The 71,008-nt window shown below is 42.7% G+C and overlaps 2 protein-coding genes and 4 non-coding genes across 6 annotated transcripts; 1 reads left to right on the top strand and 5 right to left on the bottom strand.

Moving 5' to 3' along the window:
- Window positions 1–10,427: 10,427 nt before the first annotated feature.
- NOP58 (NOP58 ribonucleoprotein) lies at window positions 10,428–34,501 on the bottom strand. Its single transcript, XM_050340636.1, has 15 exons — window positions 34,379–34,501; window positions 31,569–31,645; window positions 29,810–29,862; window positions 28,011–28,135; window positions 26,851–26,987; window positions 25,652–25,716; window positions 24,257–24,391; window positions 23,154–23,299; window positions 22,090–22,216; window positions 21,278–21,441; window positions 20,462–20,596; window positions 19,213–19,274; window positions 16,615–16,748; window positions 11,476–11,597; window positions 10,428–10,762 (listed from the first exon to the last, which is right to left on the bottom strand). Exons 1-15 carry the CDS (start codon window positions 34,421–34,423, stop codon window positions 10,706–10,708), a joined length of 1,584 nt encoding a protein of 527 aa, XP_050196593.1. The 5' UTR covers window positions 34,424–34,501; the 3' UTR covers window positions 10,428–10,705.
- On the bottom strand, window positions 21,838–21,923 carry LOC126653095 (small nucleolar RNA SNORD11). Its single transcript, XR_007632129.1, has one exon. It is a non-coding gene; the product is annotated as a small nucleolar RNA SNORD11 (small nucleolar RNA).
- LOC126653096 (small nucleolar RNA SNORD11B) lies at window positions 22,974–23,057 on the bottom strand. Its single transcript, XR_007632130.1, has one exon. It is a non-coding gene; the product is annotated as a small nucleolar RNA SNORD11B (small nucleolar RNA).
- Window positions 25,012–25,101, bottom strand: LOC126653099 (small nucleolar RNA SNORD70). Its single transcript, XR_007632133.1, has one exon. It is a non-coding gene; the product is annotated as a small nucleolar RNA SNORD70 (small nucleolar RNA).
- Window positions 29,469–29,557, bottom strand: LOC126653098 (small nucleolar RNA SNORD70). Its single transcript, XR_007632132.1, has one exon. It is a non-coding gene; the product is annotated as a small nucleolar RNA SNORD70 (small nucleolar RNA).
- Window positions 34,502–38,036: 3,535 nt separating the features above from the next.
- Window positions 38,037–48,345, top strand: SUMO1 (small ubiquitin like modifier 1). The gene is made up of 5 exons (XM_050340645.1): window positions 38,037–38,182; window positions 43,267–43,341; window positions 44,541–44,618; window positions 46,481–46,552; window positions 47,478–48,345. Exons 1-5 carry the CDS (start codon window positions 38,171–38,173, stop codon window positions 47,544–47,546), a joined length of 306 nt encoding a protein of 101 aa, XP_050196602.1. The 5' UTR covers window positions 38,037–38,170; the 3' UTR covers window positions 47,547–48,345.
- Window positions 48,346–71,008: the final 22,663 nt, after the last annotated feature.

Below are 71,008 nucleotides of genomic sequence, written 5' to 3'. Positions count from 1 at the left end.
CCCAGGTGGGCACGGGCAGGCTGGCTGTGGGGAGGAAGCATTCCCCAAGGATTCCCTGCCACAGCACTGCCCATTGTTGCTTCAGCACGTTGCGATACACTGATTGAGCAACTGCAATTATATTGCATTTATCTGCAGTGTTATGGTGTTACATTCACAGCTGTCTAAACAGCAGCCTGTCTCCCATCCACAGTAGCTTCCATTTTGCATGGCCTTGCTGATCCCGTGGCAGGGCAGCAGTAAAGCCTGAGCTCAGCTCAGGTTTCAGTGCTGCCCTGCACCCAACCAGTGGCACACCAGTTTTTAACAGATCATTTTTAAACATGCTTCTACATCGCTACAAAAGCAAACCTCTTCTTGCCACCCTGCAAAGGGAAATGTTTTGTGTTTTGGCACGGCTGATTTTAACTCCTGTTCCAGAGGAGGGAATTTAGTGTGGCTGCCCTGAGACTGGCTGCAGTTTTATCAAGAGAGATTTCATTGTGGACTTAGACAACCTCGCTCGAAGCCATTGTGCTGTCAAACAGGTTTCCTTCCTCTTCTTCACAACACTTCTACATCACATCCTATTTAGAGCTCTTATAGTGCTTCATAAATAATGCAATAATGGGAGCCCTGTACACTTGTGGGATTTCGGAGGCATTATCTCCGTTTTTAAGAGGCAGAACATGAAGATCAGAGATCAAAGGTGGCAAATCCAACAGGCTGTGATCCAAACAACAGGAGCTTTTCCTAACTCGTTCCCTTTAAATTTTGAGCCCTTCCTGGCTTACCAACAGTCAGCCCAGCTTTCCCACTCCTTCATCTCAGCACTTCAGTCCTGCCCTGCACTTTCTCTCCAGGGTAGCTTAGAAATTTTGCACAAGCACTTCACCATTTGCCCCTCATTGCATTTCCTTGAGCTCTGTTGAGACAGCATTGCTGTCTCCATTAGCCAGTAACTGGGATGAGAAATGAAACATCTGAAAATCTTTCCACTGTAGATTAATACTACTGAAAACCTGGAGTCATTGAACATAGAGATGCTCACTGCTATAAGAGGAATAACCTTTTGCTTAAGAAATATGACACAGTGCAAGGGAGATGAAAAGAAAACGAAAGCTCAGAGATCGGACACACCATGGGGGACAGGCCCTCCCTGCAGAAGCTCCTGGATTTCCAGCAGGGGTAAATTAAGCATAGGCAAGTGCAAGTGTGGATGGAGCATTTGGCAGCACTCCCTGCCAGCCAGAGGAGGCAGCCTCTGGCTCAGGGCACCACCAGCTCTGTGGGGGCAAAGGCTGACTGATGCTGAGGGCTGCACATCACACCCTGTGGCTGGAGAGGCACAGGATCTGAACCTGGCGACTAACAAAACAAGATTTCTATCCAAAATTTTAAGCTACTTCAAAAGACAACATGCTGCTGTGCTTCTCCCTGAGGAAGACAGAAAGCTACTGCTGAGCTGTCTGTCGTTTATAATAGAATTATTATTTTTTCCAGAGAAAGTGAAGCCTCGCTGCAGGGCTGCACAAGCTCCAGGATGTGGCACAGACAGCAGGAAGTTGACTTGTGGGATTTTTCATGTGCAGAAACAGCTTGAGAGGGATGGGCAAGCTGAGGTTTTACTTGAAAAACAGCAGTGGTTCTGTCTCTTCAAAGCAGACAGGATTCATGACCCCTGAGCAGTTACCTCTGTGCCTCCAGCCTCAGTCTCAGCAGGGATGTCTCACTGCAGGGACACAAAATCCCTGGATAGTCTGGACAGCTCCTCCAATCCAGATCAGAAAGGCCAGTACCTGGAGTGGTGCAGGTTGCCTGCCCATCCCATTCCCCACAGCAGGAAGAAACCAAGGCCCCTGTGCTTGGCTTCTGATGCCCAACAAGAGCTGCTGCATAGGCACGGACACAGGGAAGACATGCAGAGGGTGTGTCTGTGGGTGTAACAATTGGAGGATGGCTGGAGCAAGCAGGGTGCCTGCAGGCAGCAGGAGATAGTGAAAGGAAGTGCATACCCATGGCCTGGAGGCACGGGGGGGAGGGACTGCTGTGGGGCAGGGCTGCAGCAATGGGTGTGTGTCGCCCCCTCCACACGTAGCAAACGACCCACTGGAATTCCTAAACTCGTGGAAGGGGGTATGGGTCTAATCTCGCAGTTCAGTGAAGTGAGCAAGGAAAACCCATCAAACTGATTTTCTCAAACCAGTTTTTGCAATGGCCTAAATTCACCTAAAATCACACCGATACCTCACAAGCCCTCACCATAATGTCAGCTCTTGAGTATTTATAGCTCCACTCTTCACATCACAGCAAACCTGTGCAGGGTCTTACACCCTGGAGAGCAGAGATCGGTGCCAGGGAGCTCCACAGTCGCTTTGCTACGATGCAGGAGCAGGGCATCTAACTTGATTCCACGCTTACTAAACGTGGAAGCCTCTAGGTGGCTTGCGCCTTAAACCAGGCGTCTAATCTTGGGGCCGGCCCCCTTTTGCGACTTTACCGCCGCTCTCAAAATGCTACCCCTGGAGTCCACCCCGGGCAGCCATCAGAAACTGCCTCCCCGTCCTCACAGGGACGTAAAAGTCTTCTAGATTGCTCCAGGAGTTACTTATGTGAGTTACAAGCAGAGCGACGAAAGAGCGGAGCCGAAGGGTATCTGGAATGCTGCCCTCAGCCCCCGAGCGCTGCCGAGCGGCGTTTGCCGGGATACGGCAGATTTGGCACCAGCCCGAGCCGAGCGGGCTGCGAGGGCGCTCCCGCACTTTGCCTGCCGGGCCGCGGCAGCGACGGAGCGGGGTCCGCTCGGAACGGGCGGCACTGCCGAGTCAGGGCATGTTCGGGGTGCGGTCTCAGCTGCTGCACGCACAGCCAGGGCTGTCCGGCGAAACCGGAGGGGCTCCAACTGGGCACGGAGCCGGGATGTCAGGAGAGGGAGCTGAGCAGTTTGCGTACAGCTTCACGCGGATTGCGTACGCACTTTCCCTAGGGCTGCGGCTGGGCTGTGTGTTCTGTTTCCCCCCCCCCCATTCCGTACTCCGGGAAAAATCCAGTCCTGGTTTTCCCCCATTCCGCACGCCGGGAAAAATCCAGTCCTGGTTTTCCTCCATTCCGTACTCCGGGAAAAATCCAGTCCTGGTTTTCCCCCATTCCGCACGCCGGGAAAAATCCAGTCTGGGTTTTCCCCCATTCCGTACTCCGGGAAAAATCCAGTCCTGGTTTTCCCCCATTCCGTACTCCGGGAAAAATCCAGTCCTGGTTTTCCCCCATTCCGTACTCCGGGAAAAATCCAGTCCGGGTTTTCCCCCATTCCGCACGCCGGGAAAAATGGGGGATCTCGTTAAGAAAATAGTTGTTTTGTTGTGACAAATCAAAACTCGATGCCGGTAACCACAGGAGCTCTGGATAAGGAGAGATAAGGGATAAGAGATAAGGGAGACCGAGGCTATCCACAAAAGTGTTGTGAATACCCTCATCAACAGATGCTAAAATTGTCAGGGAGGAGAGACCGACGTTCTAATACCAAAAGCAACGTCACTCAGCATAGCCCTCGGTTAGCCGGGCATTTTGCTGTCCTGCACAGAACGTTCAAGGTAAAGCTGCCTTTAGTCTTCCTCTGCCTCGGACTCTGGGAAAAAACCCCAGGTGATATTTTCTTTCCAGGCGTATGTTTTACCTCTTGGCAAAAACGAAGCAAAACAAAACAAACACAAACAAACAACACCACCCTCCTCAAAAAAAAAAGACAACAATGCAGAAAAGTTTCTAAATCTGAGCAAAAGGGAGGTGCTGGGGACAGATCGATTCAGGTCTGCTGGGATTGCTCACACTGTGTAAATACACTGAAATACATCCAAAGCTCCCTGCACTTCCAGGTGCGTTTCTGGGCAGCACAGACAGCTCTAAGTGAGGCAGCCCGTCCCAACTCGCAAACTTCAGCAATTCTAAACCAAAATTATTATCCTGTTGTGTTATTCTGCAGTGCAGAAACATAAAAAAAAAACAAACCAAAACCAAAAAAGAAACCAACAACAAACAACAACAAAAAAACGAAACCACAAAACCACCCCCAAAACCAAACGAAACAAAACCAAAACTGTTGCAAAACACAAGATACTTCTTCCCAGAAGGAAAACTGTACTGCTCTTCGAAAGAAAATAATTATGAATAACATGATGGGAACTTTCAGAGCATACTGCATCAATCAAGTTCTGCATGAGTAACTATACTAATGTTTTGTAATATCATCAACTTTATCTGCAGAAAACGTCTCGGATTTCTGAAATGCAAGATTTGCTCCCAAAAGAACTTTAGCCCTCAGCATAAGTTCTTGGCTAATTTCTATGGCTCTGCTGAGAACATCTGAGTGGTAACGAAACATTTGTCTTCTGGGCAGAATTTGGCTGCTGAGGTCACAGAAGGTACTGTCTGCAAGCTGGCTGTTGTCCTTCCACAGCAGCTGTTTCGAAAGATTTCACAGAAATGCAGACATTGTTAGGTGTAGGAAGGCTTATGTCAGTAAGCATTAAAATTATTTTTCCTTCCAGTGGGAAGACAGCTCTCTATTTTATTCATTTTTGAATGAGAAGCTATCTATTTCTTATGGCTACATCTTGAGATTTCAAGTGGGGATTTTACTATTTTTTTTAATGTTAGTATCATAAAAAAAGGAAATTATTTCTCTGCAGAAGTCAATAGGTTGAGAATAGTTTTATTGTTATATTAAAAAAACCCCAAAAACCAAAACCAAAACCAAACAGAGCAGGCAAGTGTGGTAACCACATCTCTGTTCTGCCCAGGACAGAGGTGCTGACAGGCACAAGAGGCATTCCAGCAGCAGGGATACCAAATTTGCTTGTACCCACTGGAGATAACATGCTAGCTACAAAACCTAATTGTGTGTGAGATCTAACAGTCATTATATACAACACTCTGAATTTACAGAAGTGTATTTTTTACCCTGTAAAACAAACAAACAAACAAAACTGAAATAATTTAATCATTTGCCTGTCTTGTAGAATTACCTAGCTTTGAGGAAAATGTGAGGAATATTCATAAGAGCCAGTGGAGAAGAATTCCATCATACATATTTCCTTACTAAGGGATGTTGGTACATTCTCATGCCACTTGCATTCCCTTCGTGGGCTGCTCTTTCAGTTAGTGCTCTAATGAAAAAAAAAACATTAAACTGAAGAGCTCCTAGCAATGAGCATATTACAGATTTCTATCTCTAGCATTATAATTCAAATGTGGTATTATGAAGAGAAGGCTTAGAATCATGGAATCGTAGAATATGCTGAGCTGGAACGAACAAAATATGTTTCAAACCATATTTTGCGATTGTGTCTAAAAATTAATTTTAAAAAAGATGAACACAGAGAATTGAAGAAAAAAAACAAAGACAGTTTAGAAATGACTTAATATTGACTATCAATAGAAAAATTTATCCCCATGGCCTCTCATCTGTTATATAATGCACAAACATTTTCTACAAATACACGATCACGTGGCCACCAAACTGGCAAAGGCAGGAGGGTGAGGACAGGTAGCAGCATTCAAGTGACCCAAACTGTCAGACAAGACAAGCAGAACAACCTCCTTACTACACAAGGACGACCAGCAAAGCCAAAACCAAGATGAGCAGCACTGTGACCCTCCTTTTGGGAGGGACTGTTAGAACCACAAAGGATTTAAGCAGTAGTCTTAATTATACAGCATCAGCTCTGTAGTGTTGTATGCTCAGGGCTAATGTAGATGTTACAAACCAACAACTTTGTATGATTAACCAAGTGTAAGAATTAATCATTGTCAACAGTTTTTTGTTTCTAGGAAAAATGGGCTAAAAGGCACTCTAGGACTCAGGGACTTTTATGGAACTTTTCCATCTGTCATCTTGACCATTTTTTTAATTCCTCATCTGTCTGTCTCTGTCATTTCATCATCTGATTCTATGATTCTATGGATAAGGTGCAACCTCACAGAGAAATACTTGACATTCTGCTTGAACTATTAAAAATGTTGTGTTTCTATAGAAGGTATTGGCCTAAAAAATTCTGCAGGTGTCAGCCAAGTGACAACCAAGCAGGCAGGCAGGGGACAAGCTGAGAGCCAAGATCTGGGAGCCCCGGGCAACTGAAGCTGAGCAGGACGAGCCAGGCTGGCTCAGATCACTCAGTTGTCGTAGTTGGCACTGGCAGGAAGGGATTTCACGTTTTATTAGGCAACAGTTTATATTACAGAGGATTTACTGACTGCTATCTGTAGGAAGAACTGAACTGCAGCCATGTGAAAATTTCCTAAGTTTTCATAAAAAGGAAAAAATAATGAAATTTCTTTAACACTATGAGTGCTAGGGAAAAAAAAAAAATCTAATAAAGTTTTTGGGTGACAGTAGTTTCTCAGTCATCCTGTAATTAGTGACTTGGTCAGGGGTCAACGTTTGGATGTGTAATTCTGATTGATTCTGTCATATAACATTTACAGTCCTGCTTCAGTTAAGGTGTTTTCCAGATGACAAGAAACACACAATTACTAATTTTTGAAGTTGTTTCTGTCTCAATCCAAAACACTGGTTATGGAAAAGCATTTTAAATACCTACATTAATTCCACATAATTCCAGTAACCAATGACCAGAAAAGAAGAGCATACACATTCTGGAAAAAAACTACATTAAAAATATCTTTGAATATCATACATTCTCAAAAATCTATGATAAAATAATATATTAGATCGTCATTGATATTTTAGGATACTTTTTGTGAAGTTCACATGCTTTGGATACTCTATAATTATCATCCACGTAGAGACAGACAAACAGTTCATTGCTTTCAAATTTAGTTAGGGCTCTAACCAGGCAAGGAAACTTCTGCCTGCCCTTTTGGAGATCACAGTCCTGTAACCAGGACTGAACTGTGAGGCAAACCAAAACCTGAGAGGCATCAACTCATGACAGAGCTGCACAACTCACTGTTAAATTCATTTTCTCCAACATCTCTAAAAATACCCCCCCAAAAGCTGAGAAGCATCAAGGTAGCTAGTCTTGTTTGGATTTTTTTTTTTTATTTTGACCTTTTAAAATGTTCAGATAAGGTCAAAGCAAAATTAACAGGCAGTAATCACTCTCTCCAGCACAGCAAGTCTGAGTAAATCCGTCCAGGCGCTCCATTGGGAATGCCACAGGTCACTGCGTACCAGCAACGTTCCCATGCAACCAAATCCTCACGCACAGGGAATGCTACCAGGCAAATTCCCAAGCAACAAACAAACAAACCCCCAAACATTTGTTTTCCGAAAGACTACAGTATTAGCCTGAAGAAAACACTCACTTCCCTGACAAGGGTTTTCTCGGCACCAAGCAGCAACTCAGAAGCTGGATGACATCTCTCTGGTGAGAGAGTGCCCCAGCACAGGGAGCAGCCCCTCTGCTCACTGATGCCTGTTCCACAGAGCAAGGCTCCATGCCAAAGGGGGAAAACCAGCAGGAAACTCCATCACTTGAACCTTGCCAGGCACTTTGCCACTTGGATTCTGCAGCTGAAAGCCAGCATGGCTTTCTTTCAGAGTCAATGTGAACAAGGAGGAGAGAAGCAGGCAGGAGACCCAAAGGACCTCAGCCCAGAATCAGTCAGGCCCAATACTTCACAGAACTGGTACCCTCAGAGGGAACACACAAGATTGTCACCAGCCCAGAGGAAAAGTCTGCACTGTGCCTAGATGAGCACCTGGCAGCTCCCAGAAGGCTGAGCTGGTGGCTGTGTCGCTGGCCAGAGTGAAGGCTGTGTGGAACCCCTTCCCCAGCAGGATCCATACCTGCATGGTCAAGTGGACTGTTGGCTACTAATTAAGACTTAGTGTGGGCTCTGAAGGAAGGCTGCCTGCACCTCAAGCTCTCAGTCAACATGAGAACAGATTTTCAAAAGCTGAGTGAGCACAGGCCTTGTTACATCCCTTTCAAACTGCCAACCACCCCTCTGAAACATCCTCATTCACTTTGTTCTAGGCTTAGCCCCAGTTCACCAGCCATTTTCCACCGCTAACTTTGGTTTAGAATAGCTCCTATTGGTAAAATGTTCCAAGGATCATATTACCATTTTAGCTTCTTCTGTTCCACAGATCTCACTGTTCTGCTTTAAGTGCCATTGTCAGTCTGGCTGGTTCTTCTTTCTGCATTCAAACAACTCAAAAGCCTCTATCCCTACTTTAATGTTAGTTTGGGGATTTTGGTTTTGCTGTATCAATAGATGAAATAAAGATCCGTTTTTGGATGAATCCCCTCCTTTACAAAAACTAGTGACCCATAATACAGGCTCTACATAAATGCCTTTGTTGCACAATTATTTCTTACAGGAAAGGCTGTACAACCCTTAAAACCACCATAAAAAGATTAAGAGGTCTGCATGCCAATTAAAGGCCTGTCATATTTCTTAAGTAAGAATCACCTTTCTGTGCAAAGAGGTTATAATATTTCCCAACTGCACCTGTAGGTTTTATTATTATTTTAAGGTGCAAGACTGTACACAAATGCCCAGACCTTCATTTGTGGAAAACCATGTGTGAGCAAACCAATCTTATCTGTTTGAACTGAAAACCAACTTGAAATGCAGCAACCCTGGCTTATGGTGACCACAGTCTATCACCACTGTTTATCTGCACTGATCATATGTAGCACTCGAGCTGAACACACTTATCAATGTTTCAGCAGCAGCCCTTTGAGATAAGTGGCTTATTGTTTTTGAAGATGAGGAGTTTAACAGTTCAAACTAGACCCCAGAGTACTTATTTCCTTACCTGCTTAAAAGAAGGGCAGGCAGATAAATGTACGGTCTATCCAGCACTGAAAAGTTTAACGCTTGCTTCCTCTTCTCCACCCAGTATTTCTGGGTCACACACATCTTGAAAGAGAATAAAGTAGAAGCTCTAGCTGAGTTGATATTAAAATCAACACTCCCAACACCAGAGCAGGAAAGGCAAAGACACACTGCTTCATGGCTGAGCTCCAGTGGGCTGCCTTGGGAGATGTAAGCTGGCCTGCACTGGACATTGGCTTGCTATGACAAACCACTAAAATGTGCTACATAAGGAAATAGGTGAATCTGATTCCCTTGTTATCAAAGGAATATAAAAAAGGAAGGAAAAAGTGGCCTTGCAAAAATAACTTCTCTCCATTTCGATCCTGATTATACTTACTAAGCAACTGATGTTCATACAAATTTTCTGATTAGGGTAAATTATATAGGACAGTTTCTGAACAGTACATACATAATTTATCTGATACTTTTGAGGAAGCAACTACATTAACAGTTCAGAGGAAACTGAACTCTCATATCTTTTAAGGATTTCTGCTTGAAGATGCATTTACAACAAAAACCTAAAGGCACTAATAGCAGAGTCTTCCATCTCATTATGAATACTTTTGCTGCCCATTTAAACATTTCAGCCTAAATTCATCTTACTTGTCTAGCAAAAAGCAGATGAACTGGAATGGTCTCACTATTCCCAGGCAGTCTCAATTAGAGCAGTTAAACTCACTGCAAACTTCCTAAGGGGGAAAAAGACAAAAAGGCAGTTCATATTCTTGATACAGGTACTGCATTAATAAAATGTTCCCAATCTTGCTAGGGATTTGGTATATCCACTTGCACTAAGAGGTCATAAGCCATGGGCAGTTCCACACCAAGAGCTGGTCAGTAATCTGTATTCCACAGAACAGCACCAGCTACACTGGCTGCAGAGTTATCAAAGGTTACCCAGATAAAGGAACTGATTTTTTGTTCAGGTGATAGCCTACCACTACAACTAGAAAAAAAATTCACGTTAATTAATAAACTGAGTGATAAGCACAGTTAAATAAAAATTGTTTCCTTTTCCACCAAAAAAAGCTTCAAGAGCTTTAGAGTCTTGATCATATGATGCTGCTTTAGTGCATCTGTATCCCCACAGAGAACGGCAAAACTGGCAAATGGCTGATTTCTGCTACTAATAAAACACTTGTCTTTTCTGCTTCTTTATCAGATAGCTCAAGAAGTAGTTTTGCTTTAGTTTTTTGGATTTGTTTTTTTTTAAATCAAGTGAGACAGTTGCCACCATCACCGCAAAGCAACTTGAAAGCTACCTGACGTTACTTCAAAATGTGCATCTGAATCTTGTCAGTCAGTGCAGCAAAACCAAAATGTCTGGAAAATGATTAAAAAAGGTTTTATCAGGGGAACTACAGTGCAGACTCAATAACACACCTCAGCTGTTCCACATGTCTTTGATATGCATAAATATTTGTAACCATTTTATGGAGAACTTAAAAATATTACGACCTTTGAATTCTTTAGAGAATAACCTGCCACAGAACATTTACACTTTTAGAGTTTTTGTTGATCACTCATTTAAAACAGTAACTCTTAGTCCTGATAATGGCCAGAAAACCAGCAAACAAGTTTAAAGACAGAGGCATAAGATCTCCATAAAAACAGTTTTATTCCTTATCAGTGGAGATGGCTTGTGAAAAGCCCACTGTAAGCTTTTAAACAAAAAGGAACTGCAAAAAACCAGCAATCCTCCTGATGAGCAGAGACACCAGGGTATCCTATTCCAGGGCAGAAGACAGCTATTAAATCCATCTCCTTGCCCTCTTGCAGCACAAGGAAGTTAGTTTTCAGCAAGAGGGTAAACAAATTATGCTGGGAAATGCTACTCCAAAGCACTTGTCCAAGGGTCAATGTTTTCCCCTGCTCCCGATCAGTCTTCATCCTCCTCTTTCACTTTCTTCTTTTTCTTCTTCTTTTTCTCTGCATTCTGCAAACAAACAAGTGTTGTCATGAACAGCATAACGGAAAAGCAAAGCAACACAAGTAGCCAAGGCAACAGAGCTCACACCCGAAGCATCCCCTCAGCTGCCAGCTCGGGAAAGCACAACCCGAGGGAGGTCCTTCTCCAGTCACTGAATGCACCGGCTGTTCACAGCCCGCCGGGGGCAGTGGGCAAGGGAAGCTGTGCTGGCAGCTCAGCACCGTGGTCAGGCAGTGCAGCTGCCACACACAAAGGGGAGAAAATGAAACCCCACGTTAAGAACAGGATTTCAGAACTGAGCAAAAAGTTAGGCCCGGTCCCATTTGCTCTACTGCTGCTGGAAGGCATCAAATGATGCTTCATCAAATCAGCAGGTACAGCCTCCGTTCCCTGCAAGTCCTAAACTCTAGACAGATGTCTGTGGATCGGCACCAAGGGACACTCCTCCCGCTAGGAAAGATGCAAAAAGAGAAATATGAGAGCTGGGGGTGGGCAGAGGAAAAGGAGGGGAAACACGGAGGAGTTACAGTCACAAACTTCCCAGACCTTATTCTGCAATGCAGATCTTCTTGGACATTGCAGTTACAGATATCACAGCACAGATCTACTAGAGCAAGACTGTCTTTGCATAGCATATAGGAGTTTTTCCCCACCTCACTCTATACTCTGGATGTTTTGGAGAAAACACATTCCCAAAAGGGAATGCAATTCAGCCTCACCTCAACTGTGGGGCTGGTCGGGAATTCCTCACTCAGTACCTCCTCTTCTTCAGCTTGCTTTTCCTTATTCTTTTTCTTTTTCTTCTTTTTGACAGGTTCATCATCTTCTACAGCTGTGCCTTCTGTACCACAGAAAGGACAAAGATGAAAAGCAGGTTGTCAGTTATTAAGAGTGCAGATGGAAAAGCTACGAAATGTGAGAAGATGCAATGATGACAGTAAGAATGCAAAATACTGAAAACCACATTGCCTCTTCTTTAAGTCTCTCTACACTTATTTACCATCTGCTTTGCCCTTACCTGCATGACTACTCCCCGCTATAATCAAAATATACAACTGCCTAATTCACAAGTGACAGTGTTCAGACAGCACTACACGCTGGTACAAACACCGCTCCTACGTGCTGCTCCCAAGGTTTAAAACAAGCTTTCATGTTTTCATTTCTTTGCCAAATTATGTTCAAGTACTCCATCTGAAAAGAGACAGTCCACAGTTTGGCAAATATTTTCAGCAGCAGCAAAGAAGCAGTGAAAGGACTCTAAACTCCACATCAGAAATGCGTTCAGTCAGCAGCAGCTTGTTCACAACTGATTTCCCAACCTTGATGTTGGAGATTTGCTAAGAAGCAGACCAGTCTTCTTTACTGTTTAGACTGGCAAACACAAAGATGTCTTAATGTTGAGCTAACATAAAGCATTTATTGCAGGAACTTTCCTGCTCTGGAAGACAGGAATTATTTATATAAGCTGAGAGGAATGTCAACCCAGGAAGAGATTTACTAATGACCTTACAGTTACTTTTTAGAACCATTCATCAACAGCTGCCCTTGTCTAATCACAATGGTAATGGAACCATGATTTACCACTCATTTTCTAGAATACATACCACAGTCTTAGCAATCTCTAGGCAAAAAACCCAAGCTGGCAGGCTGTGCAGCAGCCAGGCTGTTACTGGAGCATACCCAAGTCAAATTTATTTGCACAGCTGAGTCAGTGCTGGATACCAAGTTTCTCCATACATAGTACTCATGACTAAGTTCATGACGTAGCAACCACTGTCCTTCAGTAGCTACAAAAATGATGCTGAACTCAGTGATGTTTGTGGTATGTACAGTTGCTACTGGGGGTGTGACCCAAGACAATTTTGTCACCATATGCCCCCCAAAGGAAAGAATCGGTTTCATTCTGAAGAACACTCACCCCTCACAAAAAGAACTGTACAATTATCAAAAAATACCCAAACCACACAACCTCGTAACATCTTGAGTGTACTTCATCACAAGTTTAGTTCCTCAAGAAGTCAAAAATACACTTCAAACTTGGCCTCTAACGTTAGTTTCAGACAAAGAAAAACTGGCTTCAGGCTAAAAAAATTCTAGCCATGTCTACATGAGCATACAGCCAGTTAACACGTGCAGTTTGCTGACATTAAAAAACATACCAGAAGCAAAATGGCAAAGAATTCCAGAAAAAGGAACCCTTAAATATAATTTTAAGTGGATTCTGCCACACACATAATTCACAATGAACAGTGTGTGAGCCTAAGGCATTGAAAACGTGTAAAACTAAGTATCCTCACCTCCCTCTGTATGACACAGGGAAATACAAAGTAGCTGAAAAGTAAGCATAAATTACATAAAACCGTACAGTACAACAGGAGCATACACATGGTATTTTGGTATGCAACACCTTTTCACTCAGCTGGATTGGCAAGCTATGCATTTTCAAGCAAAATGTTGAGTGGTAACCTTGAAAAAATAACTTGTCGCTATTACCCTACGTGTCATCAAGTGTGACACATGAGGCAGTGAACCTGTCACAATTTGCAGCTGCAGATGATGCACGGGGCACTCACAGCCAGCAGCAGACCCCTCCCTGAAGATGTCAGTTGCTGCTTTCCAGGAAAGCTCATCACAAGACTTCACATATCTGCACCTAGGCAGAATGAGGACACAGGCTCCAGGGGTGCTGGCCTTTTCCCTCAAGGTGCAGTACTTCTAAGTCACTCAAGGCCAGCGGGGTTTCTTTGTGGTACACAGCAGTTGACAAGGAAACCAACAGCTCTTACTACCAGGCACTGAGGCACAGAAATCAGTCCCCAGAAGAGCAGTTTGATTGATGGCCCTGCGAGTGCTGGAAATCACCAGCTGAGCAGTTCCGCTCACCCATTTTTCACCATTTTTTTCTAGGCTTTTATACACCCGCCTGATGTGCCCTCTCTCCTCTACATGATGCTCCACTTTACACATTGCCTATCAATAAAGATATCCTGTCATGATGTTGCTGTCATTTAAGGCTTTGCATCTTGCAGGGTTCACTCCATTAATTTAAGCTATTTCTCTTTGCAGGAGAGGCCTTCCCAAGTGACTGGCTGCTACTGTATCCCGATGCTAAATGAGAGCTGAAGGCCTCACTGTGGGCACTGGCTAGCTCTGCTGGTGGTATGCATTCTGTCCAGCCACATCCAACTTCAGACTGCAGTCACAAAAATACCTGCCCTGGTTCCCTTCCCCCAGCACTAAGACAGCTTTTAACAGAGAAATCCTTCAGTGAATTGTAACTTGTTTCAGGCACTATCCTTCTGCTTGGTTTCTTTCTAGGTATAAAAGGTGAAAGTAGTTTGAAGTCATAGCTCACCCCCAGCCTCCCTGCCAGTTCCCACCCAAAGTACTGCCACACATGCACCCCACTGAGGCAGAGAGAAAATACCACACATCTCAAAGTAACACTTACATTTTGGGGTAGCATAATGCAAAACGTTGGCCCCCTTCCCAACAGATATTAAAAGCAATAGTTTGACAAATCAATCACTGGCAGCATCCCAGATTCTTCCTGTCCTTTACATTCCTCTTGTAACCCAAACTGGATAAAAATGTCTGAAACTTGTAACCCAAACTGGATAAAAATGGCTGAAAAGTGCCTTTCTTTCCAGGACTACTTTTTCCACCACCCCCATTTATCTTGCAGCTGCACAAACAGCAAGGGGAAGGAGGGGGCAGAGGCTTCTTTCATGATGCACTGTCTGGATGTGTAATCTCTGACCAGGCAAAAGCTCAATAATCAAAAAAAAAAGCTTAAAAATCAAATGAGAACGAAGCCAAGAACAGCAGACATTAAAGGCTCATGTGTACTCAAGAGGACATGCAGCGTAAATCTTAATGCTGAGACCTTCTCTGCACTCTTGTGTGTATTATGGGGCTTGCTGAACTACTCAAACTTCTGGGACCAAACCCAGCAATCCCTCTCTAGCACGCTGTGCAGCCACAGAAATGACACTGGAAAACAGCAAGGCCATGGTCTGTCTAGCAGGTGTCAGGGAAATCCATGTAGTCTGCTGGGTGCTCCAATACAAGAATCTGCAAACATAGGGCCAGTGCTATTTTATAGGGTGCAAGAGGACAGGCTGAAGGGATTAGTTCTGCATGCAGGTGATACAAGATAAATGAGCTCTCTGAAAATATTTATTCCATAGTCTGAACCAAGTGGCATAGTTAGCACTAATGCCCAGGTATCCAAATAAAACAGGAAGAACTGGGAAAAAGCAGGAGCTATGAACCACACGTTTGAAGAATGCCTCATTTTTTCTGGAAGCAAAACAACACATCTGAATCCTGTACTTCAGGTTTTGGGAAGTTTAAAAAACAACCAAACAACACAGATTTCAGTGGTCCACAATTATTCTGGACACTATCTCCAGCTCAAGGATACCTGCTAAGCTCCACCCAACCCCTAAACCAGGAAATACCAATGCTCGGTAAAGTAAATGAAGCAAACACCAATAAATTTGTGTACAAAAGCATGAACCACTGAATAATATAAACTATGAACAGAAATATTCCCCTCAAACTGCAAGAGACCAGGCTGGAAATCAATGTAATATTTCACCTGCGAGGAGCTCATGCCTGTGAGATGTCAACACTTGCTTTGATAATGCAAAGGAAGCCCAAGGGAACAATTCTGGCTATAGCAAAGGAAGTTAGTTCCAAAGATAATCAAAAGCAGTAACTGTGAGAACATCCACATTCTCCAAAAGCAAACGGGCAAAGTTCAAACCTCCAAAGTACTCGTGGTTCCTTGTCTCATGATAAGAGAACAAGCTTGGCCACAGATCTCTGATTTACAGTAGAAAGGACTGTCCCTCCAGAGAACTTTAATTCTCAGCTACCTTTAGGTTCCTACAAGTTGCTCCATCCATGTAAACAGACACCACAGACCAACTGGCATCTGGAAGGATCACACCTCAGCATCAGCTGAGCAAGAAGAGGTACTGAACCAGCACAACCACACTGTGGTCCTTAGAACACAGCAGCAGAGAAGGCAGAACGGGAAGGCTCTGACAGCCCTCACCTGCTGCAGGCACAGAGAGGTGACAAAACTTGTGAGTAGCTCCTGCCCAGATCTGGCTCCTGATCTCACAGAAGTGATTTAAAGTCATCTTCTTTTTCCCTTTTTTTTTTTCCCCCTCCCAAGATACACACTGGGTATTCCACTATCACAGCAAGTATAGGCCAGCCTTCTGGAGGTGCTGAAGTGCACACTGGAGAGAAGAGAATGTTTCTTAAAATGAACCATAGTACAAAACCAGATTATTTTGAAGTCAGTTCAAAATCTTTCTTTACGCAGTAACGTAGCAGAAGGAAAGAACAACTGTGGCCATACTTCAGTTTTAGCTCCCCAGAAAATAACAATTGTTCATGTGTTATGTAAATTCAGATGGAAATTTTCAAGTGTCATTTCACTTCAAATTCTGACCTGTTTGTACATTGAAACGTGCCAGAAAACATTTCTAGTCAGAATAAAACAGTATTCTTGAAAGAAAATTGGGCAAGTTTCTGGTTTTACAGAGAACAGCTTTTCTGTCTTCAAGATACTGAGGGTCACTAAACATGAACCTGCTGAGCAAGAAATTCTGCAAGAAGAATACAATGTCATTCTTAGATGTTCTTATATGCTTATAACTGTCTCAAAGCAGATGCTTAAAGCAAATTAACAGCAGTCAGTCCATTAAGGATCATTACTACTGTGAATTACACTGTCATACTCAAGGAGAATAACCAGGTATTGTGGTTGGCTGTAAACGTTAAGCCCCACTGCATGATGGAAACAGCAATATGTCAGCAGCACAGACACAGCAACTAACCTTTCATCTCTGCTTTGAACTTCTTTGCTTTCACTGGAACCTCAGTGTCTTGTTCTTCCACCTCCTGAATTTTGCGTTTCTTGGAAACAACCGGAAGCGTTGAGTCACCAGATGGGTCAAACACCTTCACTTCGCTGTAACGAAGGAAACAAGTCCATTACAGCGGTAAGAAGAGCTGGCCCCCAGGTAAGCTCCTGCATTTGAACACAAACTTTCCAATACAACCTTCCAAGAATACCTGCAAATAAATCTTACTCAGCTAACAAAGCATCTACAGGTAGTGAGGCCCTTTCTCCAATACAGAGGTGGTTTATCACTAATCGTGACTACAGAAGAGATACCCCCCAAGTACAACTGTCTGATCTGAACAAAAGATAACAGTTAAGTAAAAGTTTGATTCTGGTTTATATCTGTTCAAGGCTCTATAGAGCACTTCAATTACCCACTAGATTGATCTCTCTGTTGCTGAAAGCCTTTTCAGCACAGCCTTATGGTCATAAGCACAGAGCTCCTCACCATTTGGCATATTATTATATTGTATTTGGTTTATTACCCTTCAATTGTACCCTCAGGTGTAGATATGCACACAGAGTATTAAAAGTAGCTTTACTTTTGCCTTTTCTACACTGCCTCTCCACTATTACATTGAGAGGGCACAACTCACAAGGCAGGGTAATGCTATGGTTCACTATGTATCACTGACTTGATGGGACATTGAAATACCTAATCCGTGTCTGAAACTGCCTCTTCTCAATTACTGCACGCTTGTTTGTTCAGACCCAAGCTCCTCTACAGGCTGTAGAGAACCAGTCACCCTGAAATCCAGTGCTCTTTAGCTGGAACTTGTATGGGGCAATTGAGTCATTAAATAGCAAGAATTCAGTGCTGAATTCCATCTGAAAGGAGTTTTAAAACAGTAAGCCTAAAATATTTCCCCCCCAGCCACATCCTGAGCACCTGAACTTTTCCAAAAGAGGAATCTGAAGTAGCTAACTTGCACATGTTATAAAAGCAACCAAGGCTAGTGACTGGACCGGGAACCATGTGGCAGTGCCAGCAGGCAGTACCATCATTTCCTCCTCTAAGCATCAGAAATTATCCTTATGGTTATTAACACCACATATTGCTTTACAGGAATTGATTATGTGGCCTTTTACAAACAGTGGACTCTGCTTCAGTGAAACCCAAGAGAGAGCACACTGGCTTCCTTGAGATTGTCAAGATATTGCTGCTACTTAAAAAAACCCCAGACAAACCCAAAACCAAACCAAACCCACTCTTGCATCTTTTTTGGAAAGCATACTGAAATGTTTCACTTGAACCTCATCTCTAAAAGCTACCTCGCATTTAACTTCTGATACATTACTTTGATTAACCTAATTCATTCAAAATCCACAGTCCCATACACGACTAAGATGCTTGCCAATCTCCTCAAAACACTAGTTTAGCCCTTCAAACATCCCCATACAATACTGCCATTTTTGGACTATAGGGACAATTTGACAGGTACTGAGCTAGTTTTCCTTTTAGGCAGTCAGACTACGCCAAACAGCCAGGAATTATCTTCAGATTCTCCCCCAAGCCTAGACATGTTTGCAAAGCATGTCTAACAGCAGAAACATGTCCTGGCAGGAATTCATGACTCCTCATTTCAAGAGGTCAAAACCCAGCATCTACGTTGTCTCCTCCCTAAGCTACTGTCTCGTGACAGGCCCTGATGCTTCGTTTCCTGACTGACACTGTCTCTGCAAAAGCTGCTCCAGAAATCGCAGCCGTCACTACACTTGGAAACGCCTGGCATATGGAAATGAAAGTTACAGCTAGGCTCCTGAAAGATGTTTGGGGACTGCAGATGGGTGCAACAGTGCTATTTTTTCCTCACAGAATGAGCACTCAGCCCTGTTTTTGCTGAGCTCTCGCCCTCTCTACACCAAAAGCTCAGCAAAATAAGCAGGCCAAGCTAAGCAAGAAGCCTGCAACCAAATTAAGCGATAAACCCAGATGTCACAGCTCAGACTAATAATACCCTGTTCAAATCCTCAGATGTTCAGCTGTCCCAGTTGCAATTTACAGTGTCACTCTGGGCACCAGAAACTGTTCTAACAGTGTCCAGAGTACATACAGACCTCACCTATAGCTTAAGACATGGATTACTTATTATGTACAAGACTAAAACAAGGAGGTGAAGCTTTGTTCAAAAGAAGTGGTGCCTGCTTTAAGAATAAGATGGTAAGTAGGTCTCTAGGACAGCTTTCATGTCAAGGAAATTAATTCAAACTGTAATTTTCTCAAATTTATTTCATTCAGACTTGTATTAAATAAAGCTGCTACATATTAACACCCAGCTTTCTGGGCTGATGCTCATAGCACCTAAAAGCACTTGTTATCTGATTATGTCAGTAATTTATTATTAGAAAATCTGGGACACCAGAAGTTCTTACTAGCAACAGAACTTATCATCACTGTTTAAAAGCACAGAAAATGTTTTCTAGATCTTAAGTCAACTCAGCCTACAAACAAAAAGCTTTTCAGAAATAAAAACATGGAGAGTTATTTATACTCAGCCAAGTAAAAAGCCTGAAAGGAAAAACTATTCACCTCTTGTTTTGATACTTGTCTGTCCTCGCCAAGGCTCTTCCAGTGCCACTTATTCTTCTTATCTACAAGAAAAATTCAGATATGAAAACCAAATTACTCATAATGAAAACAATTCACAACACACATTTTACAGCTCTTGAAAGGAATTAAAAACAGAAAAACAGACATATATTATGGGTCAGGTTCTTGTGTACCTGCACAAGTCTTATACTCGGGTGCAGAATAGTGACAGGGAGTGTAACTGAGGCTTTTCTGATGTTGCTCTTCAGAAGTTTAATTCAAGTAAAGGGTATCTAGCATTGGATCAAACATACCACATCATACCTCTGAATTCCCCAAATCTGCTCTAATTTGTGCACACTTTTTTTTTTCTTGGCAAGAGTATGTCAGGACATGTATCACCCTAAGGCTGGCATAAGGCCAACCTTAAAACCACAGTACAGGTCCCAAACTGGATTTGAATTAACTGTGTACTTGTCAAGTGGTCGGTTTGTATTTTGGTGTTAATGTGTCTCCTTGCCTTTGTTCCAATGGGAAGTATCACCTCCCACGAAACACTCGAGGATGGGCAGGTTTTTCTGGATTTTTTTTCCCCCTGGATTTTTCTTTTCTGTTCTAGTGATGCCAGTACTACAGCACTAGTATCAGATCTTCTAGCTTGGAAGGCTGCACCTAGTCATCATTCACAAGATCACACGCAGCAGGCATGTCACCTAAAAGAGGAAAGTGACCTTATGTTCTCCCAGCATGCTGGCCAATGGCAACATGGAACAGGTGTGGAGAGGCAGGATATGCATTAGGTGGTGGGAGGGCAATGCAGCAGATTGCAGAATAAGAAAGCTCCTCTAGACTAAGCATCACCAGTGTTCAGATTCTGAGGAACCACGGTGGAAAACACGAGGCATAGACAAAACCCAAATACTCCTTTCTAAGGTAAAGAGAAAGAAGCTATGAAGTAATAAGCATATCTTGGCAATTCATGGAGATGCAGTGAATGTAAAGGTGTGATCTTACTCATCTTGTTCAGTATCAAGATTTTTAAGGAGATAATGTAAAGGAAAACAAGAAAAGCTGACATAAAAATGCCTGCAGCCAGTTTACACAACTGACTGCTCCAGCCAAAGCTGGGAGAAACCACAGAGCAAGAGTGACACACTACTGAGTGACAGGGAAAGAGTCAAAAGCAGTGCATCAGAAAGTCATACCCTCAACAAGAACATCAGCTTCATGCAGCCTCTGCTAGACTTACCCCTCTCTCTTCCAGAATCCTCAGTCTGGTCTCTACTTTTAGTCTGTTCTCAGCTCCCATTTCAGCACTGGTGTTCTCTCCAAGGGCATCATAACGAACAGTCAAGGCAGTCTTGGCTGCCAGCATTCGAGAAATCTGGAAAAGCCAAAAATAATATTAAATGCTAAGACTTAACATAAGGCAATGATTCACTCTGATCTGGAAACCATACCCACATGCAAAAGAACAAAGTAACCATTTACTAGCAGTGTTTAACCCAAAAATAATTAGTGCATCATTCTTTCAACACTGAAATACTGTTAATGTAACACCTTATTTTCTTGATAAATAGAGGGAAATGTCCGAGACAGTGAGTTAGTTACATGTATCCTACTCTATCCCAAACTTTAGATCAGGTTAGTTTGAGGTGTAATTTCCAAATGGACAGCCTTTCTTCACAACTCAAACACACATTCATCCACCCACACTATAAAAACCTAAGCTCTTCAAGATCAAGCCCAAAATTACTTGCTTTAGCACAAGAGACCCATTTTCAAGCAAGATTAAAAGGAAGTGGTAACGTAGCCCTTGAGAAAGCCAGTGTTACATCATAACTCAGCAGGAATGCATCTGTTATTGCTCAGATGTCTCAAATAGACAATCCCATTCACTTTTTTGAACAGGAATGAAAAACATTCAAAGATTTGTAGACAGTGTTATTTTACCTGTTATCACAAAGCAATACAGTCAAACAAGCCATAGAAAGAGCCTCACCGTGAAGCTCAAAACGCTCACGCTCCGGAAAAAGCCAAAGTGGAGAGCAATTCTGCAACTTACCTTGCCTTTATTTTTGGCATTGGTTTGTCCCACCAGGGAAGCGTGATAGATAAGGCCAAATTTAGGTGTGTCCCTTTTAGCCTTCAGTGCTCGGAAGAGTGCCTTCTCAGCACCCAGTATCTGAACTGTTGAAGCTGGATGTTTTGCCAGATTCAAGAGGGAGCCTAGGAGGAGGTGACACAGCAACAGCAATTTGTCAGAGGAGCAGCTAGGCTAGGTGCCTGCTTTTGAACAGTGTAAGAAGCTCAGAGCCATCTATTTTTGAAGACCTGCTTCACATTCATTTCCTGAAGGACAGTTAACCATTTCAGTCTTTCGTGCTTCAACTCTCTTGGTTTGATTTCAGCATGAGGAAAGAAGGCTGACTCAATAAAACATATTCCACTGGAGTAATGCCTACTCCTGACAGTCTGGCAGCAAGAACACGTCATCACAGAGCTGCAGCAGAGATAACTGAAATAAGGCTGCTACCTTGAGCCAGTCTGACTATAGAAGTGTAGTGTGGGTTTGTCAGCACTTTACCTCAGAAGTGACTAAACTATCAGCAGGAGGCTCAGTAAGTGTCTCAGAAGAGGTAGTGACTTAAGTTGCCCTCATATTCTGAAAAGAATTCAGGCCAACTGTGAACTTCGTCATCACAGACAACTACCAAGCTCATGCTGGTACTCTCAGAGTGCTGAAGTGCTGCCTTCGCCCCCTGTACCACGAGGTGTTCATCAGGGCCTTACATAACGCTTTTAGCTGACCAGCACCAAGGAAAAAGCCTCTGATGAGGTCACCTAAGAGTTACTCACCCTGACCACTGAACCCACCTGCATGAGCAATGAGCCTGGCTCCGACCAGTTCTCCCACCATGACAGTGAGATTGGGAGCAATGGCCATCATCCTGTTCTTCAGGTAATCGTACAGCTGGGTCCGATACTCAGAGATTTCAATCACCTGCCACAGACACAGTGTGGTTACTTGAGTCAGTATCAGATGACCAAAAAATATCAAGAGATAAATACACTGAAATGAGGAAGTGCTGAGACTTCCAGTGAGGAGACTAACAAATTGCAAAATGCAAACAGCCAAGAGCCAGAGTTACGGGAAGCTTTATATAGGGCATATTCCCAGAGTAGAGCTCCATCCTCCAAGTATATTGGATCTGTGTTGCTTATTCCCCTATGCAACTCACTTTCTCAGCAAAGCTCCCGATAAAGGAGCTGACAGCATGCCAAAGACAGCGAAGCAGAACAAAAATACTTAGTAAGGGCATTTTCTGTAGGACAAAACCCTGGAACATTCAGTGTTCACATAAATCTTTGCCACTATTCTCTTGAAATGGGATAAATGCTCTTTACTTGTTCCATACAAATACACACAATTAGAACGCACACAAAAAAGCAGCCTGGTCTAGACCAAGAACAGGAACTCCTAATCCTGCCACTCCCTGGTAAAGTCACAAAGGGATCCAACTGGCACAAGTGAAGTCAGAGGGTGTTCACATACAATCCAGAGGAAAGCAGGATAGGGCTCCTAATTCTTTTGGGGCCTCAGCGCTCCAGGGTTTATCACCTAGCTTCCAAAGTGACAGATTAGAAAGAGGCTATACAATGCCATTATTTTCAAGACTTGAAAGCACAATGATAGCAAAATTCCTCCCCAGAGTAACACTGCCACTTTCAGAAGGCTTTGTGCAGTTATCAGCAGTCTGAGATGGCTCAGATGAGGTAGTGACTGTGCACCCTCATGTCTGAACATCGGGAAAGCAACAATACAGGAATCATCACTGCCATCCCAAGTGTGTCAGCACTGCCCTCAGAAAACCTCTCCTTGGTAGAAGATGCTCTGCAATGGCTGGAGTTCCCACTGCTATCCATCTGTGTGTACGTACCTGATCACAGAGATGGATTATGTTGTTTATGTCTTCTTCTGATACTTCTGTCCCCATGGAAATCTCAGCAGCAGCCTTCACATCCTCCTCAATCTCCTCTGGTAGGACGTCAGAAACATCAGAGGAAGCAAAATTGCTTCTGTCTCCTGTGGGGGACAGATGAAAGCATGTTTGTGCTGGGGGCAAGATGAACTAGTAAAAAAAAAGGCACAGAAACACATGTAGATAAAAGGCCAAAACAAAAACAGTGAGTCGAGTCTGCCTTCACCCTACTCCAAATTCCCAACATATATGTCAATGTTCTATGTTTATACTAGCTAGGAATGGTTGGAAACACTAAATTTGAACCTATTAAAAAAAAAGGCACCCATATTCTGTAACTCTGCATACTTCACCTTTTCCATAGCTGGTTGCTGCAAAATTGTCAGTCACAATATTAAAAAGAAAGAATTCCAGGAAGCAAGCAGTCATTTACCAGTAACCAAATCTACTTAATTCTTCCTACAATTGGGAAAAAAGCTCCCTTCAAACTACAAGTCTCCCTCTGGACTGCAAACTTCATTATTAAAAAAAAAAAAACAAAACCAAAAACAACACCCAAAACAACAAAGCAACACCACAAAAAAATCCAAGAAAAACAACTAAAAAAAAGAAACATCAATACAAAGCACATGAGCCCAAGAGGTGAGGCAAGTGTCCCAAGTATTACAGCAGTCATTCTTTCTGCTCTTGTGAATAATTCCAGCAGTTGCTGTCTCCAAGAACATCCAGAAACAGGAGACATTTCTCTTTACATCAGTTCTTTTGGAAGCTGATTTCCAAACCGGTCTGCTGAATAACTGGCATTCTCAGAAGATATGCTGGTGGTCCCAGCAGAACCGGGCTGGTGATGTGGTATTGGCTTTCTCCTTAGCTTCCAAAGCCTGCACAGATGCAAACATACCCTGCTTTTCTGCTGGCCCTGATTACACTGCTGCTGAAGGCAGGACTGCACAGTGTCACGATAGCTGGATGAGAGTGTGACCTGGGCCACAAGTCAGTGCCATGAGTACACTGCACACTGCCGTGCAACACGCTCCAGGCTCATGACTCTTACTACTCACCAACTTTCCGCACACATTTACAGTAGGTAAGGTTATCTGTGATGATTTTGCCCAGTTCAGGGAAGTGCCAACCATACCATTCCCTACAGCGCATGATGTAGTTATTCAGTTCTTTGTCCAAGTCATCAAGAAGTGCTAAGAGAAAGAAGAATGGACTACTTTTATTTAAAAGGTAATCTAAAAATGGAAAACTCTCAAATCAACAAATTTAAATAGTGTAAAGGGCCATTAACTGAGGTATTTTATCCTATAAAGACTGGAATAAAACAAACTGCAGTACACTAAAATTCTTCACTTTTCAGAGAATCCCAGGCACAATATTACAGAACTGTTAGCATCCCCGTGAGTGTGGTCTGAAAGTTTCATCACTGGAATTGTCTTGGACAGATTCCTTTTAACAGCTGCAAAGCAGGTTGTCCTGGAAGGGGAACAGCAACCAATTATTCTTCCCCCAGTCAGCCAACGTGCTACACACAAGGTTGATGTAAAATGCAGCCATCCGACTAACTTCAAGGAAGAAATGTTTTAATGGTAACAAACTGACTTTTATATTCAATTACTTGATTTAAAAGATTGCACTGAGCCCTCTAGTTGCCTTTATAATATAAATATACTCAATACAAAACCAACAGGCTCACCATTTACCAGATATGACCAAAAACCAGATTTAGAATCTAAGAGCACAGCATCCACAGTATATATTGCTAGAGAGCCCTGGGGCTAAAATATTTCCTGCTAATGCAATACCAACATTCCCATCTGTTGTCTCAGTGGTAGTGACGAAGGAACTGAATCAAATCATTAATTTCAGTTTAACTACATGTTTCATCATCGACAACAGTCTGGGAATTAATATTCCAAACAGGATTCCTCACCACTGCTTCACAGCAAGCGTGCCAATTACGATGTGGATGTCTTCAAGGAGAAACAAGGAATGGGCTTTCCTAGCTGTGTTAACAATTTCAGCCTGTGAAATGCAGCATTACACACTGCAGCATGTCTGATGTGCCTAGCAAAGGAGTCTAGTTCTACAATACCCTCTGTGCAAGATGCCACTAAAACGATGGGTCACAAAATGCCTTCCTGTGGGGCCCATTCTCCCAGCACTACTCAGAAGGGAGGCATGTTTGGAAGGAAAGCCCTTAGAGGACTGTCTGTATTTCAGCTGATTTCTATGTAAGAGAAAGTGGCAGTTTACTGTATCACCCTACAAATGTTCCTGGGTGTGGAAAGCCCTATTAAGAAAACACGCTTTATGCCTTGCTGAACATCAGTGCCCAATGTACCAAGACATACTAGGAGGACGTTGACAGCAATACTTTTCAGTAACCAGTATAAAGAAGTCAGCTCTCCTAAGCCAAATCCATTAATAATTTAAGCTCTAAATATACTTACAGATTGCCTGGATAATCATGGTATCTACTTTGTCTGGGCTGAATTTCAACTTGTATCGGGAAAGGCTGAGGAGACAGAAATACACTTTCATCAGCATCCTGAGCTCCTGTTGCAGGGTATGCCCCACCTGTTCCTATTTTACATGAATACATTCAGTCAAAGCAGCTCAGTTTTATGCCACTGGCTGCTCTCAGCTGTGGCCAGAAGCCACACTGACACAAGTTTCACAACAGCTCTGGCATGTGTACACACACATACCCTGTGACCAGGGTGAAAGGGAAAGTGAAGGCTATTTGTACCACATGCAGCACACTGCACGTGAGTGCTGTGGTAGGAAATTGGTTGCTGCTTTCTTTCTGCATGGTTCCCCACAAAAAGTATTTGTCGACAGCACTTCCAGTTCTGCAGCGGTTGGAGGCAACCCACAAAACTACACCTACCCAGCAGCCAATATCGGCAATGCTAATGTGAAGCAACAAAAAACACTTCCTAGAACAGATTCTCACTGTCTGAGAAAGCCCATTACCATCTGGCTTTAATGTATGTTTACAAAGACACTTGATATCAATGAAGATTTGCATCTCTAAAGTCCTCCTTCAATATTAATGCCCATTTTCTAAACAAACACACATCTATTTTCAAGAAATTAGCCACAGCAAAGCATTTTTCTAACTTGCCAATGGCTCATAAAGGACAAGGTCATATCAGAACATGGATTAAAAAGTTGCTCATGAATGGAATGTTTGATCTCATGTTGATCCTTAACTACTACTCCATTAAACCTAAAAGGCAGTGATAGCAAGGTGGAAAGACAACTCTGCCTTTAACATTCTTACATAATTATCAATTATATGAGTATTTATTCTGGCATAAATCAGCAAATCACGATCTTCACCTTGTCTCTTAGTGGCAATGGAATTTTAAATTACCCACTTGACTCCTACAGAGACACTCCAAACAAAATCCTGAAGTACATAAAATGCAAAGGAAAGCTATCAACTTCAACTTCGGGTGAAGATGAGGCCTTCCCTAAATGGTGGGTGCAAACTAGAAAGCCCTTCCATTACAAAACAAGATTTCTGATACAAATGTGTCTTGATGAGACCACGTCACATACTCAGAGACACTTCAAGCAGCACAGCCCAGGACACAGGAGTGGGGCAGACATGGGGTGACACAGAGCTGTTCCAGGAACTCACCTGTGTGCCAGACCCAGACACATGGCTGCCATCTCTCGAGAAGGCAGGCCTGTTATAAGCCCTTCAATCTGGGAGCGAATTCCTCTCATCAACTCTGTAACCATTGGGCTGTGTATACAACTCAAATTCAGCTTGTCCTGCAGGTTGGAAATCAACGATCAAAGTCAGGCACAACATGACATTCCTCTAAAGCCCTTCTTCCAGCAGCCTTATATCATTTATGACTAGTTTTCCCACTGCCATCCCATGATCACACAACAGTTTCATTGCTTTTGACACTAAAGGCAGTGGCACCCCCAGTTCCACACATAGTAACAATTCCACTGTGAAGAGATTTATAATACACATCTGGTATGTAGAAGATTCAACTTCAGATTCAAGATTTTGCAGTTTACTAGAAACAGTTTGGCCACAGAGAAAAAATTCAGAGGTAGAGGGTTGGGGGCTCTGGGTCATTTTCAGAGAACAAAACTGAGTAATTAGTTCAAAGTCCTTGGTATTATTCACTTTACCACTAAACCCTTATGATTTTGCAGCTTACACTCATCTCCTAAAACAGCACGAGGAAGTTGTCAGAATAAAAATCAGTGGACCAAAGAGCAATTGGACATGGGAGATGAGAAACTGGTATTTGACACCTAGGAGACATTGGAGAAGGCAGTCCACCTCCACTGTACCTCTTCCTTCCTCTGGCAGGCAAGGACTGAAGGAAGTGCACACTGCTTGCAGACTGAGGAAGGCAGAACGATGCACACTCCCAGTAAGTCATCACCCCACTATTGCAGCATCTGTTAGTGAGGAATAAGCGTGTCTGTCTGTCTGTCTGGGGTCTTTTGTTCGGTTCCTCACCCTACTCTTTTCCTGGATTGGATCATCAGGAAAATTAATTTTTTACCTGCTGGGTTTCTAACCAACATTTAAGAGAGAGATCAAGCAAATCCAAACACTTCAGTGCACTTTTACAATATCACTCCCTTGTGTACTCAAGACAACATCTTCCTGTATGCAAGCAGTATAAATGTTAGGATTAGATATCGTCCACGCTGCAAGCACAGCATTGGCAGCACAACCCAGTGCTAGTAACTGCAAAATCTCTGCAACCTGACAATAACATTTCAGCAGCATGAGGCAAAAGGAAGAATGGCAAAATCAGCTATCACCTTTATGACACCTCCAAGTTTGGCATCTGCTACAGCCAACTGCTCATGGGCATCTTTTGCCACAATCTTCTTGAGAATTTTCTTCAAGTTCTTGCTGAGCTTGCCTTCTACAAGAGCTGTGGATGCTGTATAAAACAAAAAGATGAAAGATGCAGTTTCTTTCCCCTCCTAAAATCTGTAAAAATAGTACTCCTAACTTTGTACATTTGTTTTAACTACCCACAGTAGCTCTAGTCTGAGCTGCAATGCTACTTTGCCATGCAATGGCTAAAATCAAAATAGAAGAAAATTATATATTTGTTCCTTTGGAAGCCTAAATCAAAAACTTTTCTCTCAGTTGCCTCTCCTTTCTCCATATGGTTTCAGTTCTATTTTTGCCAATTTTTTTTTAAAGATCTCTACAAACAGTATGCCATATGCTTTAGATGCATGTTTAACATTTGCAAAGGCAGGGTTATATGGGAACATTTTGTGTATCATTTAATTAACCAACCATTTTCCAGGTCCCTCAGGCAGAAACCACGATATCCTAAAATTGAGTAACGGCTTATTTGCACCCTCTGGTGATGATAATGTGATATCTAAAGCCCAAGGAGGAATGATGCCAAACACACTGACTGGGCAGTCAAGCACAGACCCTTTTAATATAGCATGCAGATAGAAGAATTTTAAAAGGACATTCTTCATTCTCAAATATTAATAGATTTGTAAAAGCTTTATGATCCCACACAATATATTTTAAGCAGGCACTTATACAACTTTGTTTGACAGTCAGCTCTATGCTCCACTGAACTTCTGTGATTGATGCAACATCTTCATCACACTAAATAAAGCAAAGGCCAGTGATTTTTTGTTTCCAGAACCTTAATGACATGTAAGATTAACATCTAAATGCTGAGCTGAGTTTACTCTCAACTTTTCTAAAATGGAGATAATTTTCCACCTTTTTTTTTTTTTTAAAAAATCAGCCTAACTACTCACGATCTGAATCCATACCCATGCAAAAGCAACATAATCCAAAAAATATGCCATGGAGAGGAACATACAGCAGCTTTCATCTCAGTTCTTTTACTTGCATCCCATGTACAATGGTAGCATCTCCATTCTTGTTTCCTTAGTTTCCTTTATAGGCTAGCTCTACCACATCAGAATGAAAAAAACACTCTTAAATTGTAAATGCAACCTGGAAAATCCATCTATTGCTGTCATGCAGCACATTCAGCAGTCATTGTCACACTATGAATTAATACCTAGAGCTTCTATCATTTTTGTTCAAACTAGTCCACAGCATCAAGCCTTTAAGTGTAAAATCTGTAAAAATTATCCAATATAAAGCTTTCCATTTTGTTTAAACTCCTGAGTTCAAGTACAGAATTTTTTTAGGCTGAAAAACACAGGCATAATATAATATGCATCCCTAGAACACGGGCGACTGCAATAATGAACACTCTCTGATACCCATCTGTTGTCTCAGTGGTAGTGACGAAATGTTGACTCAAATCAGTTATACTCAGCTTCAACAAGAATCCATCATTGACAACAGGCTACAGGTATCAGGCAAAACTTACATGGTGCCCATTTGTGAGCTGCTTGGGAAATACACACAGTAGGAAAAATCTAGACTTTATTACATCTCTGCTGCACTGGAGACCGAATGGGTGACCTCATAAGGCATCAAAAACAGCATACTTTGAAAAACCTGTCATTTAAAAACTATACAAAAACCAGAGCAGGGACAGAGTGAACTAGTGCATGATAGGGATTTGGGTTTTTTCTAAGAATGGGGTTAACTCACTTACCAGCAAGTGCTTCTGTGGTGTCCTGAAATTTTTCAAAGTGCTTCAGCTTTACTCTACAGAAGAAAAATAAAAGCATGTAAACAAATGTACATCATAAACCAGATGCTAGAACAATTTTACCTTTTTTTTCTGCCTTCACTCTTCTAGTTCCCCTCTTTTCCCCAAGGCTGCAAGAGAGCAGAGATCGAAACCCAGATCCTCAATAAGAAGTCAGAGCACTAAATGTGCAAATTAAGGTTGGATTTGGTGTGACTTTTCAGCTGGGTCCCACAATTGACATAGAGGAAAAAAAAAATAAGGAACTTGGGTTTGGTATTTCTTGGACCAACATCACCAGAAAACTTAAGCCCCCTTTTTGTTTGTAGTTCATGTTTAAAGACAGACATCATCCATTTAAATTTCAACACTGCACCCTGACTGACTGATGATAGCATCTTCCCACTCATGTTCAAAAGGAAACCTTCTGCCTCTGTGGAATGCAGAGCCTGCACAGCTCAGATTTAACATGCTTTTCAAACACATGCATCTTCAAAGACTTTAAACTGAACTGATTCATTACCCATGAATCCTCAAGTCCTGCCTTGTAATTAGATGTTAGAATACAAGTTCTGAGCTGAGCTTAAAACCAACAACAAAAAATTCTTTCATGCCCTAACTGCTGAGCAGAGCCCAAAATCATATGGACGGTATTTAACCACACTGTGTCAGATCCTCAGGCACAGCTTCCCTCTGCCCTTCAGAGAGCCTGTGGTGTTGATATATAGAATTACAGTTAGGCAGCTATCTCAATCCAGTTAATTCCTTGTCAGGGACAAGGCATTTGACTAATCCAGCTGCGATTAACCAACGCTGTTTGCGAGTCGAGTATCTGCAAAGGAAGCAAGGTCACACATAAAGCTGAATGCTTGAGTTAAGCATCTGCAGATCCCAACAGAAGCTTCAGGCTTATACTGATGCCTTTTCAGAAAGGCAAGACAGGAGTTACTTTGATCAGAGTAGAGATCTATTAAGAGCCACATCCTGTAGAGCAAGTGGCCAAGATGATGCTTCCAAAGCAAGATTACCAGCACTACAAACAGGCAGATGTGGGATATTCCAGCCTCTCCTCTATGTACTGTTACAGAGCAGGATAAATACAAATCACAAGGCATAGCTTGTTCAGATGCATCTGTTATAACCAAAGAAATCTTCCAATAAAAACACATGAGACAGACTTGGAAGGAATCCACCACTGTCCCCCACTTTAGGGCAATTTGCTAGGAAGGCCAGCTGGGTCAGTGGACACTACTCCCTGTGCAGCTGTGCAGTGGTGCTAACACTCACTGGTGGCATAGGCAACAACACTGACGCTCAATTCACAGTGATTTACATAGTTTCATCTTGATTAAACTTTATTTTTTCAAAAATAATTTCCTGTGAGAGCAAAACCTGTCATTTCACACAGTTCCAGCATTACAATCTTGGATGTTCTTGTCAAGGCATGCAGAGTGCCTTAAAATATTGCTCAATATTTTGCTTCAGTGACACACAGTAATGACTTCTGCCACTTAATTACACTGCAAGGAAAAAAGGTATTTCTTTCACTTTGATACTCCATTTTAAGTTTCTCAGCATATCTAACTTCACATTATCATTGTTCACAGTTTTTACAGTACTGTAAAACCAAAGTCAGTAATTCTTTCTGAACCATACGTGCATAACTACAGGCAGTCGTGTTCTTCCAAAAGCCTCACTGCCATCCCCACACAAAGCTGCTTACATTTTGTTTGCTTTTTCAGGAGTTTCAAATTCTTTCCACAGACTGTCAACTTCTTGGAGTTTTTTCTCATTCAGAACCTGCAGGGGAGAAAAAACAACACACAACTGTATTTAGACCACCTTTGGACAATCTTCAGCCTTCATTCAGCACAGAAGACCCGAAACAGATTTACAGTGTATCCAATCACGCTGTTGACTCCATCAATGTTAACCACTGCAAACTCAATTTCAGGGACCTACAGTTTCATCATTCTCTCTCAGCAGCTTTACCCTACTAACAGACACACAATAGTACAGTATGTTTACTTTCACCTGATTTAAAGAAGTTCCTCAATAATGGCTGGGTCCTCCTGAACCTGCAAAATTCTCTTCTTGTTTATCAAAACTGGGCTTGTTCCACCTCCTCTACCAGACTCATTCACAACCCGCTGACCCAGAACCAAACCTGCCACTACTTTGGAAAAATAAAACGTCAGGGATCCCTAACAGGAAGGAGTCATCCCCCAAGTTATTTTCATTAATCTGAGCTAACCCAAAGAAAGAGAACATCCCTACAAAGAAGAGTTGTCACCACAACCTGGTAATCATCTGGGCAGGCAGCAATGGCTTAATCCCATCTCTGAACACAGGAGATCTCCCTCAGCTTTTAAATAGCACAAGATTTACAATTACAGCCCTGGAGCCTATAGACATTGCACAAAATGTGGAGTACACTGCAAATTCCTAGAAAACTGCTCAGGGCAACAGTCAAGATCTTTACACCTACTAAGAAATCTCACAGTTTTGTCCCCACAGTGCAAGTACAACACAACCGCAATTTAACTCAGTGTAGAAATCATTCCTGGTATTATGAATTTTGCTCCCTTGCAGATTTTTAAACACTGGTTGAAGGAAGTTGCCTTTTTTTAAATGTAGTTAGTAGTTGAGCAAATAACCATGGTAATTATTTTCCCACATGACTCGGGGCACAGAAAAACCTTTGGGGCAACTCTTCCTTTCCTCAGTTTGCAGATTCTTTCCTCCAGTTCATCTTTCCTAACCAAAGGCCTACAGGATTTGCAGCCTCTATAAAGAGACATGGGTACATAGAGAAAAATAAAGAATAAAAAGAAAGCTGCTAAATGAAGACTGTCAGCAGAAAATAGAAATTACATGCCTATGGATATTTTGTGTCAATCAAGATAGTAAGACTCCTTGGAGAAAGTCCTCCAAGATCTAGAACATGACTATATCCCATCTGTCCTTACTATCTGCTCCTCTGATGGGAGCAACACCTACAGGGGAGTACCTGAACTACACAGCTTGCAGAAGGCAGTGGTTTTTGGTCACCAAGGCAGAGCACAGCTATGCTGGCAACAAACAGTTGTGGTTCTGGCTGAAAAGGGAAGTGGGTGACCATGACCTGTCCTCAAAATTCAGAAACACAAATTCTCTCTAACCCTCAAGTAACTAAAAATCAGACAAAACACACCCCAAACCCCCAGCAGCCACAAAGTTCAGGAAGCTAAACTCTGCAGAGAACATCTTAATACAGCAGAATGAACATACAAGTGTGACAATGACACAGGTCTGCAGCTGAACAGCTGCCCTGTCTAGGGAAGGAAGGCTATGTGACTGAGAGCCTTGCCCTGCAGATGTGCCCTGGGGCTGTGGCTTTGCTGTATCCGGCCTTGGCAGCTGCCAACAGGCAGGATCAGTATGGAAAAACAAAGCTTGACTCAAAACATATATTGTTATAAAACACCTCGTCTGCTCATTCCCAGCTTACAGCTTTCACCTCTGGCTGCTGTGCACATCCATCCCAGCCAGACCCCCCAGCTGCTCACCCCTGCAGCAGAACACAGCAGCACTGCTGCACAGACCTCTCGCACTTCTCTCCTTAAGTCCCTCCTCCTACCTCTCCTTTATGCCTACTCTGCTTTCAGAAACTAAAATACTGGTTATTTTCAGCCCCTCCTGGCTCCTGTGAAAGGTTAAAAGACCTTGGCTCACTGCACAAGAACTCTGACCCTACTCAAGAGGTAATTTTATTATTTTTAGTAACTCTGAAGGTGCAGGATACTGCTCGGTGTGAACATCCAGCTGAGCAAACCCTTCAGGGAGATGCTGCGTGTGTGTCAGTTCCCCAGGTGTAAGTGTTGGGAGGGGGACACAGACCAGAAGCTATCTGCGTTTAGAAGTATGTCTGGCTTCTTCCTGAGGCTCACGTGTTAAAACGCTCCTTGGTGAGTTGCACAGCTGCACTCCGAAGAGGAGGCAAAGGCTTCAGGGCAGGTGAAGTAAACACAGTGCTCTATAGAGCACCACCAAGGGTGCAGCTCTGACGCAGGCTACGGCAAAAGAAACCAGAGCTTTGCTCTCTTTGCACCCGCACTCGTGTTCGCACAAACTGAACTCGGAAAAGGACTGAGCTGGCGGTGAAAAAAATACAAACCTGAAGATCCAACCATGAACCCGCAGACCCGCCCGGGAACGCGGCCCGCCTGCCCCGCGCCCACGAGGCTGTGCCGGGACACGGCCGCGGGGGCACAGCCCGGGAGGGACGGCGGGCAACACAACACGCCCAGCCCCCAAAGGCGCCGAAAGGGGCAGGGCCGGGGGGGACACACATCCCTCATAAACACACCCCGGGGAGGCACGGGAGCGCCGCGGGAGCGCTCGGACGGGCCGCCGAGGAGCCCCCTTCCTGCCGCCATCCCGCACACCCGGCCTGCAGCCCCTTCCCTCGCTCACAGGGCGGCCGCCTGGGGACCGGGCCCGTGGCGGGGCTGCCCGGAGGTCGGGCCGGGCCGGGGGTAGCCCGTCACCCACCTTGAAGATGGCGTACCCCGCCGCCGTCTCGAACAGCACGAGCATCGCGGCGCCCGCGCGGGACACGCCGCACCGGCACGCGCGCGCCGCGAGGGGGGACCGGAAGCGGAAAGGGCGGCGGAAGGGGAAGTGAGCGCGCGCGGGCAGGGGAAGCGGCGGGGCCGCCTTCCGCTCGCGGGGCACGTGGCGGGCGGCGGAACCGCGCACGCGCCGCCGCCAGGGCCACGCCCACCCGGGGCCCCGCCCGCCCGGGGCGCCGCGGCGCGCGCGGGAGCCCCCTGACGGTCAGACACGCGAACTGCACCCGCGGGGCTGTGCCCGCTGCCCTGCCCAGCGCCCCGCGCGCTGCCCTGCCGGCAAACGGGGCACCGGGACTCGGAGCCAGTACCGGGGGCTTCTCTTTCCCGAGTGGGTCCCGGAGCGGGTGTGAGCCGGTGCCCCCGCAGTGCCCCGAGCTGTGCTGGCCGTGGTGCCGGGGTTCAGCCGCCTCAGTCCAGGCCCCCCACACGGAGGAAATAAGGGGAGCGCCTGCCAATGCCCGCTCCGCTCCCGCGGCCTGCTCTGCAGATCCTCACGCGGATCCAGTTCATAAACAATTTGTTGTGACTAAGCGCGACTGGGTGTGTTTAAAAGCTTTGCCTCTCCGACAGAGAAGTACCGCGTTGTATGCGTATAAACCACGCACTTTAAACGCTGCTTGCTCCCCCCCGCTGCTGCGGTGTCCCCGGGATGGGGGCAGAGGCTGGGCCGGCCCGTGTGAGCTCGGCGGTCCCTGACTGACCCACTTGTGCCGGGCCCCGCCGAGGGACAGCAGCTGCGAGCCGGCGGGAGGGCAGCGCCGCTCCTTGCCCTTAGGAATTCCCACTTACTGCACATGGAGGGTTATCTGTCCTGAAAACAAAGGCAGAGATTTTCCTGCCCGCGGGAAAAGAGGCTCCGAGCAACGCTTGTGCTTGATTTATATCAGACATTCCTTGCTGGATTTTATGCAACCATCCGTATGAGTCAGCACGCCTTTGTTTCCTCCATGTGTAAGGAGTGTGCTGGAAAGCCAGTAGTCAGAAATCTGGGGACTCACAGAATTCCGAGTTGTTTTTTTTCTTTTTAAGGAAAAACTTTGGTGCTTTACATAATGTAACCATTTTTTTAAAAATTCCCAAATCAGTCATAGTGCCAAAGAAAATAGGTTCAACTAGACAGAGAATTTCCAGGTTCCACCGAGTTTTAAAGTACTGAGTTTCTGGTGCTATTGGCTCAGGGCAGTATTACTATTATGTAAGAGTAAATGTTACGTACCTGTCTGCTTTAGAACATTGCATTGATCCTGTTTGCTAGCACAGGCAAACAAGCTGGCATTATGAGATTACAGATCATTCTTAGGTTAAAGTCTGATTTTAAAAGAATCTGTTTTTGATGGACTGAAGAAGCTTTGCACAGACCATATGAGTGGGCCAATAATTTTTAGAAAACCACTCATAGCTCCTGGCCCCTAAACGATATACACAGCTTTGAAGAAATTAGCAGCAATTGAAGGAACAGAGGGGAACTTTATTGACTCCAGGTGACTGACATTATGTGCACATGAGGAAATAAGAGACATAACGAAACACCTGAGAAAGGAGTGAGGTTCTTAGGGCAAGTGGTCTTGATAAGTGCATGCAAATGCAAGGCTAACTTTGGGGTTTTGTGGAAAGAAGCTTGTGTGAGTATATTTTGTAGCCTGAAGAGGTAATGCATCCACAACTGAGTAAAAGGGAGTCAAGAGAAGTGGTATTAGTTGGTATGTGTGCAGATAAGCATATTTTAAGATTTTGCCTTTATAGTTGTCTATAGGGATAGATAACTGCACTCTGACTCATGTCAGTGTTAGCTTTTATTGTGGGATTACATGGAAAACTTGGTTTTGTGCCAGTGTCTGAGACTTTGGCCTTATCACTGTAAGGCTACTTTCCCTGTTTAAAGCTGCTTTAATTTATGGAAAGCAGTAATGTTCAGGACAGAGAAAGTATTTGTCATTTTCTATTCTGTTAGTATTGTGTGTTCCTGTGAAGCCCATGAATGGCTTATTTTGGTGCTTTGTTTAGAGTTATCAAGCTCATAATGAGCTCTTACTGTGAGCTTGGCACAGTGTGAACATATTTGGCTTCCCTGCCTGCTAGGTCTTGCCTAAGAAAGATCATCTTCATTCTGTAGCTCTGTATAGCATCTGTTTTGATTCTCTTTATTTATTTTTTGCCTCCCCTGTTAATTCTGAATTGTTTTAACAGTTGTGATTAAAACTAATGCCCATGAGTCTAGATACCAAGTGTTTCACTGGCTAGTAAAAGTGCATCCCTCGGCGTAGCTGTGTTTGGAACTCTGCATTCAGTAGTGAAATGCAGCAATGCAGGCACAGAGTGCAGCGTGTTTGGTGTTTTTACAAAGGAACATGGCACGCAGAGCATTGAAATGCTTGTGTTGATGAATGTGCTCTGCCCAGAGTAATTTCTTAGCCAAGGTAGCCAATAAAGTTAATCTCGTGTTTCAGCAGAGCTAACTTCTCTTGATCCATTTATTTTACATTCATTTTATTTTATGGTTCTCACGGGTGGCTTTTTTTCTCCTGGCTGGCCATTAGATCTAAGCACGTGCCTATTCCAGCAGAGATGCCGTGCAGGAGTTGCATTAGTTGTTGTAAAGGGGACATTACTACTACACACTATAATCTAAGCAGTTTGCAGTCTAAATGTAATCTGTTTAGGTGCAGGTGTTGCTTCTTGTGCAGACCTCTAAACAGCCGTGCTGTGCCCATGTAAAGCAGGACACCTGTTCTGTGCCAGTGGGGTTTATCACTGCAAGTTTGTGCAAATGCAACTGCCTGGGTACAGATTTGCCTAATACGTGCAGATCCTGTTGTTTGCATGGTTGTGATGACTAAAAAAAAAAAAAAAAAGGCAAACTGTGCCTAAATAGAGAAATGAGTTTTGCTGTGAAATATTATCTGTTAGTAAAAGCCTTAGTAGGGTAAGCTTACCTTAGAGGTAGGCATAATGGTAGGGGCTTTTTCTCCAAGATCTGCTGTCGTGGGAAGGGTTATGTGACTTCACAGAATCACAGCATCACAAATTGTTAAGAGATCGAAGGGACCTTTGGAAATTACTTAGTCCAACCCCCTTGCCAAGGCAGGGTCACCTGGAGCAGGTGGCACAAGAATGCATCCAGGTGTGTTTGGAATGTCTCTCTACAGGGAGACTCCACAAACTCTGTAGGGAGCCTGTTCGAGTTCTCGGCCACTCTCAGTGTGAAGAACTTCTCGCCCATGTTGAGGAAAAACTTCTTGTGTGTTATTTTGTGTTTAAGTTTATGTCCATTGCTCCTCGTGTCACTGGGCACCATCCTCTTGGCATCCGCCTCTGAGATATTTATATGCATTAATGAATCGCCTCTCCGTCTTGTTTAGACTAACCAGGCCCGGTTCCCGCAGTCTCTCCTCTCAAGAGAGATGCTGCAGACGCCTCATCACCTTTGCGGCCTGCGCTGGCCCAGCAGGCCGGGCCGCCCCGGCGCGCGGCCTTCCTAGCAACGCCGGCTGCTTCTCCCTGGGGGAGCCTCGGGGGACGAGGGCGGCGGCGGCTCCGTAAGGACGGTGCGAGGGTCCAGGAGTGGTGCCTGGCGGAGCCCGAGCGGGAAGTGAGCTCAGGCGCACAGGAAATCCCGCCCCGCCGCGGCCCTGTGTTTGCGCTGCGGGCAGAGAAAGGAGCGGAGCGCCTGCAGCGGCCCAGCCGAGCCTGCCGCACGACACGGGGCCGAGCCATGTCTGACCAGGTACGGGCGGCTGCCCCGGCCGCAGGGGGATCGCACGGCGGGCGGCCGCGGCCCCGCAGCCCCGGGGGGCGGGAGGAGCTGCCCGGGCCCCCCTGCCCCCTCCGCGGCCGCGGGGCAGCCCCTGCCCGGGGCGAACGGGGCCGCGGCCGCCCGGGGGGCGCCGGAGGGGGAACGTTCCCCTCGGGAAGTGTGTGTGTGCCTGGATGCCGATCTCCGACCTCGGCCAAACTCAGCCCCCCCTTCCCGTTCATACTAATCCCCCTTTCCCCTTCCCTCGGGCTGTTTCGCGAGCAGCACGGGGCGGGCTCCGGGCGGGGACGCTCGGGGGCCGGGGCGGTGTCCGGCTGGAGCGGGATCGCCGCCGGGGCAGCCCCGGCCCTGGGAACCCGGGAGCGCACCGAGGGGTGAGCCGCGTTGCACAACAGTTGTTTCCTTTCGTTTCCCATTTCCCGGGTGTGTGGTAGGATGCTCTCCTCCCGGAGCGGGCTTTGTGCGGGTTAGGCTGAGCTTGCCGGGTCCTCTCTTCGCCCTAGGAATGCGAAGGTGGGGGGCGAAGAAAGCCAAGCATTCTTAGCTGAGCGCTGCTTGCCGTATCAAGTACCCCGTCCTTCACCAAGGCTCTATCCTGCCTTCTCTTCGTATACATCGTATGTCCCTGTCAATTCTGTCTTCCCAATCGTGGACTTAATTAGTTACCTGTACCGCAAGTTCCTGGCTTGCTCGGCCTGGCATGTATACAGTCCTTTGCTTACAACTCTTGCTTTAGGCTATGTGACCTACTAGTGGAAAGTTAAAACAGCGTTCCGGTTTTAATTTGTATTCTGTTTTGCTTTATTTTTTGTGTTGCTTTCATAGGGCAGCGTTTTCTAACTTTGTCATAACGCTAAGGCTTTGGAAAAATCCATGTCAGTACTTCAAATGCTTCTTGTAGTGGTGTGAAGTCAAAAATAGTATTAGTACCAGCCAGGAAATTAAAAGTACCGAGAGACAAGGCTAAGCTTAGTGTAGACCGTGTCTGCTTTGAGGAACAGCCTCGGTACGTTTGACTGGCGAATACAAACCGGAGCTGGATGCGCTGGTGGTCTTGCTCGCCGCCCCCGGCTTGGAAGCACAATGCAGCTGGGGATGGTGCTGCTGCCTCTGTGCCTGGGAGAGGGCAGCTGGGAACACAGCGATGGCTGGCACCCAGTAGGACATGTTTCTACTGTGGTAGAATGCATGAAAGTGACTGCGTGTAAAAAAAAAAAAGAAAACAAACCAAAAACCAACCAAACTAAAAAAAACACCCAGGCAAATTCTGAACTACGTTTTGTAGACAGATGTTCACGTGACCTGCTCTGTAGCTGTGTGCACATACGAACCGAGGCATGTTTTAACGCATAGCAGCTTTCGTTAGGTAATTCCTTCTCCAGGCAAGTTCTGCTGAAACACATACGTGTTTTGTCTTTGGGACTGCTTGAAGTATGTAAAATTCCATGTATGTCATAACTTTTGTGGATCCATGTTTTAAAGGTCTGTGAATAAGGGCCCTGCTGTTTCATACATGGTTGGATGTTGTGTCATTCACCTGTGGGGGGGCTGTGCAACAAGAGCTAAGCAGATGCTTAAGTAATAATATAATGTACAGTTATGAGCATTGTATATCTCATTCCTCTGTTTATCAGTCCTACAGGAATAATTGGATTACCCAAAATCGTGGCTTCCTTACAGTGTCTTTTTTTTTTTTTTTTTTTTTTGGCCCTGGAACTAAGTTAAGAGGGCATCATTTGTCACCACTTATGATAATTTTGGCCTGTCTTTATACTAAAATAAGTATACTTGACTTAGTTACTTTATTTCCAATGGGAAATTGACTTTTATGATAAGTAAAAATGCTTTTGGAAAGGGCAGACTTGAAAAAAAAATAATCTAAGCAAAACAACAAAAAAATGTTTTTTCCCCTTCCTTCAAGGGTCTTAGTCTGGTTTTGCTTTCATCGAATCTAAGTGCTGTAATTTTTATCTGTTCATGTACTATTAATAAAGAATACTGTAGTTTGATTGTGTTTTTCCACTGCTATAAAAAAGAGTAAGAGTTTATTTGCTCAGTTAGGAAGTATGGTGTTGTCTATTCCTCCAGTCATTTTGGGTTTGTTAATTTTTCTTTAAAATGCTGAGCATAGTTGTGTTTGGGTTTTTTTTTTTTAGGCTTGGACATTGAAGTTTGAGCACTTTTGAAAATTGGAGGAGGAAACTTGAAATATATTGCCTTACAGTGTTTGTTTTGTGGTTTTGTTAGTTGCAATAGCAATACCAGGGTTTCATCCAAGAAACTTTGTGTGCTTTTTAGGGTCATGAATTTAGTGTTGGTATATAAATGTGAGACAGTAGTAGAATCCTTATTTTGTGCTGTTAAAGAAAACTGTGGAATGAACCCTTTGAACTTGGAGCGTTGTGGTATTTCTGGTCTGTTTGTATGGGGGTCTTTTTTCATGTACTGTTTCATGAGGCGTCCAAAGCACCAGTTCCTTTCTCGGGACAAGTAGAAGGCTGGAGGCTTGCTTGCAAATTGCTGATTCAGGATTTTAATGAATTCTTGGAGTTTAGCAACTTTGCAGTCTCCTTGCTTTCTTTGTTTCATGTTTTTGTGTTGCCTTTACTGTTGAATGGCAGCGTAGTTCACTGACAGACTGCAGAGAGCTGTTTAAGACTTGCTGGGTCTTGTGTTCTGATTTAAAATATTTTGCTCCTATTTTAAGCTTTAGTTATTGGCACTGTCAGCATTGATTTGATATTATTTCTCTTCTCCTGAAGTTCTTCAGTTTCCTGAAGAAAGCTCTCTTTGCTCTTATTTGGTGGGTGAGAGGTTGCTGGGGCTTTAAATGAGCATCTTTATGGCTTGAAGACGCCAGTTCCCTCTGCTTATTCTACTGTTTGCCGCTTCCCCTGTTTGTTTTTAGTACTACAGCCCTCTTTCCTTGAGGGTAGGAATCAAACATGAATCATAGTTTCCCACTCCTATTGGCCAGAGGCACTGTCATAGTAGCGATGATAATTAGTAATACCTTGTACAGGGTGATTTGGTTTGGAAATCTAAGTAGGTAGATCTGTTACAGTGCACAGAATTATATAACTGCTACAAATACCTCTACTGCTGGGGTAATGCAATTTGTAAGGTAAACTTAGTGACTGACCTGAGACATCATGTAAAGGAACAGTGTGTTCTTACAAATTCTTTCAGTGATAGTGAAACAGGAGCCAGTTTCGAAGTTACAGATTTCAGATCTATAGAGATTAGAATCTCATTTTGATTCCTAGAGGTTAGTAATCCTCTAATTAAACATGCTGTTTGTGTAAATTATCAGAAAAAGTTGCAGGTTCTTGGTTTTGCTTCTTTCTGGTCAGGAATGGAAACCATTTTATTTCTATTCCTGCAAATAGTCCCATGAGCTTAGAGTCCATGTATGTTAGAAAGGCAAAACTTTGGTGGGGAACACCGGTTGATGTGACTGTGTTATCCATGGAGACTCCTTTCATGTTTCAGAAGTGACTTGCTTGAAGACCTGAGGGTGTCTAGTTTCTTGACAGCTCGGGTTCAGATTCTGGGTTTGAGACTGAAGGGTGATGAATCAGTCCTAGCAGTTCAGGTTGTGCCCAGGTAGGTATTTAAAAGAAGAAAAGGTATTTAAACCAGGTGGAGTCTCTGGCTCATACTTTTTGTCATTGCAGAAATCGAATTGATCTGGGTTGAGGCAGTGAGTCAAAGCGATACAAAGAGCACTTCCTCTTGTTCTTTGCTCCAGACCGAGAGTACAGATGGGAAAGGTGTTTGCAGACTTGCCCTGTGCTCTTCCCCGAACTCTTAACATTCAAAGAAGTTGTGCATGTTTAACCTCTTTAAGGAGGAAAAAACCCCCAAACCTTAAAAAGGCTTGTCTGCCATTTTAATCTGGAGATAGAGACCTGTCTGGATGGACTTAATAGAGAAGGTTAGTATCAGGTTTTGATGCTTGATCATAAAGTTGAAGTCTAACCGTACAAGGGGTATTTCTGTATACTTGGCCAAAAGTCCCTTTAGGGCTGGGAAAAAGCCTGTAGTAGGCACATGTACATATTTTGGTTATTTTATCTACTATGTTAAGCGATAAAATATGGAAAGAAGATCTGAAACACAATCAGCAGGGTATCCATACTTCTGACTGCTTGGGAACAATTTTTCACTGAGCACCATCTAGACCTGAGGCACTGTCTGTGTAAAATCCTTTTTTGCTGCAGTGAAACATAACGAAAGGGCTGACCCAGAATATGTAGTGACAGGCAAGGAATGGGGTTTATAGTACCTGATCTCTTACTTGTTTTGTGTATCGACTGCGAACATGAAAACTTTGATGTTCTTAACTCACGTCTTAGAGTGCATAACACTTCCCTTTTGATGAGATTTAGTGCTCAAGTAGTTGAATCAAACTTGTCTGTACAGTTGATTCTTATCCTGGAAAGATAACAAAACACTATAGTTCTTGGAACTGCAACTTCTACAACTTTTCAGAATCGTGGTCTTAAAACAAACGTGCTAGAAGGAAGCTGTTGCTTGATGTTGTTTTGTTGTCATAGAAAAGAAGGTGGCTGACCATCCTTTTGAAAGTAGTGCAGTAGATTTTGATGCAGTAGGTTGAAAAATGCATGCATGGGTCGCTCCAAGTGGATAGGGTGTCACAAGTGCTTTCTGTTTACTCTCCTCAGTGTTCTTTTTTCTGTCAAATATCTGAGCATCTTACTACACTTCCTGTGTTTCTGTTTTGCAGTTTGTTTGTTGTCCAAGAGTTTGTGGTATAAAATAATACCTTTCTGTGTGTCATCTATTTCCAAATGATTCTTCTCTTTTCTCTTGCCATTTTTACAGTGTTTCTCATCTGTCATTAATTAAACTTTTCACAGGCAGACAGACAGCCCTTCATAATGTTGAAAGATTGCTGGGTTTTTTGTGCACATACAGCGAAAAAGACACCTTGAGTAGTCTGATTTCATGCAACAAAGAGGATGACAGCGACCATACTGTCCAGTGAAAATAAAGAAGTGTTGAACTGATCATAGTTTTTTATGTTGCAGGAAGCAAAACCTTCAGCTGAGGACTTAGGAGATAAGAAAGAAGGGGAGTACATCAAACTCAAAGTTATTGGGCAGGTGAGTTTCTACATAATTGCTTGTTGACACTTGGTAGAGGTGTCAGTTTTTGTGTGGTACAAGTGACCAAATGAAAGCTGATGCTCCAGGTTCTTCAGCGAGGATCCTCCCCTGCCATAAACTACTTCAGTTGCCAGAAATGTGTGTTAGGGTACTCTGGTGGGGAGTTTTGTGATGCATTGAGAGATATGAGTTATTTGATTGTATGATTATATGATGCATTGAGGATGTGGCAAAATTGATAAATTCAGGTCTCCGGAGTTGGTGGAGTGCATTAGGCATGAAGTCAGTTTTCTTGGAGAGGGATAGGAAAAGGATTCTGTTGGCTGGTGTGTTCATAGACGTGAATGGTGGATTATAAGTCTGCATTCAAGCCGCGTTGGAATGTGAATGTCGAGATGTTTCTTGAACAGAAGTCCTTCTGTGCAAAGAACCCCCTCGCTCAGATGACTTAACTGGGATTGTTTGTTGGAGCAGTATTGTTTGTTGCTGTTGGGTGGAGACAGATGACTTAAAGTAGGACTAACAGAAACTACTTTACCTCTTGCTGGATTAATCAGCAATGATAAGAACACATTCAAAAACCGAAAGTTACCCGCATGAACCTTTTGCAGTCTGTTTTAACTCTGTAGCCATTTTGACAGTTGTAGAGACTCGCATCTTACGGCTGGTAGGAAGGACTACAGAATAACGAGTCTTAAGATTTCTCCTCAGGTTAGTGTTGTGTTGCCAAGTTTGCCTGTATCCTGACTTCTAGATAATTACTCTAATTGAACAAGGTTTCGTATATATTTTGAAGTGCAAGCTTTAACTTGCCTCTTTAGGAATCTCAGAGCAGAAGTCCCCTGCATATGTGTGTTTGTATTTCACGAGTACATCAGCTGGGTAAAGATGGAAGCACAGACTGAACCATGTATGGGTTTTAGTACTTTTAAATCCACAACCTCTATATTGAGCCTAAGGCTATACTATGCCATCTGTTCTTTAAAAAAGAGCTTCCTATGGAAGTACGTGATGAATTTAGTGTCTGATACATCATTCTGGAGGTTCCGATTATGATGCACCAAGGTATGCATGGTGATAGTTAAACTGCATTCCATGTTAGTTTTACATATAATTTTTCTTAATGAAAGACTTAAAATAACATAAAGTTAGCATTTACTACAAGGAGAGTTAATTTTTTTCTTTTCTGCTCTTAGGACAGCAGTGAAATTCACTTCAAGGTGAAAATGACAACACACCTCAAGAAACTCAAAGAATCATACTGTCAAAGACAGGTTTGTGAAATAATGACACTGCCTTTAAAAAAAGCAAAAACCCAAACTACTTTTCTCTCTGTTCTTTCAAATAAAGACTTTTGAGGTATCTGACAGTACAAATGTAATGGATCTCCTAAATTTCTTTTGACAAGTAAAGGTATTCCTGTGTAAGACCCTTGTGAAGTTTGTAGTAAGTTAAAATTACTGCTTGAAAGTATGTAGTGGCTGCTCAGACATTTGTTTTAAAATGTCCAGGCATGCATTTATAGTTGCTGTAAAATCTTTTGTTTCTAAATAAAATTCCCTTAAAGCTGTAGAATGCTGCAGCTTAGGATGAGAGCAGCCTTAGGCATTGTTACAGCCATTAATATGGTAATCAAGTAACACCAGTTACTGTCCCCTAAGTTAAAGGTAAATCTGCAATACTAATTGTGGATGTAGGTAAATAGTAATAACTGTGACAGAGCAAAAATATATCTTCACTTGCAGATTCTGTGGCAGATATTGTGGATTCACAGCTGCTATTTCCAGAAGCCCTGGCCTAGTTTGCCCTCAGCTTTGGGGATAGATGCCTTATGTGGCCTTTTCTTAGATAAGTGTGTTGGAGTTCACTTCAGGAGATATAAAAGTAATAATACTTTGGGATTTTTTTTTTCTTAATACTTAAAGATGAGTTGAACTTGTCATTGAAGTGTTCTTTTGCAGAATGTGTTCTTTTTTGCTATCTTTCTGGAGTAGGAGGAAAGAAAAGATCAAATACCAGCTACGTTTATAGCCAAATTCGAGTGATTAAAATTGTGATTCATTTGGAAAACTTGAAATCTTAAAATAAGGTCTTGGAAATAATTCATGCAGCAGTCTTGTTGACTAATGCAAATGCACGTGTGGAATTTGTTTTTAAGAAAAAAATAGTTGTTTGAATGAACACAGCTGTATCTCCTGGGCTGAATTCTGGGGAGTCTGTGATTTCCTTCATACACAGTCAGTGCAGTTTTTGGTATTGAGTACCCTCTCTCTAGTCAAGGGACCATGAACATTTCTTCCACGGTGGACAGAGGGATTGTTTAAACAATGTGAAGATCTGTCCTTTCCTGTGAAATTTGCCTGCCTAGTTATTTGCAAGCAGTGTTTGAGATTTAATTGATGCACAAACTGTGTCATATTTCACTTGCATTTGTTTTTCTTGTAACTTGAAAGACAAGGAAAAGATGAGGTGTTTGCCTTACCTATTGAGGTGAAGTATGATGTTCTGCTGGAACGTGGGCACACTGTACAGCAGACATACTGCAACTTTAAGTACTTTTGGGATGCTCCTTTCTCATTGTTTGAGAGCTGTCCCTTTTTTCTCCCCCTCAGCTCCTCTTTTTCTTGTCCCCAGTGCAGAGCTTTTGCAAAACTGATCATGGTAAATGTTGCTGTTCCTTCCTGTAGCCATAGAAGATTGGGAAAACAAGGGTAGTAGTTCATGAAGTAAACATCATGTTCCTCATATTGTTTTAGGGTCTTTATTAAGACTGATACACAGTTCAGAAAAAGACAAGACTTTAACGTGTAATGTCTTGGGAGGGAAGGTATAGTCAATACTTTATAAATAAAGGTAAGGGAAAAAAGCTAAGGAAACTTCCAAGTCATTGAGCTAGAACTCCAGTGAGACTCTGCAATAAACATGCATTTTAGCACTCTCATGCTTTTTGAGTCGCTTCTTTTTTTTTTTGCATGAGTGCAACAGAATAGCTGAGCTCCCTGTGTAACAGGAACTAACACTTTCTTTTTGGACTTCAGCATCGTTTTTTTAGTTTAAAACGCTTTTCTTCTAAACACATAACAAGTTTCAGTAAGTTGTTTTGTTTTTTCTCTTGTACATCTGTTTCTTTTTTTAGGGTGTTCCAATGAATTCACTCAGGTTCCTCTTCGAGGGTCAGAGAATTACTGATAATCATACCCCCAAGGAGGTGAGTTTCTTTTAGCAAGAGTGTGATAGAATTCACTGGACAAACCAAATACTGACTTGGTTAGCTTCTCTGTTCTGCTAGACCGTTAACCAGAATGAAGATCTTTCTTTACATACAGCCAACTCATTGGACTGTATTTAGTTAAATATAGTCTGACAATATTTTGCTAATTGGGATCTTTATTAAGGCCCACAGGCGGTTCAGAGAGAGGCTTCATGTTACTGCCTCAGAAGGGAGGGTGCAGTCACTGCCTGCTTGCGGAGGGGAAAAAAGCCTGAAGGAAACTTGACAGCTGTTGATCTTGAACTTCAGTGTGACTTTGGAATAAATATGTATTTAGTTCACATTTACTAGATCAAAGTGTAAATAAACAGAAAACAGCTACTTCTATCCAGTGACTTCCACCAATTGTTATGACAAAGCAGGAAGAAACACTCATAATAATGACCTTCTGAAAAATCAAACCAACTTGTTGACTGTGGAATTGAACAAGTTGCTGTCTCTGAGAGAAGAGCCGTAAGCAGGCTTTGAGTTCCAAGCTATAGGCGTTAGCTGCATTGTGAGCTGGTGCTGTGCTATACACAATGCCCGTGGCTGTACAGCTGGTGCATTCCCTAAGATGTTCCCCCTAAACGAGGGATTTAGAGAAAGGTAAAGCCCAGTGTCTTCCAGCCTGGTGTGTACTGCTCCACAGCTGGGCTTAGGCTTCACCATAAGGCTTTTGCTTTGACTCAGATATCTAAGTCCTTGTCTAAGGAAAAGGGCTAAAAATCATGAATGTTGTCTAGTGAGATGGTGACTTTTTGCCCCTTTGAATTATGATGGGACGGAGGAACAAAACATTGTATGACTTGTCTAGGACCTGCTCTGATTTCATCACACCAGATTTATAACAATTGTTTGCTGTTTTTCTCTGTTCTCACAGCTGGGGATGGAGGAGGAAGATGTGATTGAAGTTTATCAGGAACAGACGGGGGGTCACTCAACAGTTTAGATCCTTCTGTTTTTCTTCCCTCTTAATCCTTTTTTATTTTTAAATAATAGTTCTTTTGTAATGTGGTGTTCAACACTGAAACTGGCACCCCATCTCTGGGAGTTTATTTTCAAGCGTCTGGTATTTTGAATTCTCGTGCTCATTATACACTATTGTTTCTGTTTTCATTGTGCTGAACTTCTGTGATCCAGCTGCAACCTTGCTCCCCCTCTTCCCTTCTGCCCTCCCCTTTAGGAATACATGTACACACATGCGTTTGTATGTTCACTGGCTTCGTGCATTCCAGGCACGAAGGCTGTAAGATCTGCCAGGTGGGCGAGTGTTCTTAATGACTTCCATATCTGCCCTGAAGTTTTGATGTGTGACTGTTTCACTCCTGGACTATAACTTTCAGTGCGAGATGAAGTTTTTCAGAGAACTAAACTGTGGAGAAATTGTGTATCCATAACTCAGAGCTATTTTGCTTAAATTGTGCTGATGGCCCGACGAAGATTACCGAGTTGGAGACGGAAAAGCTAGAACTGTTGTCACCTGTTCCTTGCTCCAGAGATGGCTTTGCTGAAGACATAAAATTGAAAACCCTAATGATTTTTAAATCTTACCAGAAGAGCCCAGAAGCATTTTAACTTCATATAGGAATTAGTACACGCAGGTATTCATGCAAGAATGTTCACAGCAGCCAACTGGTGTTACTTTGACACTCTTGTTTGTACCTTTTGGCCTGGGACGTGGGTTTTGAATGGACATTGTCTGTACCAGCTTCATTTAAAATAAACAAGAAAAACAATTTTATAAACAACTTGCATTTTCTTTTCAAATGTTTGGAAATGAGCAAACCCATAAAAAGTTATAATTAGAGCATGCTTTTCCAGTGACTATAAGTTGAAGCCAGAAAAAAAAAATGTGCTCTGTAAATATACCTCATGAAAAACATTTATTTTCTACTTGCCCTAGTAAAATACTTGATCTGCTTGTTTTGCAGGTGGCTCTTAGAGACTACTAGCTGTTTCTTTTCTTGGTAGAGAATATTCACATGCAGTTACATACATCTGCACTTCATGCACAGAATTTAAACTGAAAATGAAACCTGGAAGGAAATAAAAGATGGTTTTCAATGTCTATATTTCATATGATATGGATGACAATGAAGTGTCATGATGGCTCACTGGGCATCGTTATGAGGGTCTACGTGTTCTGGTGACTTTGAGGTTGTAAGTGGTCAGTTTGAGAAGTTGTTACTGAATATGAAAGCTGAGATAGGAGGTTCTGGGCAGAGGAGTGTGGAGAGAAGATTTCTGTACTCTCCCCGCTTCAGCTTTTTTGCAGATAAATAGGGCTTTTTCGGTTTGGTAAATAAAGTTCACTGTGAATGCCAGCTTTAGTCAAAGACACATTTTAGTGCTGGCATACTTGGAAGAAATTGCAGATCTTGAGTACTTTTGTTATGGCATTTGCTGTAAAGCTAGAAACGGCATTTTCTTTCATGCTTGTGGGTTTGTGCCCTGTTTCTGATTTAGTAAGACTTTTGTATACATAGTTACATTAAGCAATTTTTTTAAAGATTAAAATTTTTGTTTATAAAATACCAGAATATGGGGTTTTCTTAAAGTATTTTATGTAATTCAATTCTTAAGGGAAGAGGACTTGCTACTGTGATGTAGAACATAGCTTCTTTGCACTCACCTCCAATGGCTTTTTTTGAATACTAAATATGTCTGCCTCAGAAAACCAGAAATAAACCAACCTTGTGATTATTACCAGATCATCTTCTAATGTAAACTTGTACACTGCTCTTGTTTGTAGACAAGTTCCTATTATCCCTCTTCTGCACACTAGGAACTGAGGTGCAGGGTATGGTAGTTTACTGGGGTCACTCTGGAAGCTGAAAGTGCAGCTGAGAACTGAATCCAGCTCCCCAGGCTTCGATGCTAGTACTCTCATTGCTGCCCTGACTATCTTTGCTTCTAGCTGTTCACTTTCCTCTTCCAAATCTGGTTTTATGTGCTCATTTATATCAGCTTTCTAGCTGAAGCACTGCATTTAGTTCTCTTGAGACTGTGGAGGAGGGTTTTCTGCAAAATGTGGTTTCAGAAGGATGAAGCTCAAGGCGAAGATTGCTTTTAGTTCTGTAACCTTGTCCTAAAATACATCTCTTTGTCGCTGGTACCATATCCACTTTATAAACTGATTTGACCTCTTTCTCAGACTTACTGTGAAGCCTCAAAGAGCCTCAACAGAGCTGCTGGTCCAAAGCCATATCTTTGCTGTTAGAACTTGATAGAACAGTAATAATGGGAAAACTGTACTCTGCCTCAAAGATTAGTTTTGGGAACTCAGTGTAAAATGAGGAGACAACGTGTGCTACACAGATGCACTGGTACCCTTTTTAAAGAATTGATTCTTGGAAATTATACATCAAAATAAAACCTGAATTTTGAAGTCAAGGAAGTTACACTTGAATTTTCTTGATTTCTCTGGAAGAGCTAATCCTTTTCAATGAATTTCTTTCTGAAAAGCTGAGCCAGAGCGGAAGGTTTAAAGCACTTGCATCTTTGGAGAATATGACTGGAAGTAAGGTTGGTTTTCATATGCTAGAGAAAAACCAAGTCTTTTTTCCTCCTGCAATTTTTCTTTGCTTACCTGTATATTAGAAGGTGGTTGGTTTTAAGGGCTTTAAAGAATGTGTTGGGGGAATAAAACCATCTTCACTGAGTCAGTTATGCAGTAGAAGTTGAGAGCTAATACTTGCTTTGTTTTGAATTGTGATAATATACTTAATATTCACTATGGTGATGTATAAAAGCTTTATTGATAAGCACATCACAAAACTCAGTTTTAGCAGATTTTCTTAAAGCTGCTATGTTTAAAGGATTTGTGTGTTCTCTTAAGTGTAAATAGGTCTGTGATCATCAGCTTGACAATATGAGGGTTTTTTGAAGCTAAATGCATAAATGCTGGCAGGATTTGGACTTCGGTTAATGTGTCAGATAATGCTAAAACTCGAATTCTGCCACAAACTTTGACTAGCCTTGTATTGTTTTAGAAGCACTACAATTGTTTACTAGTTTTTAGCTTTTCCTAATTTAAATGGAAATTATATTTAAGGATACAGTATTAACCTATCTGTGTTGACCTGTGCTGTACATCTTCTGTATACACATTTAAATTATTGCTGTTCAGGTAAATTTTCTTAAATGAGAAGATAAATTTTTGAGGCACTATACAGAGACCTGTAGGAATTGGGCAAGCTGGAGGTGGTATAAACTGGTTTTGGTTTGCTTTTACAACTAGTAGTTAATGCATACCTAATGAAGTTCAGCTTCAATTTAGAGACTGCAAAAATTGATTACTCTTCTCCACAGGAGACTCTCTACAGGAACTTCAATATAAATTGAATCTATAAATGTAACACTTTGTTAGATAATATTAGAGAAGCAAAATTTTTAAGGAAGAAAAGTTTTTACCTTGCTACAGTTTCTCTAGTAATTTTATTGCTCAATCTGAAATCCAGCCTTTTCTTACAGTAGCACATTTATTGCAACTTACTGTTTTGGAGGATTCCTCCAGAAGTCAGCACTGAGGTCTTCGTACCTTTTTGTAACCTGGTTATTTCATTGTTTCATCTCTTAACACAAAATAGACCAAAGAATCTGTATTCTGGCACTTCGGGAGGTCTGTCTGGATTAATTTCTACTGGCTGATCAAACACAAATGATTTTACTTCCTATCAGTGAGATGTACCCACAGACTAGTGCTGCAGTCTAGGAAAATAAATTTGTGATTGACTAGCGCTTGTGCCAAAAAGGAACATTGTTCCTCTCTTGAGCCAGGTTGGATCGTTGAATTTGACTGCAAGTGCAAGAGCTCAATGCAATGGCCCATTCCTTGCACCAGAGATTTACTCCTTTATACTGTTTTCAGGCCTACCTTTTTTAGGCAGGTGAACACGAGAAAACACCTTGTGGATGAGGAACGTAGTGTGTTCTAGTCTGATAGCTTCCATTAATCATGCTCCTTGGAACTGCAGAGGTGGTTCCAGATTCGTTCTTTGCCTGCAAACAGTGGGTTGTGGACACAGGACACAGGACAGAATTCCTCCTGGGGTTAGACAGCTGTGCGTTGATTTGATGATACCTACACAGCTCACTGCTGAGCACTGGCAGTTTCTTTGGCTTTACCACCGTGCATACGGTGCCTTCTGAGCCTTGGCAGGAGCCTGGAGTTCCCCCAGGAGTTGGCTTTGAGCAAGGTTTGGAACAGGCTGGGGAAGAAAATGTTGGCTTATGCAAATGCCTTCTTGTGGGCCAATGTGTCCTCCTGTCACAACAGCATGAGTAGAGCAAGCAGGAGGTAGTAGTTGCTGCTCAGCTGTAGTTATTACTTGGCCTTTTATCCCTGGTAGCCCTCTGTGGCTCACAAATTGATTTAGGTTTCCCCTAAGAAGGCCTGTTACGCCATTTCCAATGTTTCAGTGTGTGCCATGCAGCCTCCCAGCTCCTGTGTTCCTGGGTGCTGGTAGGAATGAGTTCTGGAAGCACGCTATGGAGTCTGCACTGATGGATCGTGTGAAGGTAATCGTACTTTCAGGTGTGCTTGTTGGGTTTCTTTCTGGATGCTATAAGCTCTAAAATAGTTAGGGAATACAGATGTATGTGAATTGCTGATGCAATTTGGGGATACATTGAAAAACTGGTTAAATAGCAGAAGAACTGCATTGTGTCTGGGAGCTGGAACTGAAGGCAGCTTAACTAACTCCTGAGGGACTGATGCTGCTCTGCAACGTTAACTGCACTGATAGAACTCCTGACTACAGAAGTGTTTTTGTATAGGCTGGCACGAGGTGTAAAGATGTGTTATTACTGAGGAAAAGAAGTTAACTTTTGTTACTAGCTACATATCTGGTTAAAAGTTGTGCTTGTGTTTTGACTTCCTCTAGAGCTAGTCTGGCATCTTCCTCTTCATTTGCTCCTCAGCCTTATATTTCGTCTTTTCTCAGTTTTTTCCTTCATATTCCAGGTGTTCAGTTGCCATGTCCCCCAGCTGCTGGCATTCCTCCTCTAATCACATTGCTCCTTCTTTCTCTCTGCATTTTTGTGCCTCTCAGAAACAACATAAACAACTATTAGTTGCTTACGTACTCTCTATTTTTTCATCAGTTTCAGATAAAAATAAAATACTGTTATAATATTGACATTTCAAGTATTTACTATTGTTTCACATGACTTTTTCTTAAATTGTAATTGGATTTTTTTAAGATTTGCTTGGCACTTAGGTTTTCAAGCCTTCCTCTGTGACCATTTGTTAGAAATAAATATCTTTTTTTAACTGCGTAGCTCCTGGGAGTTGGGTTTTCAGGGAAGAGATGTGATGAAAACATCAAGAAATGATCAGATGTAGCACAAACATTGTTATTGCTAGCATCTTGCACAGTTGCATCACAGCTAGGCTGTGGAATTTCTCTTTTTTTCCAGCCTGCGGGGACTGTGGCAGAGAGGACTGTTGTTACCATACCTGTTTAACAGAGGAGCAGCTGAGGTACCGTGAGTTTGGGACTTAGTGTCACGTCAATCTCAAGGCAGACACACAGGCTGTCTGTGTCTTTACCAGAAATCATCCATTCTGACGAATTATCTGCAACTAAAGTAAGCATTAGCCTTTCTATAGACCATCTGCTGCTCCACGTTCCTCTAACTGTTGCTTCTTCTGGAACTGCAGAAGCTTCCTGTGATAATCCTGCTGCTGCCAAATATGTTCTTGTGCTGTTTTCTCTAATTGTGACTTCTTTGCTGCCACCTCCTCCTCATGGCACCTCCACTCTTCTTCTAGTTTCTGTTTCTGTAAACTAAAACGTAAATGATTATTAATTGCTATAGCAACCTTGGGTTTGCTGAGCGTTCTTGCCAGAAGAGCAGATGCTGGCCCAAGGAGCTAAGCAGATTGCCAAAGTGAAGGGGAGGGAGCTGAGAATAAAGAGAGAATGGGTTCTGGTTAGTGATATTTAGCATATGTCTGGTTGGTTCTGCAAATAAATACTACAGAAAAATACTGCCTACTTTCTTTCGTGCTATCTGTAAGGGAGCTAAAGCCTGAATTATGTTTTTCACAGATGTGCCTTTGAGGAGGACACGAGGAATATGGATACAGGTACATGGCTTACATGAAACAAAGATCTGGAGGCAAGGGATAGAGGAGAGCACTGGAACAGATAGGAAAGTTCAGAGAGCAGGAGCTGGAGGAAAAATTTGGAATGCATATTTGTGTAAGAAGAACACAAACCCAGAACGGGAAGCCAGGCTATACAACAAACAAGGAGGCACTGGAAAGCCTTGGCTGAGATTTAGATGTAAACAGAATGGCAGCTAAATGGGCTATTTTTGCAAGAGGGTTCACACTGAGAGTAAAGAGAATGAAAGAAAGTCAAGGAGGTTCATGAAGCAAAGGAATATTCTCCCTATTTTGTGAATGGGAAGTTAAGAAAAAAATCAAAAAAAAGGTCATCTGCTTCACTGAATGCTGTTGAAGATACTTTCCAAGCATCTTGGTGTTCTCAGTCCAGGAGTTTGACTTGAATGCCTAATTTGCTTTTCCTGAAAGTTAAGCAGGACATGGCACTAATTTTGAAAAATGTCTTATAAGTCAGATTTGTCTTGCCTTTTCAACCATCTGATTAAAACATGCTACTTCTACCAATCAGGTTCTTAGGGATGCCTGTTTTCCTGGGGATGCTCTCCAGAGTGTTCAGCCATTTCTAGGTAGGCTGCAGCTCCTCGAGACCACCCGAGGAGGTCGCTGTTCGCCCCGGGAAATGCCGTTCCAGTGAAAAATTATCAGATGGAAGCGAAGCAACGCCATGGTGTCAAATGTATTGTTTTGTGTAAGCAGAACGTGTCAAAGGGTGAATAGAAATGTGATCATCATATTGCACCAGAGCTTGTTTCTGGTGCAATATCCTTACAGGTTTCCCAGAGCTTTGCCTCAAGTATTTGGTGGGAGGGTTTTTTGTGAGGTTTGTTTTTAGGTTTTTTTTCCTCCTAAAGTTATATCAGCAGTAGTGAAGAGCAAAAGTGCTATTAATGCATTTTTTTGTATTATAAAATGTTTGTATAGTTAAGGAATAACCTACATTGTTATGAGATGGTTATAACCATGCTGAGTTTTTGTCAGGGAAAGTGCTCAGTAAGGAATTTAATGCTGTATGAGAAATGTGGAATATCATCTTCATGACCTCACTGTAAGCCAGGTACAATTGGTTGAAAACCTGAAGTTGGTTAATGACTTTTAATCACTGTTGATACTGATATTTTTCATATTGACAGACACTTAGAAAAATCAGAATTAAATGTAGTATTAGAAATGGATGAAAGCATTAGAAAAAATGAAGTTAGTAGACATACATGCAATATTAAACTCAGGAAAAATCTAATATACTGCTATGCACCTATTTCAGGTTAAAAGATCTGTGATGTTATACTTTAGTTTGGAATTTGCCCGGCAGTGCTGGATCAGTTTGCTGGCTCCTTCACATGCTGTGTTGTTAGTCTTCTGATATATTAGAAGATTCTTTGTTGTTATCTATGTTTCTTCATGCTGGAACATTGATAGGTTTGGATGCATGTGCCTGGCCTGCAAAAGAAAAGCAAAGACTATAATAGTTCTGTCATGATTCCATTCAAATTTTTCCTTCTCAAATGAGAACATTATTCTCACTAACCACATCTCTTCCGTTGTCCCTTTTCCAGATCTGCCTTCACTTTTTCCATTTGTTCCTACTTCTCTTTTTCCATTTCTGCTTTTGTTCCTCCTCCTCCTCTTCACTCCTAACGTTGCCTTTCTGCCTTTTCTGTTCTCTTTCCTGTGCAGATTTCTCATTTTGGTATTTTTCAGGAGGAATCTGAACGGGAATATGATTAATAATGAACTTAAAGTTGATATTCTGTGAATGGTTATTAACTGAGATTTAACATTTTTGAAACATATATGCTTTATGTACTTATTAAAGTTTGTGGGGCTTTTCCTCTCATTGTGCCTGTTTTCTCTGTATGATACATGTTTTAATATTTTTCTTCCAGTAGATACTTGGCTTTGTGATACTTCATTGCTCTTACGTTAATTCACTAGTATTTAGTGTCCAAATATACTGCTTCTTAAGCTGTATTCTTGAACCTGTGCCAAGTTTGTGGTTTTCCCTGTATTTTTTCTAAATGTTTTTGAAGCTGTACCAGATGAGTGGGCAGGCACAGGGGTTTCAGTCACAGAATAAGAGGACGCTGAGGAAACAGGTATGGTCTAAAAAATCATAAAATTCTGGTAGCTGAACGGTCAGCTACAGAGTGATCACTGTGGTGAAATGGGAAGGCTTCAGACAGTCCGCATTTCTCCAGTTTTAAACCATGACTGAGGGAAATGCTGTATCTGCCTGTGTGGATGATGCTCAGATAAATAAAAAAAACAATACAAAGCCTGTTGCTAGTGAGGGAAAACGAGTGTGGGGGTGACCTGAGATGGGCTACACCTGTGCTTGGGGTGAGAAACGAGCTGGGGCTGCTGGAGAGCTCTGTCTGGGGTGGGGCAGCCCCGGGGCCAGGTCCTGTGTGGGGCTGTGGGGTCAGCCGAGCGAGCCGGGGACAGCGCCCTGCCCGGGAGACAGCCCCCCGTGCTGCCCTCTGAGGGGCAGCTGAGGGACAGGGTGTGCCGTGAGGGGCTGAGGGCTGGGAGAGTACCTGCGAGGCGGAGGAGCCCGGCTCTCCCTCCGTGCTGGGCCAGGCGCCATGAGGGGACCCCAGGCGCCATGAGGGGACCCCAGCCGCCATGAGGGGACCCCAGCCGCCCTGTGGTGCTGGAGGCCGGCGGCAGAGCTGCCCGGCGGCAGTGGCCGTAGCCAGCAAGGACACACTGGGTAAGTCTTTGCTGTCTTTATATCCTCGCTGCAGGGGAGTTTCTTCAGCACATGTCCCTGCCCACACCGGCAAGCGCCGTTCCTCATCTCCAGGCTCGCTGCTCCCGCCCGCTGCCGTGTGGGAGGGGCTGGCTGGCGTGGCTGTGGGAGGCAATCGGCCTGAGGCAGGGGGAGGACTGTAATGCCATGGATACTGTGGTGATTTTTCCCCTCAGAGTACAAATGTTTCAGCCTAGAGGTAAATCTGGCCTTTCTGTCAATGTGTTTATATTTGTTATATTTTTGTGGTGTGGGAAAGTGTCAGAACAAAACATAAATAGAATCAAAATGCTGTGTTTCATGTAAAACTCAATCTAGGTACAGGAATTTTTTCTAGATATAACTTAAAGTCATATTCTTGGTCTTTCTGCCCCTCCTCTCTTTTCTGCTCCACCTAAATTAATCGAAGATACCGAGAATCTTACTTTGAATCTTCATTTGTTATGGTCAAAAAAGGTGCATCAAATGTGTTGTCAGGACTGTAGTGAACTTCAGACAGAAAAACTGGAGGGAAATATTAAGACTTTGATGCAGACAACTGTTAACATATTACAGATAATCTCGTACTAATCACCAGTACTGCTGCCTGGACTGCTCTCCTGAAGGCTGACGCTCTTGGCTGGCTGGCTAGCTGGATTGAATGCTCACAATTAAGTTGACCTCTGTGTGGACAAATGGTAGAAGGCCGTGATATCCAGCAGAGAGAAGCTGCAATGTGACACAGGTGAGCTGTGAGCTTCCAGCTGCCTCTGACCTGCTGGGTAACTTTGTGCAAGCTTTCTCCGTCTCTGAAAGTTTGCTGCCTGCAGTGCAAGGCCCAACAAAATCCAACTTTCAGTTTCCAGGTATGACCCTAATGCAAACAGACGTGCCTGAATAACCTCAAACCACATTTATTGTAAGTGCACGCTCTAGTACACATACTTGAGGTTTTCCACTTTACAGGTGCAGTCTAGAGAGGAAAAAAAATCTAGCTGTGCTGTGTCTACTTGTTAATACGATTTGTAATCCTTGAGTTTTGATACAAAATAAAAAGAAAAAAAACCCCTTTCAGTTACTGTAAGTGTAGTTAAAATAATTTTGACTATTAGTAATGCTCGATCTGTCTTGTTTGAGGCTTAGTAATAAAGAAATTAGTTTTAAAACCAGTTATTACTACTCAAAGTTATAAAATAATTGCTAAATACAAGAATTTTCCGTGGTCTTCTATCTTGAAAGCAACTACCAAGCAAAAGCACAGAAATCAAATGGGCTGGACTCTCTCCTTCAATCTGTTTTGAAGAAATTTGCTCTAACGTGTTAATCCTTCATATCTTTATCTCTCCCACTGGGATAACTAAAGGTGCATACAGTAATCTTCAGCAAGATGCAGAGATCTGTTTCTTGTTAGTTAACCTTACTGTAAGTACTTACGATATGTGGTCATAAAGGGGTATTGATCCGTCTCCTTGCAAGGAGCAAATGCTGAAATGTTGTGCTGATTTGTTAGTTACATCACAAGAGTTGCTGATATGAGAATATTCATGTCTCTTCAGGATTTGCACACTAGGGCTTGACCACAACTGCTGCAGCCCACTGTTGTATAAACACTCCAAATGAAATGCATTCCTATGCTAGTGGATCTAAAATTTCTGCATTAAAACTTACCTGAGACACGAAGAGAACTTCAAGGTGCTCTGTGTTCTCTCTGGTGGGGTGGTGAATTGCTGAGGAAAAGATAAAGAAAACTATTTTCCTCTATAAATTACAATTTAGGATTTATGCTGCAGGCTAAACCCGTGTCTACTGATTTGTGTAAAGAACTGCTGTTTGCTCTTTGTGGGTTGCTGGGTTGGGTTTTGGCTGTTATCTGCTGTGATCAAACTGCTTCTGCAGTTCCTTCTAGTAGCAGGGTGGGCTGTGCACTGTGCAGCGAGACCCTCCTGTTTCACTTCACCCTAAAACCAGTTGTTGGACCAGTGAGGGAGAACAGATGGCATCTCAGAATATACTTTGAGACAGTTTGTCCTCTGCTAGTCCAGCTGTGCTTTTTCAGTGCTGCTGGTCCTAGGGAGGGGTTGTGAGGAAGAATGGTGTTCTACCGTTAGTCAGTAGTGTCTGGTCTTACATGTACGCATTCATTACTTAACAGGTGACTATATACAATTCCTGCAAATGAGTGATTGTTTTGATGCCTTAACTCTATCCTGATGGTACAAAGCAGATGGAATCTGTACCACAAGCCAGACAGCACTTAGTTTGTTGCAGTCAGTGTCTGAACCGTGACTGAAACCAGTCTGTAACAGAAACATATAGTCAGACACTACAGGGAAAGGGAGCAGGAAATTTTGCTGTCATAGGACTTAGAAGATTGGAGCTGCTGCCAACTGGTTTTTTTTTCCTCCTCTTTGTTCATTGGGAAGTCTCTTCTCTTGCATACTGTTTCAGAGTTACTTGTTTTTACTGCATATTTCTCCTGCATATTAACAATCAAAATTTAGACTTGATTCCACTTTAAAAAAAAAAAAAGCTTAGGAAGGTGCAGAAAAATTTGAGGTTTGGTTTCACTCCTGCCTTAAACCTCTTGACCTGTTTTGCACAACTGTAAGCCCTGAAGCTCTTCAGAATAATTTGTCAGTACCACGTAATGAACAGCTGGTGTAATTGTAATGGCTCTAACAGGTGGCTGCTGCTCTCTTTTTGAACATCACTTTTCTCATCATTACTGAGGAAAGCAAATCCCATTCTCTCTTTTGATGCAATGAAGATCTAAAGATTTATTTGCAGGTGCTTTGCATATTTAAAAATGGTTAATATTTTAATAATTAGTTTCATTTCTGTAATACTTATCTGAAGGTCTTGAAGTATTTTAGAAACTCATGGTCTGAGTTCTATTTTTAGTTTAGGAGTGATGTAAATACATCACTTCCAGTGACTTCAGCAGCAGCAAATGCTCAGCTTCTCTGAAGATCGGGCTACAAATACTGACATTTCACATTTTAATTAATAAGTTCTGTATTAGTGTTCTAGGATGTCCTGTTTGGTTTGTATTTCCTGAATCTGGCTCTGAGAGACATATTTGTAAATCAATAACACAATTAAAAGAAAAGTGAAAGGCTTTATTTTGCGTTTCCAGAGGTGGCTCTGGGGAGACCTCACAGCAGCCTGGCAGTACCTAAAGGGGGCCTACAAGGGAGCTGGAAAGGGACTTTTTACAGGGCATGTAGTGACAGGGTAAAGGGGAAGGGCTTTAAACTGAAGAGGGTAAGTACAGATTTGATATTGGGAAGAAATTCTTTGCTGTGAGGGTGGAGAGGTACTGAAACAGATTGCCCAGAGAAGTTATGGATGCCTCATCCCTTGAAGTGTTCAGGGTCAGGTTGGATGAGACTCTGAGTAACCTGGTCTTATGGAAGGTGTACCTGTCCGTAGGGGGTTGGAACTAGATGATCTTTAAGGTCCCTTCCAAACTGAGCCATCCCACGATTCTTGTATTTGGATTAATTGGTTTAGAGCAGGCAGTTGAGTCTGAGAATGTGACCTGAATGTAATGATTTTATATGCAGAGTCAGCATTCTCATGGTGTGTAGATGTGGTGCTTGGGGACATGGTTTAGTGGTGGGCTTGCTAGTGTTAGTTTAATAGTTGCATTCAATGATCTTAAGGGTGTTTTCCAACCTAAAAAAATTCTAAGATTCTGTAGTGCATTGCTCTTTTTGCCACAATACTGGACTGGGGGGAAAAAAGAAGGCTCATTCTAAGCATGGAATGTAATACCTTTGGCTTAACACAAGTTCTGTATAAAACAATTTACTGGGGTAAAAAAAAAAAAATCTTAATCCTAGTTGAATCTTTATAGGTTTCATTTTGGTTTAAAAACTGATTCTGCTTTGAGGTCATTTGGTATAAATTCCACTGAAGGCCTTCTCATTGGACATCTACTATAAGTAAATGCTGAGGGTTTTGTCCAGGGCTGTACAAGAGTTGTAGAGAATAATCTGTTAAGTGTGTATCTTCTCCCTGTGTTTCCCCAGTCTCTGGTACTTATCATGAGGTCACCACTGTGCAGAAAAGTCACAAGCCTGATTTAATTGCCTGTTTAGAACTAATTTATGGTTGTCTTGTGTCATCCAAGTAGCACAAAGCCTGCCTATCCCATGAAGTTTTCAGTGGTGTCACCGTGTAGCTTTTTCCTGGTGTCCATTTCATGTATAGCTCGTTAGTTTTCCTCCAGAGTCTGTCTAGACTGGAGTGTGTGCTTATGTGTTTTACTGGCAAGAATTGATTTACGCCTGAGCAGTAACTTCATGTAGCCTTTTATTTTTCTCAGTCCTAGTTTCAGGTCTCATCAAAGCACCCCATAAAGTGATTAGATTCTGTAGCAGTCAAATGTTTTAATTTGAGGGTTCTGACACGGGATCCATCTCTGACTGATAAATAGGAAGCAATGACTGTCTCTTCTCACTGTGAATATGGGCCCAGATGCATTGATTGCTGAGAATTTCCACTCAGATGCTACACTGTGATAACCAATAATGTGTCTAAGATGCCTGACTAAAATAGAAACAAAGGAAGTAGAAACCCAGTCTGAGTCTTGTTTTCAGAAACAAACTTGAGATAGAAACAGAAGGTTTTTATTTAGTAAACTTGTATCTTTTTAGTGAAATCTGCTGTGTGGTCAAAGCAGGTTTCCAATTGTGTAATATTGCATTCAGCTTTTCCATCCACTTGCTTTTTGTCTGCATGTGTAAAAGTGAAGATCAGCTCTAGGTCAGGTTAGGCCACAGCTACACTGTCACTGTGGTTCAGTGCCGTTGGTCGTAGTAAATAAGTAGCCAAATCATACCAAGAGAGAATAGCTCTAGTCCTGAATTTGATGTTGAGAACAAACAAACAAACCCAACAAACACCAAAATTAGTGATTACATTTAACTCTCTCACCCAAAGAGAAATTTGGAACTTGGTGTTGCAGTATCTTCTGGCTTCAGTTATGGATTTTTGATAGTCCCCTCAAATGTAATTTTTCTCAATGTATAGCGTGGTTAAAAGAATTATTTAATATGTCTCCATAAGGGTTAAATAAGAAGAACAAGTGTTTATGTGCTCAAATTAGTTGGGTATGGAGGGACAAAGCAAACAAAAAACCAAAATTTTCCAGAATTAGGTTTAAGGTTAAAGACTTACTAGAGGCAAAATTGACAATAGCATTGCCAGGGGGTGGTGGGATTTAGACCCCTTTTTGGTGCTTTTAGGTAATATTTTAGAATTGAAGATTTGAGGTTCAGATATATTTCCAAATCTTTCAACTGATATTGAGATTTAAATTATGTGATAGGTAAAAGGTCTCCTGAAATATTATATCAGGCAGCAATAGTAAAGGGTTTTGGTTTTTATTTAAACTCCAAGTTTGCAGGTGGCCTATGAGCCAGACTAAAGCTGCTGAATCAACACTGGTGATGTCAATTATCAGAACTCAACTATTGGGTAAATTAATAATGAAAAGGCAAAGGGATCTATGAACAGCAATCTGCCTCTTCCTGACAAAGCCTCAGGAGCCAGTTTTCCTGCCAACATCAGCTGAAAGTGTGAGAGATTAAACTGTAGAAGTAAGTGATTCTTTAGCAGTAGAAGATTGTCTTCTCAATATATATTTAAGGGCAGTACTTGGGAAACACCTACTAAAAGAATGAACTTGAGTGCTGGAGAGGAAGGAGCTGTTGGGGAGCCCAGCTGGTTCTGGGCTCTCAGTAAACTGAGATACTGAAGATGGAACTTCTTACACCTGGCAGAGGGTTAACCACGGACAATAGGACTGTGACACAGTGGGTTTCCTGTGAGGAATGTCAGCCTATTGTGTTAGGACATGTGGCTGTATGTCCAATCATAAGTTGTTATGACAGTGGTAAACCAATGCTGTGTGTACATGTGTCACCCCAGAACTGTATAAAGGTAGCTGTACTGTTGCAATAAAAAAGCTGCTGGTATCCTGAAACCCATGTCGCCTTCCCGCCTCGACCGCGACAAGGAGCAGGATTTTCCCTGAAAGAAGTAAGCCATTCAGTGCCTTTCCCTGCAGAGCTGGGCTGTGGCACAGGATGCTGAGGCACCAGCAGAGAGAGCCGTTGTTTCAAGGATGTGTGGAAAGCTGTACAGACGGTACAACTTGCTGGCAGGGCATGAACTTGAAGTGTGTTACTGCAGAAGCTCACATAGATTTTTAAGGAGATAAAAGAACTCTTGTAGAGAAGGAATCTTCACTTTCTCAAGAGCCTCCCTCCTCTCCCCATAATGTCTGGACAAAGTTGCACAAGGATTACCTAATAGTTAAAGGCTTAAATCCATACCTCTGCTCTTTTGTACTTCCTGCAATGCACAGGCTTGAATAACTTACCTGTGATATATGCAGAGCTTGTCTCAGATGAACTTACACAGTGGGGGCAATCTCATGGGATGTTGGTCAGGAGAGGGAAGAGAAAGGTATGAATTCCAATTAAATATGTAGTTATGAGTCTCGGAACTGATATTACATTTAATTTGATCCCCACCACGTCTGACAACATGAACTGTTCTTCCCTAAGTTGTCAGTTGCTGTTGAGGCTTACAGCATTGTTAGCACTGTTGAAAATGATGCATCCTTAGTGTGGGGGAGTTGCTCTCATCCAGCTCTGAGCTTCCTTCTGAGGGTGTGCACCAGTCCTATTCTGGTATAAGACTGATACAGCAAGCCCAAGGAGAAACACAGCATTGCCAGCTGTTCTGTTAACCGTGACCATTTGCAAAGCTGAAATGGGTCTATTTACGTTTCTTGGGGTGTGTGTAGTTGCTTGGCAGCTTCTTGGCCCGTGAGCAAAACCCTGTAAAATTCAGAGCTTGAACAAATCTCAATGGAAGGCTTGACTGAAGCTGCAGCTTCTCAGCTTGCTGTGTGCTGGAAGCTTCCTGAATTCTTGATGTTGTGCTCTTAATTGGCAGAGGATCTCTTACCTTGCCAAGCCTTTCTAGTGTGGGGGTAATGAAATCTGAAACCGGGCAAGTTTAGCATGGTTCTGAATTTCATCACAAATCGCATCTCACACTTCTCATTTCTTGCCTGGGGGAGAAAAACTCCAGTATCTTTCTGTCTCCAGAATGGAGGCAACGCCTGCTTAATTCCTCCATGCTGGCCAATTGTATTGCCTTAGTGATAATTGAGGAAGGAGTCAGATATCAGCTTGTGTGTGATACTGGCATGTAGAGCCCTGTACAACCAAAGGCTGGCCCTGATGAGACAGCAAGAAGGAAGCAGTGATGGCAGCATGAAAAACAGAGTTTTGCTGACATATCTTACAGCTGTCACTAGAGGTTGGAGTGCGGATGGAACATCAAGGAAACTACCTGTTGCTAAGCAGAGTTCCTTCTTTAAGTCTGGAGTACTGACGTCAGGAGAACAACTTCAGAAACTCTTAAGCCTTGTGTGAATCCTCACCAATATTTTTGCAGGCTTATTTCTTATTATTTTGTGTTGTGGTAAGTATAAGTGACTTTGTCACAGAGCTGACCAGCTGCAGAAAGCATCAGAAACAATCAAAGCATGTATGCTTACAGCTCTTCTTGGTCTTAGGGGCCCTGTTATTTCTGCTGCCTTACTGCCCCCATCTCCCTTGCTAGAAAAATGCAGTTCAAGTCTTTTTATAGTATTTACTGCCAGTTCCACCAGCCCACGCTGCTGCTTCTGTGGGCTTGTACTGTCCTCCACTGTGCCTTCACACAGTGCAGAGTAGATTGTGGTGCTGTTAGGCACGATTCCAACACAGACCGTAAATCTGCTTTAAGGTGGTGGGGGTATGTACTATAGATTTAACTAACATCTTCCTTTTTCTTCTCCCTGGCAGCTGCACTGATTTCAGGAGAACTAGTACTGAGAAAATGTCCTGTGCTCAGCTGGCAAATGTGCAGTTGGGAGGGGAAAAGTCTTCAGTTGTTTTGGACTGTTTCTACAACAGTGAATAATGGGAAACAGTCATGGAATTACAATGAGAGTCTTCTCTTAAGTTATCTCAGATCAGTGGGTTTCTGAAGGATCCCACAAAACCAGGATGGCCTATAATGAAAACTGTTTATTTACATTTCTGAGATCCTGCAATGTTTTGGTATGTTGGGATGCACCTTATCTTTCTCACGTCTTTTTCCATCCTTTAAATGCTTTTCACCTTTGCACGACCTTAATGATTTGAGATTTCAAATCTTCAGCAACTTCAGGTCCTTACCACAGTATCTGCACTGCAGGAAGTAATACTTTGCCTTGAAACATCTAGGGGCTTTTTTGGAAGGTTGTTGTAAGGAGAAGAAAAGGAAAAGAAACTAACATAAAAATGAGTTCTGTGGTAACAGCTCTAGAGGGAGTTTTCAGGGTTGGGATGTGCAGTCGTTATGGGCTTACTAACAAGAAATTCTGTATGTGTGGAGTTCAGAAAAGAGAAATCAACTCTGAGATGAAACCCATGCTGTGTGAAAAGGTGTGCTTTAGGAACTTCCCTGGTGTGAGCAATGGGTAGCCAGGAGAGTTAAGAGCTTTAGCTAACAAATGCTGGAGAATAACAGATAAGAGAATGAAACTCCCTCACTAATGCACTGGACTGTTTTCTTTAGTGTTCAAAACAGCAGGAGAGAGCTGGTATTGCTCGGTGTTAGCAGCTCTGGCCTGATACACACATGGAGGTTTTGTACACGTGAAGTACAAAAGGGAACATGTGACTCTCTTCCATCAGTTTCCTTTGGTGAACTTCTCTCTAATCTGCTCCTTCTCTCTTCTCTTGGATTTCCACGTGCCTAAAGCTGGGCCTAAGTTATCGAATGCTGCACCAGTGCCAGCGTGGCTTTCTGTGGGAAGAGATGGTGGGAAGAGACTGAGCCTGCAGTGACTGAGCATCAGAAAGGGGACAGCAGGATGTTTGTTTTACCCCACATCTTCAATTAAATGAGTTGTATGGCAAGGCTGAGGGGAACCTCAGTGTCACATGAAGGTCACTCTTGCATAGCTTTAAGCATCTGAACAGCATTTCCTCATCATCTGTGTGCTGTTGAGCTTCTGATAAGTCAGTTGCTTGGGACAGGAATCATAGCAGTCAAAGCTGCTTAAGACAAAATGGATCTGGCAGCAAAAGCTCTGAAAAACAGGTAATTGATCCTCAGCAGAAAGATACTTGGTAACAACAAAGGCACCTGAACTCAATTAAGATTCTCTTCTGAGCACCAAAATTAAGTGGGGCACAGGAGAGTAGCTAAAGAGTTAATAAAGCTTTTCTTATAATGCAGTTCTTAGGAAGAAGTGGCTTTCATTGTTATCATTGCATGACAGACCCTTCGTACTCAGTTATCGGTGATATCTGTGCATTGATCCTATTTAAGGAATGGGGAATTAATTTCTGTGTGACACTTAAACGTGACAACAAAGCTGTTGTAAGACCCTAGTCCTTGAAAACATGCAAAGTATGATAGTGTGGTGGCTAGCTCTATAGACTGTTTCAGAAGAGCAGGAGGACAAAACTTGTTTTGGGGTGACTGGTCTTCTGGTCACAGAAGTCAAGGCACAACTAGCCCTTTATAAAAAAAAAAAATCTCAATTTCAGCTTCTGAGCTGCATCTGTGAAAATAGTGATGTGTCTTTTTCTCAGAAATTGCTGAACTGATAAAATCACAGGGAAAAAAAAAAGGGAGGGGTAAACTTGCTTTGATTCAAGTCTTGAGGAATTAAATTGAGCATTAAAATAGATTTGTACCATCAGTCTCCTTAGACGTGAACATTGCTGGGCTTAATGAGAAAGTACTGAAGCAGAATGACAGTTTCTTATTAACTCAACAAGACTTGTCTAGCTATTTCCATGGTGCTTTCGCTTGCTCATTAATGACCTTCTGCACTATAAAAAGAACAACCCAAACACTCTAAGCCCCTGGGAAGACCTTTTTATATGGTCTATCAGATGTTAAATGGCCTGCTAGCAGCGAAGAAACAACCCTGTGAAATGCTGATCAGCGTTTTTGTCTCGTTCTGGTGCCTAGACAAAAAACTATAATTGATTAAATTGTCTACTGGAAGATAACAAATGCAGGTGACACACTAAGCCAGAGTCACTGATGTCTGCACTTCATCCAACCAAATCCAAGTTGACTTCAAAGTAGTGGAGTCACAGCTGTAAGTAGCTGAGAAAAGATAAAGCTGTCAAGCTTACCATGAACACCACTATAAATGAGTGAACTGCCTAGAAGGAAAATATTTGTCATTGACCCATCATTCTAAAAAAGCAGAAAGTGTAGCGAGAGGGAAGCTAAAATAGCATGGTTGTAGGTGATTGTTTCCTTCATGTGCTGGTTTGGTACCTTAAGGAGTTCTTGTGTCAGAACCTGAGCAGCTTCTTGCTTTTAGAGCTAACAAGCAAATGCTGGCCAGGTCTGCTTTGTTAGCCTAAGCCTCACCTCTGCAGTCACTTCCCTGCAGCTCCACAGAATTCCAAATAATCCCTCGTAGTGCCCAGCTATGGGTAGCCAGGTTCCCTGAAACAGGACTGCTCACTGTGATGGGGAAATTGATAAAGCAGGTTGAGAGCTCTTGGCAGTGAGTTAACTCCATGTCCAGCAGTGTTTCACTGGGCACAGTGGGCTCCGCTCAACTGCCCTATCACTGTGGGACTTTGCTGTGGTTGGGGGGAGCGGCTCAAAGTAACTCGGGGCTCGGAGCTGTGTGAGCTCAGTGCTGTGGAGCCTTCAAACACACAGCATTTTCTGCTCTGAGGGTTCACTGTGCTCTTAAAGCTTGGAAAACTAGAGCTGAAAGCCGTGTTAATGATCTTCAAACATGGTCCTTGACTTTGTCCCAAACGAATCTGAATCTAAAACAGTTTATAATCCGAGTCTGAAACAGTTTCTAAAAGGAGGCTAACTTTGAAGTTTGTTTTGGTTTGGTTTTGTTTTGAGTTTATCTGAGTTGGAAATTGGTGGGTTTGAGGGTAGTTACTTCAGTACGCATCAGTGCAAGTCTGTTGAATCAAGCAGTATCTAGGTACCTGTATAAAATCGAAATAAATGCCTGCACAATCCCCTTTGGACTGAGATTAGTGATTTGGCTTGATATGAAATCCCTATCCTCTAACCTGGAAAGCTTGCAGCTAGCTGTAAAAGAAATAGTATTTAATAATAGACCAAGACTTGATTTCAATGGAAGCATTGTCTGAGTAGGGACATCAGAGCTTGGTTCCAGAGCACCAGTAAAAAAAAAAAAAAAATAGCCTTTTTATTTATTGGGCACTCAGACTTGAAGACTCCCAGGTGCCTATTAGTCTAAGGGCTTGTCTGTACAGGAAAGTTAGTGTGCAATATGTTGGAATATGAATTTACAGTGCACCAGCTCCTCTGTACTCCCCCTGTGTTTGGATATTTTTAGCTCACAGTAATGGTGCCTTTCTCTGTGGCAGTTCATTCAGCTTTGAAAGTGAAATAAATCACGTTCTGCTTAGTGCCTGTGTGGTGAGCAAACGTCAAATAGCCAGTGCCCTCTAAACTTGTACCCAAGCTTCCTCCTCTCAGCTAGTGCCAAGGGTGATGTTTAGGAGGATTCTGCCTTTGTCCATGAAGATGTCAACTGTGATTCTGCTTACTTTTTCAGAAGGGAGGAAAACAGCATGTTTTCAAAAGTCCCTGTATTTCAGTTCTCAATACAGCCTTGAGTATGTAGCAGTGTAGATCAGAGGGTTCCAGTATAACTCTTTGAGAGTTATTTTCATTAATATTTTGCAGCTGACACTTATTAAAATACTTCAGTGTGGCTGAAAAGTTTGTATGGCTTTTTAGTGAATTGAATTGAGTTTTACTTGAGGTTTACTTTACTTTTTTTACTTGGTTAGTCTTAAGCTCAAATGCACTTGGACAAATGCTTTTGCTGGCATATATTGGAGAGGCAACATCAGATTGAGAACATGGAAAAGGAATAAGAGAGGGAGAGGGGACATACAGGTACTACTCTGTGGGTTTTGTTCGGCTTTTTGGTGACAATGATGATGTTTGCCATGTTTTGAAACCGTGAACTGAAGGTATAAGGCACCTGGACAGCCCTCAGTTTGCTCATAATTCTTGTAATGAGAATTTGGACAGAGAAACCTGACTGTTGTTGAAGCTTTGAAAGATTGGATGTTGTTTGTTTGTTTGTTCTCTTAACCTGTAAAGGAAAGTGCAGCAATGAGTCTTAAAGATAATGGGGGGGGGGAAGGAAGGAATAGGGGACAAAAGCCTTGCTAGTTCAGTCTAACCCATACTTGATCTATTCACCTAACAAAGTAAATTCCTTCACCCTTATTGCCCTGAAAATGTACCAGCTTGCATATAAACATTAGGAACTGATGGTGAATCTTGCACCTTTCACAGAATTGATGTTACCTTGTTGCTCTGCCTCAGGTATCCATGGTATGTTGGAGGAATGCAGCAGAGAACCAAAGTCCGACTTAATCTGTTTATCCTGTATTAATCTGAAGCTCCCAGAGAGACACAATCCTGATTTTGAGTCTCTCTGAATTCATCAACAGTGCTCCTGTTCCCTAGAAGAAAAATGAAGGAGAAATAAGCTATTGGTCCATGCATCTAACAAAAAGTGTCATATGAATTAGACTAAATTTCACACAGCTTACTTTTAACCAGCTCACTTCCTGAGAAGGATCTACTTTGTCAGGTTCTGCTCTTTTGTGTGGTAAAAAGAAACACAAACACAATGCTAAAGCGAATTATTGTATTTTTCCCAACTCTGTTGTTAAGCAAGTGAAACTTATGCAGTTGGAGAACTAAAGCAGGGTGGAAGAAGCATTGCTGCTTTGCTTGTCATATGTGTGTATGCAGAGAAGATTTAGCAATCTGATGGGAAGGCTGGGATCCTCAATGGGGAGCTGCACCTGGAGTGCACACATGCTGTTCAGTGCAGAGCCCCTTTCTGTGGGAGTTCCTCCGTACTCCCGATGCCGTGAGAGTGAAGAAGAAATGTGACTTGGATGTCAAACCACAGTGAGTTGTCTTCATGGGATGACTGTGGTGAACCAGTCAGCACCAGTTATTGCTGGGGACTGGTTTGTGTGATGTTTGCAAACACACAAGTTTGCAGCTAGAGCAGATCAGAAAAAAAACATGTTCTTTATTTCACTCATGCTGGGAGAAGGCTCTCATCCAAGTCAAATTTTTCCTTGACCAGCTGAGGTACTGTACACAGCATTTCCCTGCCTGTGGTGTTTTATAGCCGTGCTATGCATTGACGTGATCACAAAATATTTGAGCTTATGAGCTCCTGTGTTGTAACTGTGGTGTGAGGATAAGCCTAAAGGAAGTTTCTGCTCCTTATGAAAGGACAGTGTAGCTACGAGCTGGAGCATCAATGTTAGTGGGGTAACCCCTTCTTCAGTCCAAAGGAATTGACCCCCTACTGAACTTTTGGCTGTGGGAAGGAAAAAGCATTTGACCTTAAATGACTTGCACAAAAACCAAGAGGGAGACTGTCAGGCCAGGTCTTGCAAGCAGACTGGCTCCTGATCCTCTGCTTGAGTTGCTAGACCATATGTCTCTCCCCATTCATGCTGAATGAATTCTCAGATTGTGCTACATTTCCTCCCTTGAATAATAATCATTAATGAAAAGGAAAATGAGAAAACAAGGTAATGACAGATAGCACAGAGAAAACATTGGAAAGTGAAGAAAGAAATGTCTGGGAGTAATAGAAATGCTGATATTCCCATGTTAATGATTCAAGAGCTTTCTGACTGCCATAGAAGCAAAAATGATAGCTGCTGCAGTCTACAGAGATTTGAGCAATGCAGGGAAAATTTCAGAATTGAACAATAATGACCCCCATGTTTGTTCTGAAAAGATACCTCTGGCTCCCTCCTGCAAGGTGGGAGGTGGTCTCTGAGAGCAAAATGCCCCTTTGCAGGTTTAAGCCTGTATTTAATTAATCTGAAATCCTTCCTATCTGGACTGACTAGTTAAGAGAACTTAATAAATTACTGAGACACCGATCTCAAAGAAAACAGGGAAAACTCCCAATTATATCATCAGGTTTATCTGTGCCAGGACTGCATGAACGTGCCCTTAGTATCGACATTAGCTCCACGTCCGCTGTTCTTTTCACCCAAGCACAAATCCCGGTGATTGTAATAGCTCTTAAATCACTTTTTTCTTCAGAATGTGTGTTTTGTTGTAACTGCATTCACCTCCCCTGCTCCCTCCTCTGTTTTGAGGTCAGTCGCCTGTGACAGATACTGTGTTCTATTTGGTATGTGCAGCTAACCACTTCTGCTTTTAGGGAACATGGTTTTAATTAGTTCCCTTCCTTTCCTCTGGCTGCTGAACAGAGCTGGCCTCAGGTGGAATTTTTTAATTGTGCTATTGCTGTCTGTAACACAAGCTGGAGTTCTGTTTCATAGAGTAAATTCGAGACAAAAATGAGACTTTTTGTGGCAGAATTCACAGGACTGGTTAAAAGTTTTTAAAGTCGTGAGCACTTTTTTCAAATGTGTACAGTAACGAGCACAGAAGTTCTGGG

The sequence above is a fragment of the Myiozetetes cayanensis genome, unplaced genomic scaffold (genome assembly GCF_022539395.1).
Source record: "Myiozetetes cayanensis isolate MyiCay16 unplaced genomic scaffold, myiCay2020 scf9, whole genome shotgun sequence".
NCBI lineage: Eukaryota > Metazoa > Chordata > Aves > Passeriformes > Tyrannidae > Myiozetetes > Myiozetetes cayanensis.
This window is presented reverse-complemented; position numbering and strand designations above follow the sequence as displayed.

Bases quoted from the DNA above. Each gene is read 5' to 3' on its own strand.
- NOP58 (XM_050340636.1), bottom strand. From the start codon at position 34,423: ATGCTCGTGCTGTTCGAGACGGCGGCGGGGTACGCCATCTTCAAG. The intron at 20,597-21,277 runs GTAAGTTGCAGA...TGGCTTTTCCAG, and splicing joins ATGCCAAAAATAAAGGCAAG to ATTTCTCGAATGCTGGCAGC. The intron at 19,275-20,461 runs GTAAGTCTAGCA...TTTTTCTTGTAG, and splicing joins GGATTCTGGAAGAGAGAGGG to ATAAGAAGAATAAGTGGCAC.
- SUMO1 (XM_050340645.1), top strand. The intron at 43,342-44,540 runs GTGAGTTTCTAC...TTCTGCTCTTAG, and splicing joins AACTCAAAGTTATTGGGCAG to GACAGCAGTGAAATTCACTT. The intron at 46,553-47,477 runs GTGAGTTTCTTT...CTGTTCTCACAG, and splicing joins ATAATCATACCCCCAAGGAG to CTGGGGATGGAGGAGGAAGA.